The sequence below is a fragment of the Lissotriton helveticus genome, chromosome 10, assembly GCF_964261635.1.
Source record: "Lissotriton helveticus chromosome 10, aLisHel1.1, whole genome shotgun sequence".
Lineage (NCBI taxonomy): Eukaryota > Metazoa > Chordata > Amphibia > Caudata > Salamandridae > Lissotriton > Lissotriton helveticus.
The window spans coordinates 398,337,452-398,409,540 of record NC_136071.1 but is presented as its reverse complement, the minus strand read 5'-3'; positions in this window follow the sequence as shown (position 1 = coordinate 398,409,540).

Genomic DNA, 72,089 nt, shown 5'->3' with positions numbered 1-72,089 from the left:
GTGTTTAAAGTAATTTCTGTGCCTGAAATTGGTCAAATTGAAGCTTCTGAGTAAGCAAAACTCTCTAAAAATGGCAATTTTGGTCACTGTGAGGGTTTAAAAAGTGGTTATTTAACATGAGGCACAATCCAATTGACATTTTTTATGATTTTTGGTACAGTCCAAAAAATCAATTTTCTGATGAAAAACGATGACCCAGGACCAGTCGAACTTTCCTAAAATGGTCAATTTGGATGAAATTTTAACATTTAATCTTTTGACTGTAAATTACTGTTGGATGGGAAATATTACTTTTTCAACTAAAATAATTGTGTTTAAAGTCATTTCTGTGCCTGAAATTGGTCAAAATTGAAGCTTTTGAGTAAGCAAAACTCTGTAAAAATGGCAATTTTGGTCACTGTGAGGGTTTAAAATGTGGTTATTTGACATGAGGCACGATCCAATTGACATTTTGAATCATTTTTGGTACAGTCCAAAAAATCAATTTTCTGATGAAAAACGATGACCAGTCGAAGGTTCCTAAAATGGTCAATTTTGATGAAATTTTAACATTTAATCTTTTGACTGTAAATTAATGCTGGATGTGAAATATTACTTTTTCAACTGAAATGATTGTGTTTAAAGTCATTTCTGTGCCTGAAATTGGTCAAAATTGTAGCTTCTGAGTTAGCAAAACTATGTAAAAATGGCAATTTTGGTCACTGTGAGGGTGTAAAAAGTGGTTATTCAACATGAGGCACGATCCAAATGACATTTTGAATCATTTTTGGTACAGTCCAAAAAATAAATTTTCTGATGAAAAACGATGAGCCTGGACCAGTCAAACTTTCCTAAAATAGTCAATTTGGATGAAATTTTAACATTTAATCTTTTGACTCTAAATTACTGTTGGATGTGAATTATTACTTTTTCAACTAAAATAATTGTGTTTATAGTCATTTCTGTGCCTGAAATTGGTTACAATTGAAGCTTCCGAGCAAGCAAAACTCGTAAAAAAAAATTGCAATTTTGGTCACTCTGAGGGTTTGAAAAGTGGTTATTCAACATGAGGCACGATCCAAATTACATTTTGAATCATTTTTGGTACAGTCCAAAAAATCAATTTTCTGATGAAAAACGATGACCCCGGACCAGTCGAACGTTCCTAAAAAGGTCAATTTCGATGAAATGTTAACATTTAATCTTTTCACTGTAAATTACTGTTGGATGTGGATTATTACTTTTTCAACCAAAATCAGTGTGGTTAAAGTAATTTCTGTGCCGTAAATTGTTCAAAATTGAAGCTTCTGAGTAGGCAAAACTCTGTAAAAATGGCAATTTTGGTCACTGTGAGGCATTAAAAAGTGGTTAGTTAACATGAGGCACGATCCAATTGACAATTTAAATCATTTTCGGTACAGTCCAAAAAATCAATTTTCTGATGAAAAACAATGACCCCTGACCAGTTGAACTTTCCTAAAATTGAAAATTTGGATGAAATTTTAAAATTTAATGTTTTGACTGTAAATTCCTGTTGGATGGGAATTATTACTTTTTCAACTAAAATAATGGTGTTTAAAGTCATTTCTGTGCCTGAAATTGGTCAAAATTGAAGCTTCTGAGTTAGCAAAACTCTGTAAAAATGGCAATTTTGGTCACTGTGAGGGTTTAAAAAGTGGTTATTCAACATGAAGCACGATCCAAATTACATTTTGAATCATTTTTGGTACAGTCCAAAAAATCATTTTTCTGATGAAAAACGATGACCAGTCGAACGTTCGTAAAAAGGTCAATTTTGATGACATTTTAACATTTAATCTTTTGACTGTAAATTACTGTTGGATAGGAATTATTACTTTTTCAGCTAAAATAATTGTGTTTAAAGTCATTTCTGTGCCTGAAATTGGTCAAAATTGAAGCTTCTGAGTAAGCAAAACTCTGTAAAAATGGCAATTTTGGTCACTGTGAGGGTTTAAAAAGTGGTTATTTAACATGAGGCACGATCCAATTGACATTTTGAATCATTTTTGGTACAGTCCAAAAAATCAATTTTCTGATTAAAAACGATGACCCAGGACCAGTCGAACGTTCCCAAAATGCTCAATTTTGATGACATTTTAACATTTAATCTTTTGACTGTTAATTACTGTTGGATGTGAATTATTACTTTTTCAACTAAAATCAGTGTGTTTAAAGTCACTTCTGTGCCTGAAATTGGTCAAAATTGAAACTTTTGAGTAAGCAAAACTCTGTCAAAATGGCAATTTTCGTCACTGTGAGGGTTTAAAAAGAGGTTATTTAACATGAGGAACGATCCAATTGACATTTTGAATGATTTTTGGTACAGTCCAAAAAATCCATTTTCTGATGAAAAACGATGACCCCGGACCAGTCGAACTTTCCTAAAATGGTCAATTTGGATGAAATTTTAACATTTAATCTTTTGACTGTAAATTACTGTTGGATGTGAATTATTAATTTTTCAACTAAAATAATTGTGTTTAAAGTAATTTCTGTGCCTGAAATTAGTCAAAATCGAAGCTTCTTAGCAAGCAAAACGCTGTAAAAATGGCAATTTTAGTGACTTTGAGGGTTTAAAAAGTTGTTATTCAACATGAGGCACGATCCAAATGACATTTTGAATCATTTTTGGTACAGTCCAAAAAATCAATTTTCTGATTAAAAACGATGACCCCGGACCAGTCGAACGTTCCTAAAATGGTCAATTTTGATGACATTTTAACATTTAATCTTTTGACTGTTAATTACTGTTGGATGCGAATTATTACTTTTTCAACTAAAATCAGTGTGTTTAAAGTCATTTCCGTGCCTGAAATTGGTCAAATTGAAGCTTCTGAGTAAGCAAAACTCTCTAAAAATGGCAATTTTGGTCACTGTGAGGGTTTAAAAAGTGGTTATTTACCATGAGGCACAATCCAATTGACATTTTTAATGATTTTTGGTACAGTCCAAAAAATCAATTTTCTGATGAAAAACGATGACCCAGGACCAGTCGAACTTTCCTAAAATGGTCAATTTGGATGAAATTTTAACATTTAATCTTTTGACTGTAAGATACTGTTGGATGGGAATTATTACTTTTTCAACTAACATAATTGTGTTTAAAGTCATTTCTGTGCCTGAATTTGGTCAAAATTGAAGCTTTTGAGTAAGCAAAACTCTGTAAAAATGGCAATTTTCGTCACTGTGAGGGTTTAAAAAGTGGTTATTCAACATGAGGCACGATCCAAATTACATTTTGAATCATTTTTGGTACAGTCCAAAAAATAAATTTTCTGATGAAAAACGATGACCAGTCGAACGTTCCTAAAATGGTCAATTTTGATGACACTTTAAAATTTAATCTTTTGACTGTTAATTATTGTTGGATGTGAATTATTACTTTTTCAACTAAAATCAGTGTGCTTAAAGTCATTTCTGAGCCTGAAATTGGTCAAAATTGAAGCTTTTGAGTAAGCAAAACTCTGTAAAAATGGCAATTTTGGTCACTGTGAGGGTTTAAAAAGTGTTTTTTAAACATGAGGAACGATCCAATTGACATTTTGAATGATTTTTGGTACAGTCCAAAAAACTCAATTTTCTAATGAAAAACGATTACCCCGGATCAGTCGAACTTTCCTAAAATGGTGAATTTTGATTACATTTTAACATTTAATCTTTTGACTGTAAATTACTGTTGGATGTGAATTATTACTTTTTCAACTAAAATAATTGTGTTTAAAGTAATTTCTGTGCCTGAAATTAGTCAAAATTGAAGCTTCTAAGCAATCAAAACGCTGTAAAAATGGCAATTTTAGTCACTGTGAGGGTTTAAAAAGTGGTTATTCAACATGAGGCACGATCCAAATTACATTTTGAATCATTTTTGGTACAGTCCAAAAAATAAATTTTCTGATGAAAAACGATGACCAGTCGAACGTTCCTAAAATGGTCAATTTTGATGACACTTTAAAATTTAATCTTTTGACTGTTAATTATTGTTGGATGTGAATTATTACTTTTTCAACTAAAATCAGTGTGCTTAAAGTCATTTCTGAGCCTGAAATTGGTCAAAATTGAAGCTTTTGAGTAAGCAAAACTCTGTAAAAATGGCAATTTTGGTCACTGTGAGGGTTTAAAAAGTGTTTTTTAAACATGAGGAACGATCCAATTGACATTTTGAATGATTTTTGGTACAGTCCAAAAAACTCAATTTTCTAATGAAAAACGATTACCCCGGATCAGTCGAACTTTCCTAAAATGGTGAATTTTGATTACATTTTAACATTTAATCTTTTGACTGTAAATTACTGTTGGATGTGAATTATTACTTTTTCAACTAAAATAATTGTGTTTAAAGTAATTTCTGTGCCTGAAATTAGTCAAAATTGAAGCTTCTAAGCAATCAAAACGCTGTAAAAATGGCAATTTTAGTCACTTTGAGGGTTTAAAAAGTGGTTATTCAACATGAGGCACGATCCAAATGACATTTTGAATCATTTTTGGTACAGTCCAAAAAATCAATTTTCTGATTAAAAACGATGACCCCGGACCAGTCGAACTTTCCTAAAATGGTCAATTTTGATGACACTTTAAAATTTAATCTTTTGACTGTTAATTATTGTTGGATGTGAATTATTACTTTTTCAACTAAAATCAGTGTGTTTAAAGTCATTTCTGAGCCTGAAATTAGTCAACATTGAAGCTTCTGAGCAAGCAAAACTCTGTAAAAATGGCAATTTTGGTCACTTTGAGGGTTTAAAAAGTGGTTATTCAACATGAGGCACGATCCAAATGACATTTTGAATCATTTTTGGTACAGTCCAAAAAGTCAATTTTCTTATGAAAAACGATGACCCCGGACCAGTCGAACGTTCCTAAAATGGTCAATTTTGATGACATTTTAACATTTAATCTTTTGACTGTAAATTACTGTTGGATGGGAATTATTACTTTTTCAACTAAAATAATTGTGTTTAAAGTCATTTCTGAGCCTGAAATTGGTCAAAATTGAAGCTTTTGAGTAAGCAAAACTCTGTAAAAATGGCAATTTTGGTCACTGTGAGGGTTTAAAAAGTGGTTTTTAAACATGAGGAACGATCCAATTGACATTTTGAATGATTTTTGGTACAGTCCAAAAAATTCAATTTTCTAATGAAAAACGATTACCCCGGACCAGTCGAACTTTCCTAAAATGGTCAATTTTGATTAAATTTTAACATTTAATCTTTTGACTGTAAATTACTGTTGGATGTGAATTATTACTTTTTCAACTAAAATAATTGTGTTTAAAGTAATTTCTGTGCCTGAAATTAGTCAAAATCGAAGCTTCTTAGCAAGCAAAACGCTGTAAAAATGGCAATTTTAGTGACTTTGAGGGTTTAAAAAGTGGTTATTCAATATGAGGCACGATCCAAATGACATTTTGAATCATTTTTGGTACAGTCCAAAAAATCAATTTTCTGATTAAAAACGATGACCCCGGACCAGTCGAACGTTCCTAAAATGGTCAATTTTGATGACATTTTAACATTTAATCTTTTGACTGTTAATTACTGTTGGATGTGAATTATTACTTTTTCAACTAAAATCAGTGTGTTTAAAGTCATTTCCGTGCCTGAAATTGGTCAAATTGAAGCTTCTGAGTAAGCAAAACTCTCTAAAAATGGCAATTTTGGTCACTGTGAGGGTTTAAAAAGTGGTTATTTAACATGAGGCACAATCCAATTGACATTTTTAATGATTTTTGGTACAGTCCAAAAAATCAATTTTCTGATGAAAAACGATGACCCAGGACCAGTCGAACTTTCCTAAAATGGTCAATTTGGATGAAATTTTAACATTTAATCTTTTGACTGTAAATTACTGTTGGATGGGAATTATTACTTTTTCAACTAACATAATTGTGTTTAAAGTCATTTCTGTGCCTGAATTTGGTCGAAATTGAAGCTTCTGAGCAAGCAAAACTCTGTAAAAATGGCAATTTTGGTCACTGTGAGGGTTTAAAAAGTGGTTATTCAATATGAGGCACGATCCAAATTACATTTTGAATCATTTTTGGTACAGTCCAAAAAATCAATTTTCTGATGAAAAACGATGACCAGTCGAACGTTCCTAAAATGGTCAATTTTGATGACACTTTAAAATTTAATCTTTTGACTGTTAATTATTGTTGGATGTGAATTATTACTTTTTCAACTAAAATCAGTGTGTTTAAAGTCATTTCTGAGCCTGAAATTAGTCAACATTGAAGCTTCTGAGCAAGCAAAACTCTGTAAAAATGGCAATTTTGGTCACTTTGAGGGTTTAAAAAGTGGTTATTCAACATGAGGCACGATCCAAATGACATTTTTAATCATTTTTGGTACAGTCCAAAAAATCAATTTTCTTATGAAAAACGATGACCCCGGACCAGTCGAACGTTCCTAAAATGGTCAATTTTGATGACATTTTAACATTTAATCTTTTGACTGTAAATTACTGTTGGATGGGAATTATTACTTTTTCAACTAAAATAATTGTGTTTAAAGTCATTTCTGTGCCTGAAATTGGTCAAAATTGAAGCTTCTGAGTAAGCAAATCTCTGTAAAAATGGCAATTTTGGTCACTGTGAGGGTTTAAAAAGTGGTTATTCAACATGAGGCACGATCTAAATTACATTTTGAATCATTTTTGGTACAGTCCAAAAAATAAATTTTCTGATGAAAAACGATGACCAGTCGAACGTTCCTAAAATGGTCAATTTTGATGACACTTTAAAATTTAATCTTTTGACTGTTAATTATTGTTGGATGTGAATTATTACTTTTTCAACTAAAATCAGTGTGTTTAAAGTCATTTCTGAGCCTGAAATTGGTCAAAATTGAAGCTTTTGAGTAAGCAAAACTCTGTAAAAATGGCAATTTTGGTCACTGTGAGGGTTTAAAAAGTGTTTTTTTAACATGAGGAACGATCCAATTGACATTTTGAATGATTTTTGGTACAGTCCAAAAAATCAATTTTCTGATGAGAAACGATTACCCCGGACCAGTCGAACTTTCCTAAAATGGTCAATTTGGATGAAATTTTAACATTTAATCTTTTGACTGTAATTTACTGTTGGATGTGAATTAATACTTTTTCAACTAAAATAAATGTGTTTAAAGTAATTTCTGTGCCTGAAATTAGCCAAAATTGAAGCTTCTGAGCAAGCAAAACTCTGTAAAAATGGCAATTTTGGTCACTTTGAGGGTTTAAAAAGTGGTTATTCAACATGAGGCACGATCCAAATGACATTTTGAATCATTTTTGGTACAGTCCAAAAAATCAATTTTCTTATGAAAAACGATGACCCCCGACCAGTCGAACGTTCCTAAAATGGTCAATTTTGATGACATTTTAACATTTAATCTTTTGACTGTAAATTACTGTTGGATGGGAATTATTACTTTTTCAACTAAAATAATTGTGTTTAAAGTCATTTCTGTGCCTGAAATTGGTCATAATTGAAGCTTCTGAGTAAGCAAAACTCTGTAAAAATGGCAATTTTGGTCACTGTGAGGGTTTAAAAGGTGGTTATTTAACATGAGGCACGATCCAATTGACATTTTGAATCATTTTTGGTACAGTCCAAAAAATCAATTTTCTGATTAAAAACGATGACCCCGGACCAGTCGAACGTTCCTAAAATGGTCAATTATGATGACATTTTAACATTTAATCTTTTGACTGTTAATTACTGTTGGATGTGAATTATTACTTTTTCAACTAAAATCAGTGTGTTTAAAGTCATTTCTGAGCCTGAAATTAGTCAACATTGAAGCTTCTGAGCAAGCAAAACTCTGTAAAAATGGCAATTTTGGTCACTTTGAGGGTTTAAAAAGTGGTTATTCAACATGAGGCACGATCCAAATGACATTTTGAATCATTTTTGGTACAGTCCAAAAAATCAATTTTCTTATGAAAAACGATGACCCCGGACCAGTCGAACGTTCCTAAAATGGTCAATTTTGATGACATTTTAACATTTAATCTCTTGACTGTAAATTACTGTTGGATGGGAATTATTACTTTTTCAACTAAAATAATTGTGTTTAAAGTCATTTCTGAGCCTGAAATTGGTCAAAATTGAAGCTTTTGAGTAAGCAAAACTCTGTAAAAATGGCAATTTTGGTCACTGTGAGGGTTTAAAAAGTGGTTTTTAAACATGAGGAACGATCCAATTGACATTTTGAATGATTTTTGGTACAGTCCAAAAAATTCAACTTTCTAATGAAAAACGATTACCCCGGACCAGTCGAACTTTCCTAAAATGGTCAATTTTGATTAAATTTTAACATTTAATCTTTTGACTGTAAATTACTGTTGGATGTGAATTATTACTTTTTCAACTAAAATAATTGTGTTTAAAGTAATTTCTGTGCCTGAAATTAGTCAAAATCGAAGCTTCTTAGCAAGCAAAACGCTGTAAAAATGGCAATTTTAGTGACTTTGAGGGTTTAAAAAGTGGTTATTCAATATGAGGCACGATCCAAATGACATTTTGAATCATTTTTGGTACAGTCCAAAAAATCAATTTTCTGATTAAAAACGATGACCCCGGACCAGTCGAACGTTCCTAAAATGGTCAATTTTGATGACATTTTAACATTTAATCTTTTGACTGTTAATTACTGTTGGATGTGAATTATTACTTTTTCAACTAAAATCAGTGTGTTTAAAGTCATTTCCGTGCCTGAAATTGGTCAAATTGAAGCTTCTGAGTAAGCAAAACTCTCTAAAAATGGCAATTTTGGTCACTGTGAGGGTTTAAAAAGTGGTTATTTAACATGAGGCACAATCCAATTGACATTTTTAATGATTTTTGGTACAGTCCAAAAAATCAATTTTCTGATGAAAAACGATGACCCAGGACCAGTCGAACTTTCCTAAAATGGTCAATTTGGATGAAATTTTAACATTTAATCTTTTGACTGTAAATTACTGTTGGATGGGAATTATTACTTTTTCAACTAACATAATTGTGTTTAAAGTCATTTCTGTGCCTGAATTTGGTCGAAATTGAAGCTTCTGAGCAAGCAAAACTCTGTAAAAATGGCAATTTTGGTCACTGTGAGGGTTTAAAAAGTGGTTATTCAATATGAGGCACGATCCAAATTACATTTTGAATCATTTTTGGTACAGTCCAAAAAATCAATTTTCTGATGAAAAACGATGACCAGTCGAACGTTCCTAAAATGGTCAATTTTGATGACACTTTAAAATTTAATCTTTTGACTGTTAATTATTGTTGGATGTGAATTATTACTTTTTCAACTAAAATCAGTGTGTTTAAAGTAATTTCTGACCCTGAAATTAGTCAACATTGAAGCTTCTGAGCAAGCAAAACTCTGTAAAAATGGCAATTTTGGTCACTTTGAGGGTTTAAAAAGTGGTTATTCAACATGAGGCACGATCCAAATGACATTTTTAATCATTTTTGGTACAGTCCAAAAAATCAATTTTCTTATGAAAAACGATGACCCCGGACCAGTCGAACGTTCCTAAAATGGTCAATTTTGATGACATTTTAACATTTAATCTTTTGACTGTAAATTACTGTTGGATGGGAATTATTACTTATTCAACTAAAATAATTGTGTTTAAAGTCATTTCTGTGCCTGAAATTGGTCAAAATTGAAGCTTCTGAGTAAGCAAATCTCTGTAAAAATGGCAATTTTGGTCACTGTGAGGGTTTAAAAAGTGGTTATTCAACATGAGGCACGATCTAAATTACATTTTGAATCATTTTTGGTACAGTCCAAAAAATAAATTTTCTGATGAAAAACGATGACCAGTCGAACGTTCCTAAAATGGTCAATTTTGATGACACTTTAAAATTTAATCTTTTGACTGTTAATTATTGTTGGATGTGAATTATTACTTTTTCAACTAAAATCAGTGTGTTTAAAGTCATTTCTGAGCCTGAAATTGGTCAAAATTGAAGCTTTTGAGTAAGCAAAACTCTGTAAAAATGGCAATTTTGGTCACTGTGAGGGTTTAAAAAGTGTTTTTTTAACATGAGGAACGATCCAATTGACATTTTGAATGATTTTTGGTACAGTCCAAAAAATCAATTTTCTGATGAGAAACGATTACCCCGGACCAGTCGAACTTTCCTAAAATGGTCAATTTGGATGAAATTTTAACATTTAATCTTTTGACTGTAATTTACTGTTGGATGTGATTTAATACTTTTTCAACTAAAATAAATGTGTTTAAAGTAATTTCTGTGCCTGAAATTAGCCAAAATTGAAGCTTCTGAGCAAGCAAAACTCTGTAAAAATGGCAATTTTGGTCACTTTGAGGGTTTAAAAAGTGGTTATTCAACATGAGGCACGATCCAAATGACATTTTGAATCATTTTTGGTACAGTCCAAAAAATCAATTTTCTTATGAAAAACGATGACCCCCGACCAGTCGAACGTTCCTAAAATGGTCAATTTTGATGACATTTTAACATTTAATCTTTTGACTGTAAATTACTGTTGGATGGGAATTATTACTTTTTCAACTAAAATAATTGTGTTTAAAGTCATTTCTGTGCCTGAAATTGGTCATAATTGAAGCTTCTGAGTAAGCAAAACTCTGTAAAAATGGCAATTTTGGTCACTGTGAGGGTTTAAAAGGTGGTTATTTAACATGAGGCACGATCCAATTGACATTTTGAATCATTTTTGGTACAGTCCAAAAAATCAATTTTCTGATTAAAAACGATGACCCCGGACCAGTCGAACGTTCCTAAAATGGTCAATTATGATGACATTTTAACATTTAATCTTTTGACTGTAAATTACTGTTGGATGGGAATTATTACTTTTTCAACTAAAATAATTGTGTTTAAAGTCATTTCTGTGCCTGAAATTGGTCATAATTGAAGCTTCTGAGTAAGCAAAACTCTGTAAAAATGGCAATTTTGGTCACTGTGAGGGTTTAAAAGGTGGTTATTTAACATGAGGCACGATCCAATTGACATTTTGAATCATTTTTGGTACAGTCCAAAAAATCAATTTTCTGATTAAAAACGATGACCCCGGACCAGTCGAACGTTCCTAAAATGGTCAATTATGATGACATTTTAACATTTAATCTTTTGACTGTTAATTACTGTTGGATGTGAATTATTACTTTTTCAACTAAAATCAGTGTGTTTAAAGTCATTTCTGAGCCTGAAATTAGTCAACATTGAAGCTTCTGAGCAAGCAAAACTCTGTAAAAATGGCAATTTTGGTCACTTTGAGGGTTTAAAAAGTGGTTATTCAACATGAGGCACGATCCAAATGACATTTTGAATCATTTTTGGTACAGTCCAAAAAATCAATTTTCTTATGAAAAACGATGACCCCGGACCAGTCGAACGTTCCTAAAATGGTCAATTTTGATGACATTTTAACATTTAATCTCTTGACTGTAAATTACTGTTGGATGGGAATTATTACTTTTTCAACTAAAATAATTGTGTTTAAAGTCATTTCTGAGCCTGAAATTGGTCAAAATTGAAGCTTTTGAGTAAGCAAAACTCTGTAAAAATGGCAATTTTGGTCACTGTGAGGGTTTAAAAAGTGGTTTTTAAACATGAGGAACGATCCAATTGACATTTTGAATGATTTTTGGTACAGTCCAAAAAATTCAACTTTCTAATGAAAAACGATTACCCCGGACCAGTCGAACTTTCCTAAAATGGTCAATTTTGATTAAATTTTAACATTTAATCTTTTGACTGTAAATTACTGTTGGATGTGAATTATTACTTTTTCAACTAAAATAATTGTGTTTAAAGTAATTTCTGTGCCTGAAATTAGTCAAAATCGAAGCTTCTTAGCAAGCAAAACGCTGTAAAAATGGCAATTTTAGTGACTTTGAGGGTTTAAAAAGTGGTTATTCAATATGAGGCACGATCCAAATGACATTTTGAATCATTTTTGGTACAGTCCAAAAAATCAATTTTCTGATTAAAAACGATGACCCCGGACCAGTCGAACGTTCCTAAAATGGTCAATTTTGATGACATTTTAACATTTAATCTTTTGACTGTTAATTACTGTTGGATGTGAATTATTACTTTTTCAACTAAAATCAGTGTGTTTAAAGTCATTTCCGTGCCTGAAATTGGTCAAATTGAAGCTTCTGAGTAAGCAAAACTCTCTAAAAATGGCAATTTTGGTCACTGTGAGGGTTTAAAAAGTGGTTATTTAACATGAGGCACAATCCAATTGACATTTTTAATGATTTTTGGTACAGTCCAAAAAATCAATTTTCTGATGAAAAACGATGACCCAGGACCAGTCGAACTTTCCTAAAATGGTCAATTTGGATGAAATTTTAACATTTAATCTTTTGACTGTAAATTACTGTTGGATGGGAATTATTACTTTTTCAACTAACATAATTGTGTTTAAAGTCATTTCTGTGCCTGAATTTGGTCGAAATTGAAGCTTCTGAGCAAGCAAAACTCTGTAAAAATGGCAATTTTGGTCACTGTGAGGGTTTAAAAAGTGGTTATTCAATATGAGGCACGATCCAAATTACATTTTGAATCATTTTTGGTACAGTCCAAAAAATCAATTTTCTGATGAAAAACGATGACCAGTCGAACGTTCCTAAAATGGTCAATTTTGATGACACTTTAAAATTTAATCTTTTGACTGTTAATTATTGTTGGATGTGAATTATTACTTTTTCAACTAAAATCAGTGTGTTTAAAGTAATTTCTGAGCCTGAAATTAGTCAACATTGAAGCTTCTGAGCAAGCAAAACTCTGTAAAAATGGCAATTTTGGTCACTTTGAGGGTTTAAAAAGTGGTTATTCAACATGAGGCACGATCCAAATGACATTTTTAATCATTTTTGGTACAGTCCAAAAAATCAATTTTCTTATGAAAAACGATGACCCCGGACCAGTCGAACGTTCCTAAAATGGTCAATTTTGATGACATTTTAACATTTAATCTTTTGACTGTAAATTACTGTTGGATGGGAATTATTACTTATTCAACTAAAATAATTGTGTTTAAAGTCATTTCTGTGCCTGAAATTGGTCAAAATTGAAGCTTCTGAGTAAGCAAATCTCTGTAAAAATGGCAATTTTGGTCACTGTGAGGGTTTAAAAAGTGGTTATTCAACATGAGGCACGATCTAAATTACATTTTGAATCATTTTTGGTACAGTCCAAAAAATAAATTTTCTGATGAAAAACGATGACCAGTCGAACGTTCCTAAAATGGTCAATTTTGATGACACTTTAAAATTTAATCTTTTGACTGTTAATTATTGTTGGATGTGAATTATTACTTTTTCAACTAAAATCAGTGTGTTTAAAGTCATTTCTGAGCCTGAAATTGGTCAAAATTGAAGCTTTTGAGTAAGCAAAACTCTGTAAAAATGGCAATTTTGGTCACTGTGAGGGTTTAAAAAGTGTTTTTTTAACATGAGGAACGATCCAATTGACATTTTGAATGATTTTTGGTACAGTCCAAAAAATCAATTTTCTGATGAGAAACGATTACCCCGGACCAGTCGAACTTTCCTAAAATGGTCAATTTGGATGAAATTTTAACATTTAATCTTTTGACTGTAATTTACTGTTGGATGTGAATTAATACTTTTTCAACTAAAATAAATGTGTTTAAAGTAATTTCTGTGCCTGAAATTAGCCAAAATTGAAGCTTCTGAGCAAGCAAAACTCTGTAAAAATGGCAATTTTGGTCACTTTGAGGGTTTAAAAAGTGGTTATTCAACATGAGGCACGATCCAAATGACATTTTGAATCATTTTTGGTACAGTCCAAAAAATCAATTTTCTTATGAAAAACGATGACCCCCGACCAGTCGAACGTTCCTAAAATGGTCAATTTTGATGACATTTTAACATTTAATCTTTTGACTGTAAATTACTGTTGGATGGGAATTATTACTTTTTCAACTAAAATAATTGTGTTTAAAGTCATTTCTGTGCCTGAAATTGGTCATAATTGAAGCTTCTGAGTAAGCAAAACTCTGTAAAAATGGCAATTTTGGTCACTGTGAGGGTTTAAAAGGTGGTTATTTAACATGAGGCACGATCCAATTGACATTTTGAATCATTTTTGGTACAGTCCAAAAAATCAATTTTCTGATTAAAAACGATGACCCCGGACCAGTCGAACGTTCCTAAAATGGTCAATTATGATGACATTTTAACATTTAATCTTTTGACTGTTAATTACTGTTGGATGTGAATTATTACTTTTTCAACTAAAATCAGTGTGTTTAAAGTCACTTCTGTGCCTGAAATTGGTCAAAATTGAAGCTTTTGAGTAAGCAAAACTCTGTAAAAATGGCAATTTTCGTCACTGTGAGGGTTTAAAAAGTGGTTATTCAACATGAGGCACGATCCAAATTACATTTTGAATCATTTTTGGTACAGTCCAAAAAATAAATTTTCTGATGAAAAACGATGACCAGTCGAACGTTCCTAAAATGGTCAATTTGGATGAAATTTTAACATTTAATCTTTTGACTGTAAATTACTGTTGGATGGGAATTATTACTTTTTCAACTAACATAATTGTGTTTAAAGTCATTTCTGTGCCTGAATTTGGTCGAAATTGAAGCTTCTGAGCAAGCAAAACTCTCTAAAAATGGCAATTTTGGTCACTGTGAGGGTTTAAAAAGTGGTTATTCAATATTAGGCACGATCCAAATTACATTTTGAATCATTTTTGGTACAGTCCAAAAAATCAATTTTCTGATGAAAAACGATGACCAGTCGAACGTTCCTAAAATGGTCAATTTTGATGACACTTTAAAATTTAATCTTTTGACTGTTAATTATTGTTGGATGTGAATTATTACTTTTTCAACTAAAATCAGTGTGTTTAAAGTCATTTCTGAGCCTGAAATTAGTCAACATTGAAGCTTCTGAGCAAGCAAAACTCTGTAAAAATGGCAATTTTGGTCACTTTGAGGGTTTAAAAAGTGGTTATTCAACATGAGGCACGATCCAAATGACATTTTTAATCATTTTTGGTACAGTCCAAAAAATCAATTTTCTTATGAAAAACGATGACCCCGGACCAGTCGAACGTTCCTAAAATGGTCAATTTTGATGACATTTTAACATTTAATCTTTTGACTGTAAATTACTGTTGGATGGGAATTATTACTTATTCAACTAAAATAATTGTGTTTAAAGTCATTTCTGTGCCTGAAATTGGTCAAAATTGAAGCTTCTGAGTAAGCAAATCTCTGTAAAAATGGCAATTTTGGTCACTGTGAGGGTTTAAAAAGTGGTTATTCAACATGAGGCACGATCTAAATTACATTTTGAATCATTTTTGGTACAGTCCAAAAAATAAATTTTCTGATGAAAAACGATGACCAGTCGAACGTTCCTAAAATGGTCAATTTTGATGACACTTTAAAATTTAATCTTTTGACTGTTAATTATTGTTGGATGTGAATTATTACTTTTTCAACTAAAATCAGTGTGTTTAAAGTCATTTCTGAGCCTGAAATTGGTCAAAATTGAAGCTTTTGAGTAAGCAAAACTCTGTAAAAATGGCAATTTTGGTCACTGTGAGGGTTTAAAAAGTGTTTTTTTAACATGAGGAACGATCCAATTGACATTTTGAATGATTTTTGGTACAGTCCAAAAAATCAATTTTCTGATGAGAAACGATTACCCCGGACCAGTCGAACTTTCCTAAAATGGTCAATTTGGATGAAATTTTAACATTTAATCTTTTGACTGTAATTTACTGTTGGATGTGAATTAATACTTTTTCAACTAAAATAAATGTGTTTAAAGTAATTTCTGTGCCTGAAATTAGCCAAAATTGAAGCTTCTGAGCAAGCAAAACTCTGTAAAAATGGCAATTTTGGTCACTTTGAGGGTTTAAAAAGTGGTTATTCAACATGAGGCACGATCCAAATGACATTTTGAATCATTTTTGGTACAGTCCAAAAAATCAATTTTCTTATGAAAAACGATGACCCCCGACCAGTCGAACGTTCCTAAAATGGTCAATTTTGATGACATTTTAACATTTAATCTTTTGACTGTAAATTACTGTTGGATGGGAATTATTACTTTTTCAACTAAAATAATTGTGTTTAAAGTCATTTCTGTGCCTGAAATTGGTCATAATTGAAGCTTCTGAGTAAGCAAAACTCTGTAAAAATGGCAATTTTGGTCACTGTGAGGGTTTAAAAGGTGGTTATTTAACATGAGGCACGATCCAATTGACATTTTGAATCATTTTTGGTACAGTCCAAAAAATCAATTTTCTGATTAAAAACGATGACCCCGGACCAGTCGAACGTTCCTAAAATGGTCAATTATGATGACATTTTAACATTTAATCTTTTGACTGTTAATTACTGTTGGATGTGAATTATTACTTTTTCAACTAAAATCAGTGTGTTTAAAGTCACTTCTGTGCCTGAAATTGGTCAAAATTGAAGCTTTTGAGTAAGCAAAACTCTGTAAAAATGGCAATTTTCGTCACTGTGAGGGTTTAAAAAGTGGTTATTCAACATGAGGCACGATCCAAATTACATTTTGAATCATTTTTGGTACAGTCCAAAAAATAAATTTTCTGATGAAAAACGATGACCAGTCGAACGTTCCTAAAATGGTCAATTTTGATGACACTTTAAAATTTAATCTTTTGACTGTTAATTATTGTTGGATGTGAATTATTACTTTTTCAACTAAAATCAGTGTGCTTAAAGTCATTTCTGTGCCTGAAATTGGTCAAATTGAAGCTTCTGAGTAAGCAAAACTCTGTAAAAATGGCAATTTTGGTCACTGTGAGGGTTTAAAAAGTGTTTTTAAACATGAGGAACGATCCAATTGACATTTTGAATAATTTTTGGTACACTCCAAAAAATCTATTTTCTGATGAAAAACGATGACCCCAGACCAGGCGAACGTTCCTAAAATGGTCAATTTTGATGACATTTTAACATTTAATCTTTTGACTGTTAATTACTGTTGGATGTGAATTATTACTTTTTCAACTAAAATCAGTGTGTTTAAAGTCATTTCTGTGCCTGAAATTGGTCAAATTGAAGCTTCTGAGTAAGCAAAACTCTGTAAAAATGGCAATTTTGGTCACTGTGAGGGTTTAAAAAGTGTTTTTTAAACATGAGGAACGATCCAATTGACATTTTGAATGATTTTTGGTACAGTCCAAAAAACTCAATTTTCTAATGAAAAACGATTACCCCGGATCAGTCGAACTTTCCTAAAATGGTGAATTTTGATTACATTTTAACATTTAATCTTTTGATTGTAAATTACTGTTGGATGTGAATTATTACTTTTTCAACTAAAATAATTGTGTTTAAAGTAATTTCTGTGCCTGAAATTAGTCAAAATTGAAGCTTCTAAGCAATCAAAACGCTGTAAAAATGGCAATTTTAGTCACTTTGAGGGTTTAAAAAGTGGTTATTCAACATGAGGCACGATCCAAATGACATTTTGAATCATTTTTGGTACAGTCCAAAAAATCAATTTTCTGATTAAAAACGATGACCCCGGACCAGTCGAACGTTCCTAAAATGGTCAATTTTGATGACATTTTAACATTTAATCTTTTGACTGTTAATTACTGTTGGATGTGAAATATTACTTTTTCAACTAAAATCAGTGTGTTTAAAGTAATTTCTGTGCCTGAAATTGGTCAAATTGAAGCTTCTGAGTAAGCAAAACTCTCTAAAAATGCCAATTTTGGTCACTGTGAGGGTTTAAAAAGTGGTTATTTAACATGAGGCACAATCCAATTGACATTTTTAATGATTTTTGGTACAGTCCAAAAAATCAATTTTCTGATGAAAAACGATGACCCAGGACCAGTCGAACTTTCCTAAAATGGTCAATTTGGATGAAATTTTAACATTTAATCTTTTGACTGTAAATTACTGTTGGATGGGAAATATTACTTTTTCAACTAAAATAATTGTGTTTAAAGTCATTTCTGTGCCTGAAATTGGTCAAAATTGAAGCTTTTGAGTAAGCAAAACTCTGTAAAAATGGCAATTTTCGTCACTGTGAGGGTTTAAAAAGTGGTTATTCAACATGAGGCACGATCCAAATTACATTTTGAATCATTTTTGGTACAGTCCAAAAAATAAATTTTCTGATGAAAAACTATGACCAGTCGAACGTTCCTAAAATGGTCAATTTTGATGACACTTTAAAATTTAATCTTTTGACTGTTAATTATTGTTGGATGTGAATTATTACTTTTTCAACTAAAATCAGTGTGCTTAAAGTCATTTCTGAGCCTGAAATTGGTCAAAATTGAAGCTTTTGAGTAAGCAAAACTCTGTAAAAATGGCAATTTTGGTCACTGTGAGGGTTTAAAAAGTGTTTTTTAAACATGAGGAACGATCCAATTGACATTTTGAATGATTTTTGGTACAGTCCAAAAAACTCAATTTTCTAATGAAAAACGATTACCCCGGATCAGTCGAACTTTCCTAAAATGGTGAATTTTGATTACATTTTAACATTTAATCTTTTGATTGTAAATTACTGTTGGATGTGAATTATTACTTTTTCAACTAAAATAATTGTGTTTAAAGTAATTTCTGTGCCTGAAATTAGTCAAAATTGAAGCTTCTAAGCAATCAAAACGCTGTAAAAATGGCAATTTTAGTCACTTTGAGGGTTTAAAAAGTGGTTATTCAACATGAGGCACGATCCAAATGACATTTTGAATCATTTTTGGTACAGTCCAAAAAATCAATTTTCTGATTAAAAACGATGACCCCGGACCAGTCGAACGTTCCTAAAATGGTCAATTTTGATGACATTTTAACATTTAATCTTTTGACTGTTAATTACTGTTGGATGTGAATTATTACTTTTTCAACTAAAATCAGTGTGTTTAAAGTAATTTCTGTGCCTGAAATTGGTCAAATTGAAGCTTCTGAGTAAGCAAAACTCTCTAAAAATGCCAATTTTGGTCACTGTGAGGGTTTAAAAAGTGGTTATTTAACATGAGGCACAATCCAATTGACATTTTTAATGATTTTTGGTACAGTCCAAAAAATCAATTTTCTGATGAAAAACGATGACCCAGGACCAGTCGAACTTTCCTAAAATAGTCAATTTGGATGAAATTTTAACATTTAATCTTTTGACTGTAAATTACTGTTGGATGTGAATTATTACTTTTTCAACTAAAATAATTGTGTTTATAGTCATTTCTGTGCCTGAAATTGGTTACAATTGAAGCTTCCGAGCAAGCAAAACTCGTAAAAAAATTGCAATTTTGGTCACTCTGAGGGTTTGAAAAGTGGTTATTCAACATGAGGCACGATCCAAATTACATTTTGAATCATTTTTGGTACAGTCCAAAAAATCAATTTTCTGATGAAAAACGATGACCCCGGACCAGTCGAACGTTCCTAAAAAGGTCAATTTCGATGAAATGTTAACATTTAATCTTTTCACTGTAAATTACTGTTGGATGTGGATTATTACTTTTTCAACCAAAATCAGTGTGGTTAAAGTAATTTCTGTGCCGTAAATTGTTCAAAATTGAAGCTTCTGAGTAGGCAAAACTCTGTAAAAATGGCAATTTTGGTCACTGTGAGGCATTAAAAAGTGGTTAGTTAACATGAGGCACGATCCAATTGACAATTTAAATCATTTTCGGTACAGTCCAAAAAATCAATTTTCTGATGAAAAACAATGACCCCTGACCAGTTGAACTTTCCTAAAATTGAAAATTTGGATGAAATTTTAAAATTTAATGTTTTGACTGTAAATTCCTGTTGGATGGGAATTATTACTTTTTCAACTAAAATAATGGTGTTTAAAGTCATTTCTGTGCCTGAAATTGCTCAAAATTGAAGCTTCTGAGTTAGCAAAACTCTGTAAAAATGGCAATTTTGGTCACTGTGAGGGTTTAAAAAGTGGTTATTCAACATGAAGCACGATCCAAATTACATTTTGAATCATTTTTGGTACAGTCCAAAAAATCATTTTTCTGATGAAAAACGATGACCAGTCGAACGTTCGTAAAAAGGTCAATTTTGATGACATTTTAACATTTAATCTTTTGACTGTAAATTACTGTTGGATAGGAATTATTACTTTTTCAGCTAAAATAATTGTGTTTAAAGTCATTTCTGTGCCTGAAATTGGTCAAAATTGAAGCTTCTGAGTAAGCAAAACTCTGTAAAAATGGCAATTTTGGTCACTGTGAGGGTATAAAAAGTGGTTATTTAACATGAGGCACGATCCAATTGACATTTTGAATCATTTTTGGTACAGTCCAAAAAATCAATTTTCTGATTAAAAACGATGACCCAGGACCAGTCGAACGTTCCCAAAATGCTCAATTTTGATGACATTTTAACATGTAATCTTTTGACTGTTAATTACTGTTGGAGTGAATTATTACTTTTTCAACTAAAATCAGTGTGTTTAAAGTCACTTCTGTGCCTGAAATTGGTCAAAATTGAAACTTTTGAGTAAGCAAAACTCTGTCAAAATGGCAATTTTCGTCACTGTGAGGGTTTAAAAAGAGGTTATTTAACATGAGGAACTATCCAATTGACATTTTGAATGATTTTTGGTACAGTCCAAAAAATCCATTTTCTGATGAAAAACGATGACCCCGGACCAGTCGAACTTTCCTAAAATGGTCAATTTGGATGAAATTTTAACATTTAATCTTTTGACTGTAAATTACTGTTGGATGTGAATTATTAATTTTTCAACTAAAATAATTGTGTTTAAAGTAATTTCTGTGCCTGAAATTTGTCAAAATTGAAGCTTATGAGCAAGCGAAACGATGTAAAAATGGCAATTTTGGTCACTTTGAGGGTTTAAAAAGTGTTTATTCAACATGAGGCACGATCCAAATGACATTTTGAATCATTTTTGGTACACTCCAAAAAATCTATTTTCTGATGAAAAACGATGACCCCAGACCAGGCGAACGTTCCTAAAATGGTCAAATTTGATGACATTTTAACATTTAATCTTTTGACTGTTAATTACTGTTGGATGTGAATTATTACTTTTTCAACTAAAATCAGTGTGTTTAAAGTCATTTCTGTGCCTGAAATTGGTCAAATTGAAGCTTCTGAGTAAGCAAAACTCTGTAAAAATGGCAATTTTGGTCACTGTGAGGATTTAAAAAGTGGTTATTTAACATGAGGCACAATCCAATTGACATTTTTAATGATTTTCGGTACAGTCCAAAAAATCTATTTATTTTCTGATGAAAAACGATGACCCCGGACCAGTCGAACTTTCCTAAAATGGTCAATTTGGATGAAATTTTAACATTTAATCTTTTGACTGTAAATTCCTGTTGGATAGGAATTATTACTTTTTCGACTAAAATAATTGTGTTTAAAGTCATTTCTGTGCCTGAAATTGGTCAAAATTGAAGCTTCTGAGTAAGCAAAAGTCTGTAAAAATGGCAATTTTGGTCACTGAGAGGGTTTAAAAAGTGGTTATTTGACATGAGGCACGATCCAATTGACATTTTGAATCATTTTTGGTACAGTCCAAAAAATCAATTTTCTGATGAAAAACGATGACCCCGGACCAGTCGAACTTTCCTAAAATGGTCAATTTGGATGAAATTTTAACATTTAATCTTTTGACTGTAAATTACTGTTGGATGGGAATTATTACTTTTTCAACTAACATAATTGTGTTTAAAGTCATTTCTGTGCCTGAATTTGGTCAAAATTGAAGCTTCTGAGCAAGCAAAACTCTGTAAAAATGGCAATTTTGGTCACTGTGAGAGTTTAAAAAGTGGTTATTCAATATCAGGCACGATCCAACTAACATTTTGAATCATTTTTGGTACAGTCCAAAAAATCAATTTTCTGATGAAAACGATGACCAGTCGAACGATCCTAAAATGGCCAATTTTGATGACACTTTAAAATTTAATCTTTTGACTGTTAATTATTGTTGGATGTGAATTATTACTTTTTCAACTAAAATCAGTGTGTTTAAAGTCATTTCTGAGCATGAAATTAGTCAAAATTGAAGCTTCTGAGCAAGCAAAAATCTGTAAAAATGGCAATTTTGGTAACTTTGAGGGTTTAAAAAGTGGTTATTCAACATGAGGCACGATCCAAATGACATTTTGAATCATTTTTGGTACAGTCCAAAAAATCAATTTTCTGATTAAAAACGATGACCCCGGACCAGTCGAACGTTCCTAAAATGGTCAATTTTGATGACATTTTAACATTTAATCTTTTGACTGTTAATTACTGTTGGATGTGAATTATTACTTTTTCAACTAAAATCAGTGTGTTTAAAGTAATTTCTGTGCCTGAAATTGGTCAAATTGAAGCTTCTGAGTAAGCAAAACTCTTTAAAAATGCCAATTTTGGTCACTGTGAGGGTTTAAAAAGTGGTTATTTAACATGAGGCACAATCCAATTGACATTTTTAATGATTTTTGGTACAGTCCAAAAAATCAATTTTCTGATGAAAAACGATGACCCAGGACCAGTCGAACTTTCCTAAAATAGTCAATTTGGATGAAATTTTAACATTTAATCTTTTGACTGTAAATTACTGTTGGATGTGAATTATTACTTTTTCAACTAAAATAATTGTGTTTATAGTCATTTCTGTGCCTGAAATTGGTTACAATTGAAGCTTCCGAGCAAGCAAAACTCGTAAAAAAATTGCAATTTTGGTCACTCTGAGGGTTTGAAAAGTGGTTATTCAACATGAGGCACGATCCAAATTACATTTTGAATCATTTTTGGTACAGTCCAAAAAATCAATTTTCTGATGAAAAACGATGACCCCGGACCAGTCGAACGTTCCTAAAAAGGTCAATTTCGATGAAATGTTAACATTTAATCTTTTCACTGTAAATTACTGTTGGATGTGGATTATTACTTTTTCAACCAAAATCAGTGTGGTTAAAGTAATTTCTGTGCCGTAAATTGTTCAAAATTGAAGCTTCTGAGTAGGCAAAACTCTGTAAAAATGGCAATTTTGGTCACTGTGAGGCATTAAAAAGTGGTTAGTTAACATGAGGCACGATCCAATTGACAATTTAAATCATTTTCGGTACAGTCCAAAAAATCAATTTTCTGATGAAAAACAATGACCCCTGACCAGTTGAACTTTCCTAAAATTGAAAATTTGGATGAAATTTTAACATTTAATCTTTTGACTGTAAATTCCTGTTGGATAGGAATTATTACTTTTTCAACTAAAATAATGGTGTTTAAAGTCATTTCTGTGCCTGAAATTGGTCAAAATTGAAGCTTCTGAGTAAGCAAAAGTCTGTAAAAATGGCAATTTTGGTCACTGAGAGGGTTTAAAAAGTGGTTATTCAACATGAAGCACGATCCAAATTACATTTTGAATCATTTTTGGTACAGTCCAAAAAATCATTTTTCTGATGAAAAACGATGACCCCGGACCAGTCGAACTTTCCTAAAATGGTCAATTTGGATGAAATTTTAACATTTAATCTTTTGACTGTAAATTACTGTTGGATGGGAATTATTACTTTTTCAACTAACATAATTGTGTTTAAAGTCATTTCTGTGCCTGAATTTGGTCAAAATTGAAGCTTCTGAGCAAGCAAAACTCTGTAAAAATGGCAATTTTGGTCACCGTGAGAGTTTAAAAAGTGGTTATTCAATATCAGGCACGATCCAACTAACATTTTGAATCATTTTTGGTACAGTCCAAAAAATCAATTTTCTGATGAAAACGATGACCAGTCGAACGATCCTAAAATGGCCAATTTTGATGACACTTTAAAATTTAATCTTTTGACTGTTAATTATTGTTGGATGTGAATTATTACTTTTTCAACTAAAATCAGTGTGTTTAAAGTCATTTCTGAGCATGAAATTAGTCAAAATTGAAGCTTCTGAGCAAGCAAAAATCTGTAAAAATGGCAATTTTGGTAACTTTGAGGGTTTAAAAAGTGGTTATTCAACATGAGGCACGATCCAAATGACATTTTGAATCATTTTTGGTACAGTCCAAAAAATCAATTTTCTTATGAAAAACGATGACCCCGGACCAGTCGAACGTTCCTAAAATGGTCAATTTTGATGACATTTTAACATTTAATCTTTTGACTGTTAATTACTGTTGGATGTGAATTATTACTTTTTAACTAAAATCAGTGTGTTTAAAGTCATTTCTGTGCCTGAAATTGGTCAAATTGAAGCTTCTGAATAAGCAAAACTCTGTAAAAATGGCAATTTTGGTCACTGTGAGGGTTTAAAAAGTGGTTATTTAACATTAGGCACAATCCAATTGACATTTTTAATGATTTTTGGAACAGTCCAAAAAATCGATTTTCTGATGAAAAACGATGACCCAGGACCAGTCGAACTTTCCTAAAATGGTCAATTTGGATGAAATTTTAACATTTAATCTTTTGACTGTAAATTACTGTTCGATGGGAAATATTACTTTTTCAACTAAAATAATTGTGTTTAAAGTCATTTCTGAGCCTAAAATTGGTCAAAATTGAAGCTTTTGAGTAAGCAAAACTCTGTAAAAATGGCAATTTTGGTCACTGTGAGGGTTTAAAAAGTGGTTTTTAAACATGAGGAACGATCCAATTGACATTTTGAATGATTTTTGGTACAGTCCAAAAAATTCAATTTTCTAATGAAAAACGATTACCCCGGACCAGTCGTACTTTCCTAAAATGGTCAATTTTGATTAAATTTTAACATTTAATCTTTTGACTGTAAATTACTGTTGGATGTGAATTATTACTTTTTCAACTAAAATAATTGTGTTTAAAGTAATTTCTGTGCCTGAAATTAGTCAAAATCGAAGCTTCTTAGCAAGCAAAACTCTGTAAAAATGGCAATTTTAGTGACTTTGAGGGTTTAAAAAGTGGTTATTCAACATGAGGCACGATCCAAATGACATTTTGAATCATTTTTGGTACAGTCCAAAAAATCAATTTTCTGATTAAAAACGATGACCCCGGACCAGTCGAACGTTCCTAAAATGGTCAATTTTGATGACACTTTAAAATTTAATCTTTTGACTGTTAATTATTGTTGGATGTGAATTATTACTTTTTCAACTAAAATAATTGTGTTTAAAGTCATTTCTGAGCCTGAAATTGGTCAAAATTGAAGCTTTTGAGTAAGCAAAACTCTGTAAAAATGGCAATTTTGGTCACTGTGAGGGTTTAAAAAGTGGTTTTTAAACATGAGGAACGATCCAATTGACATTTTGAATGATTTTTGGTACAGTCCAAAAAATTCAATTTTCTAATGAAAAACGATTACCCCGGACCAGTCGAACTTTCCTAAAATGGTCAATTTTGATTACATTTTAACATTTAATCTTTTGACTGTAAATTACTGTTGGATGTGAATTATTACTTTTTCAACTAAAATAATTGTGTTTAAAGTAATTTCTGTGCCTGAAATTAGTCAAAATCGAAGCTTCTTAGCAAGCAAAACGCTGTAAAAATGGCAATTTTAGTGACTTTGAGGGTTTAAAAAGTGGTTATTCAACATGAGGCACGATCCAAATGACATTTTGAATCATTTTTGGTACAGTCCTCTAAATCAATTTTCTGATTAAAAACGATGACCCCGGACCAGTCGAACGTTCCTAAAATGGTCAATTTTGATGACATTTTAACATTTAATCTTTTGACTGTTAATTACTGTTGGATGTGAATTATTACTTTTTCAACTAAAATCAGTGTGTTTAAAGTCATTCCCGTGCCTGAAATTGGTCAAATTGAAGCTTCTGAGTAAGCAAAACTCTCTAAAAATGGCAATTTTGGTCACTGTGAGGGTTTAAAAAGTGGTTATTTAACATGAGGCACAATCCAATTGACATTTTTAATGATTTTTGGTACAGTCCAAAAAATCAATTTTCTGATGAAAAACGATGACCCAGGACCAGTCGAACTTTCCTAAAATGGTCAATTTGGATGAAATTTTAACATTTAATCTTTTGACTGTAAATTACTGTTGGATGGGAATTATTACTTTTTCAACTAACATAATTGTGTTTAAAGTCATTTCTGTGCCTGAATTTGGTCAAAATTGAAGCTTCTGAGCAAGCAAAACTCTGTAAAAATGGCAATTTTGGTCACTGTGAGGGTTTAAAAAGTGGTTATTCAATATGAGGCACGATCCAAATTACATTTTGAATCATTTTTGGTACAGTCCAAAAAATCAATTTTCTGATGAAAAACGATGACCAGTCGAACGTTCCTAAAATGGTCAATTTTGATGACACTTTAAAATTTAATCTTTTGACTGTTAATTATTGTTGGATGTGAATTATTACTTTTTCAACTAAAATCAGTGTGTTTAAAGTAATTTCTGAGCCTGAAATTAGTCAACATTGAAGCTTCTGAGCAAGCAAAACTCTGTAAAAATGGCAATTTTGGTCACTTTGAGGGTTTAAAAAGTGGTTATTCAACATGAGGCACGATCCAAATGACATTTTGAATGATTTTTGGTACAGTCCAAAAAATCTATTTTCTGATGAGAAACGATTACCCCGGACCAGTCGAACTTTCCTAAAATGGTCAATTTGGATGAAATTTTAACATTTAATCTTTTGACTGTAATTTACTGTTGGATGTGAATTAATACTTTTTCAACTAAAATAAATGTGTTTAAAGTAATTTCTGTGCCTGAAATTAGCCAAAATTGAAGCTTCTGAGCAAGCAAAACTCTGTAAAAATGGCAATTTTGGTCACTTTGAGGGTTTAAAAAGTGGTTATTCAACATGAGGCACGATCCAAATGACATTTTGAATCATTTTTGGTACAGTCCAAAAAATCAATTTTCTTATGAAAAACGATGACCCCCGACCAGTCGAACGTTCCTAAAATGGTCAATTTTGATGACATTTTAACATTTAATCTTTTGACTGTAAATTACTGTTGGATGGGAATTATTACTTTTTCAACTAAAATAATTGTGTTTAAAGTCATTTCTGTGCCTGAAATTGGTCATAATTGAAGCTTCTGTGTAAGCAAAACTCTGTAAAAATGGCAATTTTGGTCACTGTGAGGGTTTAAAAGGTGGTTATTTAACATGAGGCACGATCCAATTGACATTTTGAATCATTTTTGGTACAGTCCAAAAAATCAATTTTCTGATTAAAAACGATGACCCCGGACCAGTCGAACGTTCCTAAAATGGTCAATTATGATGACATTTTAACATTTAATCTTTTGACTGTTAATTACTGTTGGATGTGAATTATTACTTTTTCAACTAAAATCAGTGTGTTTAAAGTCACTTCTGTGCCTGAAATTGGTCAAAATTGAAGCTTTTGAGTAAGCAAAACTCTGTAGAAATGGCAATTTTCGTCACTGTGAGGGTTTAAAAAGTGGTTATTCAACATGAGGCACGATCCAAATTACATTTTGAATCATTTTTGGTACAGTCCAAAAAATAAATTTTCTGATGAAAAACGATGACCAGTCGAACGTTCCTAAAATGGTCAATTTTGATGACACTTTAAAATTTAATCTTTTGACTGTTAATTATTGTTGGATGTGAATTATTACTTTTTCAACTAAAATCAGTGTGCTTAAAGTCATTTCTGAGCCTGAAATTGGTCAAAATTGAAGCTTTTGAGTAAGCAAAACTCTGTAAAAATGGCAATTTTGGTCACTGTGAGGGTTTAAAAAGTGTTTTTTAAACATGAGAAACGATCCAATTGACATTTTGAATGATTTTTGGTACAGTCCAAAAAACTCAATTTTCTAATGAAAAACGATTACCCCGGATCAGTCGAACTTTCCTAAAATGGTGAATTTTGATTACATTTTAACATTTAATCTTTTGACTGTAAATTACTGTTGGATGTGAATTATTACTTTTTCAACTAAAATAATTGTGTTTAAAGTAATTTCTGTGCCTGAAATTAGTCAAAATTGAAGCTTCTAAGCAATCAAAACGCTGTAAAAATGGCAATTTTAGTCACTTTGAGGGTTTAAAAAGTGGTTATTCAACATGAGGCACGATCCAAATGACATTTTGAATCATTTTTGGTACAGTCCAAAAAATCTATTTTCTGATTAAAAACGATGACCCCGGACCAGTCGAACGTTCCTAAAATGGTCAATTTTGATGACATTTTAACATTTAATCTTTTGACTGTTAATTACTGTTGGATGTGAATTATTACTTTTTCAACTAAAATCAGTGTGTTTAAAGTAATTTCTGTGCCTGAAATTGGTCAAATTGAAGCTTCTGAGTAAGCAAAACTCTCTAAAAATGGCAATTTTGGTCACTGTGAGGGTTTAAAAAGTGGTTATTTAACATGAGGCACAATCCAATTGACATTTTTAATGATTTTTGGTACAGTCCAAAAAATCAATTTTCTGATGAAAAACGATGACCCAGGACCAGTCGAACTTTCCTAAAATGGTCAATTTGGATGAAATTTTAACATTTAATCTTTTGACTGTAAATTACTGTTGGATGGGAAATATTACTTTTTCAACTAAAATAATTGTGTTTAAAGTCATTTCTGTGCCTGAAATTGGTCAAAATTGAAGCTTTTGAGTAAGCAAAACTCTGTAAAAATGGCAATTTTGGTCACTGTGAGGGTTTAAAATGTGGTTATTTGACATGAGGCACGATCCAATTGACATTTTGAATCATTTTTGGTACAGTCCAAAAAATCAATTTTCTGATGAAAAACGATGACCAGTCGAAGGTTCCTAAAATGGTCAATTTTGATGAAATTTTAACATTTAATCTTTTGACTGTAAATTAATGCTGGATGTGAAATATTACTTTTTCAACTGAAATGATTGTGTTTAAAGTCATTTCTGTGCCTGAAATTGGTCAAAATTGTAGCTTCTGAGTTAGCAAAACTATGTAAAAATGGCAATTTTGGTCACTGTGAGGGTGTAAAAAGTGGTTATTCAACATGAGGCACGATCCAAATGACATTTTGAATCATTTTTGGTACAGTCCAAAAAATTAATTTTCTGATGAAAAACGATGACCCCGGACCAGTCGAACTTTCCTAAAATGGTCAATTTGGATGAAATTTTAACATTTAATCTTTTGACTGTAAATTACTGTTGGATGTGAATTATTACTTTTTCAACTAAAATCAGTGTGTTTAAAGTCATTTCTGTGCCTGAAATTGGTCAAAATTGAAGCTTTTGAGTAAGCAAAACTCTGTAAAAATGGCAATTTTGGTCACTGTGAGGGTTTAAAAAGTGGTTATTTAACATGAGGCACGATCCAATTGACATTTTGAATCATTTTTGGTACAGTCCAAAAAATCAATTTTCTGATGAAAAACGATGAGCCTGGACCAGTCAAACTTTCCTAAAATAGTCAATTTGGATAAAATTTTAACATTTAATCTTTTGACTGTAAATTACTGTTGGATGTGAATTATTACTTTAACAACTAAAATAATTGTGTTTATAGTCATTTCTGTGCCTGAAATTGGTTACAATTAAAGCTTCCGAGCAAGCAAAACTCGTAAAAAAATTGCAATTTTGGTCACTCTGAGGGTTTGAAAAGTGGTTATTCAACATGAGGCACGATCCAAATTACATTTTGAATCATTTTTGGTACAGTCCAAAAAATCAATTTTCTGATGAAAAACGATGACCCCGGACCAGTCGAACGTTCCTAAAAAGGTCAATTTCGATGAAATGTTAACATTTAATCTTTTCACTGTAAATTACTGTTGGATGTGGATTATTACTTTTTCAACCAAAATCAGTATGGTTAAAGTAATTTCTGTGCCGTAAATTGTTCAAAATTGAAGCTTCTGAGTAGGCAAAACTCTGTAAAAATGGCAATTTTGGTCACTGTGAGGCATTAAAAAGTGGTTAGTTAACATGAGGCACGATCCAATTGACAATTTAAATCATTTCCGGTACAGTCCAAAAAATCAATTTTCTGATGAAAAACAATGACCCCTGACCAGTTGAACTTTCCTAAAATTGAAAATTTGGATGACATTTTAAAATTTAATGTTTTGACTGTAAATTCCTGTTGGATGGGAATTATTACTTTTTCAACTAAAATAATGGTGTTTAAAGTCATTTCTGTGCCTGAAATTGGTCAAAATTGAAGCTTCTGAGTTAGCAAACTCTGTAAAAATTGCAATTTTGGTCACTGTGAGGGTTTAAAAAGTGGTTATTCAACATGAAGCACGATCCAAATTACATTTTGAATCATTTTTGGTACAGTCCAAAAAATCATTTTTCTGATGAAAAACGATGACCAGTCGAACGTTCGTAAAAAGGTCAATTTTGATGACATTTTAACATTTAATCTTTTGACTGTAAATTACTGTTGGATAGGAATTATTACTTTTTCAGCTAAAATAATTGTGTTTAAAGTAATTTCTGTGCCTGAAATTTGTCAAAATTGAAGCTTATGAGCAAGCGAAACGCTGTAAAAATGGCAATTTTGGTCACTTTGAGGGTTTAAAAAGTGTTTATTCAACATGAGGCACGATCCAAATGACATTTTGAATCATTTTTGGTACACTCCAAAAAATCTATTTTCTGATGAAAAACGATGACCCCAGACCAGGCGAACGTTCCTAAAATGGTCAAATTTGATGACATTTTAACATTTAATCTTTTGACTGTTAATTACTGTTGGATGTGAATTATTACTTTTTCAACTAAAATCAGTGTGTTTAAAGTCATTTCTGTGCCTGAAATTGGTCAAATTGAAGCTTCTGAGTAAGCAAAACTCTGTAAAAATGGCAATTTTGGTCACTGTGAGGATTTAAAAAGTGGTTATTTAACATGAGGCACAATCCAATTGACATTTTTAATGATTTTTGGTACAGTCCAAAAAATCTATTTATTTTCTGATGAAAAACGATGACCCCGGACCAGTCGAACTTTCCTAAAATGGTCAATTTGGATGAAATTTTAACATTTAATCTTTTGACTGTAAATTCCTGTTGGATAGGAATTATTACTTTTTCGACTAAAATAATTGTGATTAAAGTCATTTCTGTGCCTGAAATTGGTCAAAATTGAAGCTTCTGAGTAAGCAAAACTCTGTAAAAATGGCAATTTTGGTCACTGAGAGGGTTTAAAAAGTGGTTATTTGACATGAGGCACGATCCAATTGACATTTTGAATCATTTTTGGTACAGTCCAAAAAATCAATTTTCTGATGAAAAACGATGAGCCCGGACCAGTCGAACGTTCGTAAAATGGTCAATTTTGATGAAATTTTAACATTTAATCTTTTGACTGTTAATTATTGTTGGATGTGAATTATTACTTTTTCAACTAAAATCAGTGTGTTTAAAGTCATTTCTGAGCATGAAATTAGTCAAAATTGAAGCTTCTGAGCAAGCAAAAATCTGTAAAAATGGCAATTTTGGTCACTTTGAGGGTTTAAAAAGTGGTTATTCAACATGAGGCACGATCCAAATGACATTTTGAATCATTTTTGGTACAGTCCAAAAAATCAATTTTCTTATGAAAAACGATGACCCCGGACCAGTCGAACGTTCCTAAAATGGTCAATTTTTATGACATTTTAACATTTAATCTTTTGACTGTTAATTACTGTTGGATGTGAATTATTACTTTTTAACTAAAATCAGTGTGTTTAAAGTCATTTCTATGCCTGAAATTGGTCAAATTAAAGCTTCTGAGTAAGCAAAACTCTGTAAAAATGGCAATTTTGGTCACTGTGAGGATTTAAAAAGTGGTTATTTAACATGAGGCACAATCCAATTGACATTTTTAATGATTTTTGGTACAGTCCAAAAAATCTATTTTTCTATCCAGTCGAACTTTCCTAAAATGGTCAATTTGGATGAAATTTTAACATTTAATCTTTTGACTGTAAATTCCTGTTGGATGGGAATTATTACTTTTTCAACTAAAATAATTGTGTTTAAAGTCATTTCTGAGCCTGAAATTAGTCAAAATTGAAGCTTCTGAGCAAGCAAAACGCTGTAAAAATTTGCAATTTTGGTCACTTTGAGGGTTTAAAAAGTGGTTATTCAACATGAGGCACGATCCAATTGACATTTTGAAAAATTTTTGGTACATTCCTAAAAATCAATTTTCTGATGAAAAACGATGACCCCAGACCAGTCGAACGTTCCTAAAATGGTCAATTTTGATGAGATTTTGACATTTAATCTTTTGACTGTTAATTACTGTTGGATGTGAATTATTACTTTTTCAACTAAAATCAGTGTGTTTAAAGTCATTTCTGTGCCTGAAATTGGTCAAATTGAAGCTTCTGAGTAAGCAAAACTCTGTAAAAATGGCAATTTTGGTCACTTTGAGGGTTTAAAAAGTGGTTATTCAACATGAGGCACGATCCAAATGACATTTTGAATCATTTTTGGTACAGTCCAAAAAATCAATTTTCTTATGAAAAACGATGACCCCGGACCAGTCGAACTTTCCTAAAATGGTCAATTTGGATGAAATTTTAACATTTAATCTTTTAACTGTAAATTACTGTTGGATGGGAATTATTACTTTTTCAACTAACATAATTGTGTTTAAAGTCATTTCTGTGCCTGAATTTGGTCAAAATTGAAGCTTCTGAGCAAGCAAAACTCTGTAAAAATGGCAATTTTGGTCACTTTGAGGGTTTAAAAAGTTGTTATTCAACATGAGGCACGATCCAAATGACATTTTGAATCATTTTTGGTACAGTCCAAAAAATCAATTTTCTTATGAAAAACAATGACCCCGGACCAGTCGAACGTTCCTAAAATGGTCAATTTTGATGACATTTTAACATTTAATCTTTTGACTGTTAATTACTGTTGGATGTGAGATATTACTTTTTCAACTAAAATCAGTGTGTTTAAAGTCACTTCTGTGCCTGAAATTGGTCAAAATTGAAGCTTTTGAGTAAGCAAAACTCTGTAAAAATGGCAATTTTCGTCACTGTGAGGGTTTAAAAAGAGGTTTTTTAACATGAGGAACGATCCAATTGACATTTTGAATGATTTTTGGTACAGTCCAAAAAATCAATTTTCTGATGAAAAACGATGACCCCGGACCAGTCGAACTTTCCTAAAATGGTCAATTTGGATGAAATTTTAACATTTAATCTTTTGACTGTAAATTACTGTTGGATGGGAATTATTACTTTTTAAACTAAAATAATTGTGTTTAAAGTCATTTCTGTGCCTTAAATTGGTCAAAATTGAAGCTTCTGAGTAAGCAAAACTCTGTAAAAATGGCAATTTTGGTCACTGTGAGGGTTTAAAAAGTGGTTATTCAACATGAGGCACGATCCAAATTACATTTTGAATCATTTTTGGTACAGTCCAAAAAATCAATTTTCTGATGAAAACGATGACCAGTCGAACGATCCTAAAATGGTCAATTTTGATGACACTTTAAAATTTAATCTTTTGACTGTTAATTATTGTTGGATGTGAATTATTACTTTTTCAACTAAAATCAGTGTGTTTAAAGTCATTTCTGAGCATGAAATTAGTCAAAATTGAAGCTTCTGAGCAAGCAAAAATCTGTAAAAATGGCAATTTTGGTCACTTTGAGGGTTTAAAAAGTGGTTATTCAACATGAGGCACGATCCAAATGACATTTTGAATCATTTTTGGTACAGTCCAAAAAATCAATTTTCTTATGAAAAACGATGACCCCGGACCAGTCGAACGTTCCTAAAATGGTCAATTTTTATGACATTTTAACATTTAATCTTTTGACTGTAAATTACTGTTGGATGGGAATTATTACTTTTTCAACTAAAATAATTGTGTTTAAAGTCATTTCTGAGCCTGAAATTAGTCAAAATTGAAGCTTCTGAGCAAGCAAAACGCTGTAAAAATGGCAATTTTGGTCACTTTGAGGTTTTAAAAAGTGGTTATTCAACATGAGGCACGATCCAAATGACATTTTGAATCATTTTTGGTACAGTCCAAAAAATCAATTTTCTGATTAAAAACGATGACCCCGGACCAGTCGAACGTTCCTAAAATGGTCAATTTTGATGACATTTTAACATTTAATCTTTTGACTGTTAATTACTGTTGGATGTGAATTATTACTTTTTAACTAAAATCAGTGTGTTTAAAGTCATTTCCATGCCTGAAATTGGTCAAATTAAAGCTTCTGAGTAAGCAAAACTCTGTAAAAATGGCAATTTTTGTCACTGTGAGGGTTTAAAAAGTGGGTATTTAACATTAGGCACAATCCAATTGACATTTTTAATGATTTTTGGAACAGTCCAAAAAATCGATTTTCTGATGAAAAACGATGACCCAGGACCAGTCGAACTTTCCTAAAATGGTCAATTTGGATGAAATTTTAACATTTAATCTTTTGACTGTAAATTACTGTTGGATGGGAATTATTACTTTTTAACTAACATAATTGTGTTTAAAGTCATTTCTGTGCCTGAATTTTGTCAAAATTGAAGCTTCTGAGCAAGCAAAACTCTGTAAAAATGGCAATTTTGGTCACTGTGAGGGTTTAAAAAGTGGTTATTCAATATGAGGCACGATCCAAATTACATTTTGAATCATTTTTGGTACAGTCCAAAAAATAAATTTTCTGATGAAAAACGATGACCAGTCGAACGTTCCTAAAATGGTCAATTTTGATGACACTTTAAAATTTAATCTTTTGACTGTTAATTATTGTTGGATGTGAATTATTACTTTTTCAACTAAAATCAGTGTGTTTAAAGTCATTTCTGAGCCTGAAATTGGTCAAAATTGAAGCTTTTGAGTAAGCAAAACTCTGTAAAAATGGCAATTTTGGTCACTTTGAGGGTTTAAAAAGTGGTTATTCAACATGAGGCACGATCCAAATGACATTTTGAATCATTTTTGGTACAGTCCAAAAAATCAATTTTCTTATGAAAAACGATGACCCCGGACCAGTCGAACGTTCCTAAAATGGTCAATTTTGATGACATTTTAACATTTAATCTTTTGACTGTTAATTACTGTTGGATGTGAGATATTACTTTTTCAACTAAAATCAGTGTGTTTAAAGTCACTTCTGTGCCTGAAATTGGTCAAAATTGAAGCTTTTGAGTAAGCAAAACTCTGTAAAAATGGCAATTTTCGTCACTGTGAGGGTTTAAAAAGAGGTTTTTTAACATGAGGAACGATCCAATTGACATTTTGAATGATTTTTGGTACAGTCCAAAAAATCAATTTTCTGATGAAAACGATGACCAGTCGAACGATCCTAAAATGGTCAATTTTGATGACACTTTAAAATTTAATCTTTTGACTGTTAATTATTGTTGGATGTGAATTATTACTTTTTCAACTAAAATCAGTGTGTTTAAAGTCATTTCTGAGCATGAAATTAGTCAAAATTGAAGCTTCTGAGCAAGCAAAAATCTGTAAAAATGGCAATTTTGGTCACTTTGAGGGTTTAAAAAGTGGTTATTCAACATGAGGCACGATCCAAATGACATTTTGAATCATTTTTGGTACAGTCCAAAAAATCAATTTTCTTATGAAAAACGATGACCCCGGACCAGTCGAACGTTCCTAAAATGGTCAATTTTTATGACATTTTAACATTTAATCTTTTGACTGTAAATTACTGTTGGATGGGAATTATTACTTTTTCAACTAAAATAATTGTGTTTAAAGTCATTTCTGAGCCTGAAATTAGTCAAAATTGAAGCTTCTGAGCAAGCAAAACGCTGTAAAAATGGCAATTTTGGTCACTTTGAGGTTTTAAAAAGTGGTTATTCAACATGAGGCACGATCCAAATGACATTTTGAATCATTTTTGGTACAGTCCAAAAAATCAATTTTCTGATTAAAAACGATGACCCCGGACCAGTCGAACGTTCCTAAAATGGTCAATTTTGATGACATTTTAACATTTAATCTTTTGACTGTTAATTACTGTTGGATGTGAATTATTACTTTTTAACTAAAATCAGTGTGTTTAAAGTCATTTCTATGCCTGAAATTGGTCAAATTGAAGCTTCTGAGTAAGCAAAACTCTGTAAAAATGGCAATTTTTGTCACTGTGAGGGTTTAAAAAGTGGGTATTTAACATTAGGCACAATCCAATTGACATTTTTAATGATTTTTGGAACAGTCCAAAAAATCGATTTTCTGACGAAAAACGATGACCCAGGACCAGTCGAACTTTCCTAAAATGGTCAATTTGGATGAAATTTTAACATTTAATCTTTTGACTGTAAATTACTGTTGGATGGGAATTATTACTTTTTAACTAACATAATTGTGTTTAAAGTCATTTCTGTGCCTGAATTTTGTCAAAATTGAAGCTTCTGAGCAAGCAAAACTCTGTAAAAATGGCAATTTTGGTCACTGTGAGGGTTTAAAAAGTGGTTATTCAATATGAGACACGATCCAAATTACATTTTGAATCATTTTTGGTACAGTCCAAAAAATCAATTTTCTGATGAAAAACGATGACCAGTCGAACGTTCCTAAAATGGTCAATTTTGATGACACTTTAAAATTTAATCTTTTGACTGTTAATTATTGTTGGATGTGAATTATTACTTTTTCAACTAAAATCAGTGTGTTTAAAGTCATTTCTGAGCCTGAAATTAGTCAACATTGAAGCTTCTGAGCAAGCAAAACTCTGTAAAAATGGCAATTTTGGTCACTTTGAGGGTTTAAAAAGTGGTTATTAAACATGAGGCACAATCCAAATGACATTTTGAATCATTTTTGGTACAGTCCAAAAAATCAATTTTCTTATGAAAAACAATGACCCCGGACCAGTCGAACGTTCCTAAAATGGTCAATTTTGATGACATTTTAACATTCAATCTTTTGACTGTAAATTACTGTTGGATGGGAATTATTACTTTTTCAACTAAAATAATTGTGTTTAAAGTCATTTCTGTGCCTGAAATTGGTCAAAATTGAAGCTTCTGAGTAAGCAAATCTCTGTAAAAATGGCAATTTTGGTCACTGTGAGGGTTTAAAAAGTGGTTATTCAACATGAGGCACGATCTAAATTACATTTTGAATCATTTTTGGTACAGTCCAAAAAATACATTTTCAGATGAAAAACGATGACCAGTCGAACGTTCCTAAAATGGTCAATTTTGATGACACTTTAAAATTTAATCTTTTGACTGTTAATTATTGTTGGATGTGAATTATTACTTTTTCAACTAAAATCAGTGTGTTTAAAGTCATTTCTGAGCCTGAAATTGGTCAAAATTGAAGCTTTTGAGTAAGCAAAACTCGGTAAAAATGGCAATTTTGGTCACTGTGAGGGTTTAAAAAGTGGTTATTTAACATGAGGCACGATCCAATTGACATTTTGAATCATTTTTTGTACAGTCCAAAAAATCAATTTTCTGATGAAAAACGATGAGCCTGGACCAGTCAAACTTTCCTAAAATAGTCAATTTGGATGAAATTTTAACATTTAATCTTTTGACTGTAAATTACTGTTGGATGTGAATTATTACTTTTTCAACTAAAATCAGTGTGTTTAAAGTCATTTCTGTGCCTGAAATTGGTCAAAATTGAAGCTTTTGAGTAAGCAAAACTGTAAAAATGGCAATTTTGGTCACTGTGAGGGTTTAAAAAGTGGTTATTTAACATGAGGCACGATCCAATTGACATTTTGAATCATTTTTGGTACAGTCCAAAAAATCAATTTTCTGATGAAAAACGATGAGCCTGGACCAGTCAAACTTTCCTAAAATAGTCAATTTGGATGAAATTTTAACATTTAATCTTTTGACTGTAAATTACTGTTGGATGTGAATTATTACTTTTTCAACTAAAATAATTGTGTTTATAGTCATTTCTGTGCCTGAAATTGGTTACAATTGAAGCTTCCGAGCAAGCAAAACTCGTAAAAAAATTGCAATTTTGGTCACTCTGAGGGTTTGAAAAGTGGTTATTCAACATGATGCACGATCCAAATTACATTTTGAATCATTTTTTGGTACAGTCCAAAAAATTAATTTTCTGATGAAAAACGATGACCCCGGACCAGTCGAACGTTCCTAAAAAGGTCAATTTCGATGAAATGTTAACATTTAATCTTTTCACTGTAAATTACTGTTGGATGTGGATTATTACTTTTTCAACCAAAATCAGTGTGGTTAAAGTAATTTCTGTGCCGTAAATTGTTCAAAATTGAAGCTTCTGAGTAGGCAAAACTCTGTAAAAATGGCAATTTTGGTCACTGTGAGGCATTAAAAAGTGGTTAGTTAACATGAGGCACGATCCAATTGACAATTTAAATCATTTTCGGTACAGTCCAAAAAATCAATTTTCTGATGAAAAACAATGACCCCTGACCAGTTGAACTTTCCTAAAATTGAAAATTTGGATGAAATTTTAAAATTTAATGTTTTGACTGTAAATTCCTGTTGGATGGGAATTATTACTTTTTCAACTAAAATAATGGTGTTTAAAGTCATTTCTGTGCCTGAAATTGGTCAAAATTGAAGCTTCTGAGTTAGCAAAACTCTGTAAAAATGGCAATTTTGGTCACTGTGAGGGTTTAAAAAGTGGTTATTCAACATGAAGCACGATCCAAATTACATTTTGAATCATTTTTGGTACAGTCCAAAAAATCATTTTTCTGATGAAAAACGATGACCAGTCGAACGTTCGTAAAAAGGTCAATTTTGATGACATTTTAACATTTAATCTTTTGACTGTAAATTACTGTTGGATAGGAATTATTACTTTTTCAGCTAAAATAATTGTGTTTAAAGTCATTTCTGTGCCTGAAATTGGTCAAAATTGAAGCTTCTGAGTAAGCAAAACTCTGTAAAAATGGCAATTTTGGTCACTGTGAGGGTTTAAAAAGTGGTTATTTAACATGAGGCACGATCCAATTGACATTTTGAATCATTTTTGGTACAGTCCAAAAAATCAATTTTCTGATTAAAAACGATGACCCAGGACCAGTCGAACGTTCCCAAAATGTTTAATTTTGATGACATTTTAACATTTAATCTTTTGACTGTTAATTACTGTTGGATGTGAATTATTACTTTTTCAACTAAAATCAGTGTGTTTAAAGTCACTTCTATGCCTGAAATTGGTCAAATTGAAGCTTCTGAGTAAGCAAAACTCTGTAAAAATGGCAATTTTTGTCACTGTGAGGGTTTAAAAAGTGGGTATTTAACATTAGGCACAATCCAATTGACATTTTTAATGATTTTTGGAACAGTCCAAAAAATCGATTTTCTGACGAAAAACGATGACCCAGGACCAGTCGAACTTTCCTAAAATGGTCAATTTGGATGAAATTTTAACATTTAATCTTTTGACTGTAAATTACTGTTGGATGGGAATTATTACTTTTTAACTAACATAATTGTGTTTAAAGTCATTTCTGTGCCTGAATTTTGTCAAAATTGAAGCTTCTGAGCAAGCAAAACTCTGTAAAAATGGCAATTTTGGTCACTGTGAGGGTTTAAAAAGTGGTTATTCAATATGAGGCACGATCCAAATTACATTTTGAATCATTTTTGGTACAGTCCAAAAAATCAATTTTCTGATGAAAAACGATGACCAGTCGAACGTTCCTAAAATGGTCAATTTTGATGACACTTTAAAATTTAATCTTTTGACTGTTAATTATTGTTGGATGTGAATTATTACTTTTTCAACTAAAATCAGTGTGTTTAAAGTCATTTCTGAGCCTGAAATTAGTCAACATTGAAGCTTCTGAGCAAGCAAAACTCTGTAAAAATGGCAATTTTGGTCACTTTGAGGGTTTAAAAAGTGGTTATTCAACATGAGGCACAATCCAAATGACATTTTGAATCATTTTTGGTACAGTCCAAAAAATCAATTTTCTTATGAAAAACAATGACCCCGGACCAGTCGAACGTTCCTAAAATGGTCAATTTTGATGACATTTTAACATTCAATCTTTTGACTGTAAATTACTGTTGGATGGGAATTATTACTTTTTCAACTAAAATAATTGTGTTTAAAGTCATTTCTGTGCCTGAAATTGGTCAAAATTGAAGCTTCTGAGTAAGCAAATCTCTGTAAAAATGGCAATTTTGGTCACTGTGAGGGTTTAAAAAGTGGTTATTCAACATGAGGCACGATCTAAATTACATTTTGAATCATTTTTGGTACAGTCCAAAAAATACATTTTCAGATGAAAAACGATGACCAGTCGAACGTTCCTAAAATGGTCAATTTTGATGACACTTTAAAATTTAATCTTTTGACTGTTAATTATTGTTGGATGTGAATTATTACTTTTTCAACTAAAATCAGTGTGTTTAAAGTCATTTCTGAGCCTGAAATTGGTCAAAATTGAAGCTTTTGAGTAAGCAGAACTCGGTAAAAATGGCAATTTTGGTCACTGTGAGGGTTTAAAAAGTGGTTATTTAACATGAGGCACGATCCAATTGACATTTTGAATCATTTTTTGTACAGTCCAAAAAATCAATTTTCTGATGAAAAACGATGAGCCTGGACCAGTCAAACTTTCCTAAAATAGTCAATTTGGATGAAATTTTAACATTTAATCTTTTGACTGTAAATTACTGTTGGATGTGAATTATTACTTTTTCAACTAAAATCAGTGTGTTTAAAGTCATTTCTGTGCCTGAAATTGGTCAAAATTGAAGCTTTTGAGTAAGCAAAACTGTAAAAATGGCAATTTTGGTCACTGTGAGGGTTTAAAAAGTGGTTATTTAACATGAGGCACGATCCAATTGACATTTTGAATCATTTTTGGTACAGTCCAAAAAATCAATTTTCTGATGAAAAACGATGAGCCTGGACCAGTCAAACTTTCCTAAAATAGTCAATTTGGATGAAATTTTAACATTTAATCTTTTGACTGTAAATTACTGTTGGATGTGAATTATTACTTTTTCAACTAAAATAATTGTGTTTATAGTCATTTCTGTGCCTGAAATTGGTTACAATTGAAGCTTCCGAGCAAGCAAAACTCGTAAAAAAATTGCAATTTTGGTCACTCTGAGGGTTTGAAAAGTGGTTATTCAACATGAGGCACGATCCAAATTACATTTTGAATCATTTTTTGGTACAGTCCAAAAAATTAATTTTCTGATGAAAAACGATGACCCCGGACCAGTCGAACGTTCCTAAAAAGGTCAATTTCGATGAAATGTTAACATTTAATCTTTTCACTGTAAATTACTGTTGGATGTGGATTATTACTTTTTCAACCAAAATCAGTGTGGTTAAAGTAATTTCTGTGCCTTAAATTGTTCAAAATTGAAGCTTCTGAGTAGGCAAAACTCTGTAAAAATGGCAATTTTGGTCACTGTGAGGCATTAAAAAGTGGTTAGTTAACATGAGGCACGATCCAATTGACAATTTAAATCATTTTCGGTACAGTCCAAAAAATCAATTTTCTGATGAAAAACAATGACCCCTGACCAGTTGAACTTTCCTAAAATTGAAAATTTGGATGAAATTTTAAAATTTAATGTTTTGACTGTAAATTCCTGTTGGATGGGAATTATTACTTTTTCAACTAAAATAATGGTGTTTAAAGTCATTTCTGTGCCTGAAATTGGTCAAAATTGAAGCTTCTGAGTTAGCAAAACTCTGTAAAAATGGCAATTTTGGTCACTGTGAGGGTTTAAAAAGTGGTTATTCAACATGAAGCACGATCCAAATTACATTTTGAATCATTTTTGGTACAGTCCAAAAAATCATTTTTCTGATGAAAAACGATGACCAGTCGAACGTTCGTAAAAAGGTCAATTTTGATGACATTTTAACATTTAATCTTTTGACTGTAAATTACTGTTGGATAGGAATTATTACTTTTTCAGCTAAAATAATTGTGTTTAAAGTCATTTCTGTGCCTGAAATTGGTCAAAATTGAAGCTTCTGAGTAAGCAAAACTCTGTAAAAATGGCAATTTTGGTCACTGTGAGGGTTTAAAAAGTGGTTATTTAACATGAGGCACGATCCAATTGACATTTTGAATCATTTTTGGTACAGTCCAAAAAATCAATTTTCTGATTAAAAACGATGACCCAGGACCAGTCGAACGTTCCCAAAATGTTTAATTTTGATGACATTTTAACATTTAATCTTTTGACTGTTAATTACTGTTGGATGTGAATTATTACTTTTTCAACTAAAATCAGTGTGTTTAAAGTCACTTCTGTGCCTGAAATTGGTCAAAATTGAAACTTTTGAGTAAGCAAAACTCTGTCAAAATGGCAATTTTCGTCACTGTGAGGGTTTAAAAAGAGGTTATTTAACATGAGGAACGATCCAATTGACATTTTGAATGATTTTTGGTACAGTCCAAAAAATCCATTTTCTGATGAAAAACGATGACCCCGGACCAGTCGAACTTTCCTAAAATGGTCAATTTGGATGAAATTTTAACATTTAATCTTTTAACTGTAAATTACTGTTGGATGTAAATTATTAATTTTTCAACTAAAATAATTGTGTTTAAAGTAATTTCTGTGCCTGAAATTTGTAAAAATTGAAGCTTATGAGCAAGCGAAACGCTGTAAAAATGGCAATTTTGGTCACTTTGAGGGTTTAAAAAGTGTTTATTCAACATGAGGCACGATCCAAATGACATTTTGAATCATTTTTGGTACACTCCAAAAAATCTATTTTCTGATGAAAAACGATGACCCCAGACCAGGCGAACGTTCCTAAAATGGTCAAATTTGATGACATTTTAACATTTAATCTTTTGACTGTTAATTACTGTTGGATGTGAATTATTACTTTTTCAACTAAAATCAGTGTGTTTAAAGTCATTTCTGTGCCTGAAATTGGTCAAATTGAAGCTTCTGAGTAAGCAAAACTCTGTAAAAATGGCAATTTTGGTCACTGTGAGGATTTAAAAAGTGGTTATTTAACATGAGGCACAATCCAATTGACATTTTTAATGATTTTTGGTACAGTCCAAAAAATCTATTTATTTTCTGATGAAAAACGATGACCCCGGACCAGTCGAACTTTCCTAAAATGGTCAATTTGGATGAAATTTTAAGATTTAATCTTTTGACTGTAAATTCCTGTTGGATAGGAATTATTACTTTTTCGACTAAAATAATTGTGTTTAAAGTCATTTCTGTGCCTGAAATTGGTCAAAATTGAAGCTTCTGAGTAAGCAAAACTCTGTAAAAATGGCAATTTTGGTCACTGAGAGGGTTTAAAAAGTGGTTATTTGACATGAGGCACGATCCAATTGACATTTTGAATCATTTTTGGTACAGTCCAAAAAATCAATTTTCTGATGAAAAATGATGAGCCCGGACCAGTCGAACGTTCGTAAAATGGTCAATTTTGATGAAATTTTAACATTTAATCTTTTGAATGTAAATTACTGTTTGATGTGAATTATTACTTTTTCAAGTAGAATAATTGTGTTTAAAGTCATTTCTGTGCCTGAAATTAGTCAAAATTGAAGCTTCTGAGCAAGCAAAACACTGTAAAAATGACAATTGTGGTCACTTTGAGGGTTAAAAAAGTCGTTTTTCAACATGAGGCACGATCCAAATGACATTTTGAATCATTTTTGGTACACTCCAAAAAATCAATTTTCTGATGAAAAACGATGACCCCAGACCAGTCGAACGTTCCTAATATTGTCAATTTTGATGAGATTTTGACATTTAATCTTTTGACTGGTAATTACTGTTGGATGTGAATTATTACTTTTTTAACTAAAATCAGTGTGTTTAAAGTCATTTCTGTGCCTGAAATTGGTCAAATTGAAGCTTCTAAGTAAGCAAAACTCTGTAAAAATTGCAATTTTGGTCACTTTGAGGGTTTAAAAAGTGGTTATTCAACATGAGGCACGATCCAAATGACATTTTGAATCATTTTTGGTACAGTCCAAAAAATCAATTTTCTGATGAAAAACGATGACCCCGGACCAGTCGAACTTTCCTAAAATGGTCAATTTGGATGAAATTTTAACATTTAATCTTTTGACTGTAAATTACTGTTGGATGGGAATTATTACTTTTTCAACTAACATAATTGTGTTTAAAGTCATTTCTGTGCCTGAATTTGGTCAAAATTGAAGCTTCTGAGCAAGCAAAACTCTGTAAAAATGGCAATTTTGGTCACTGTGAGAGTTTAAAAAGTGGTTATTCAATATCAGGCACGATCCAACTTACATTTTGAATCATTTTTGGTACAGTCCAAAAAATCAATTTTCTGATGAAAACGATGACCAGTCGAACGATCCTAAAATGGCCAATTTTGATGACACTTTAAAATTTTATCTTTTGACTGTTAATTATTGTTGGATGTGAATTATTACTTTTTCAACTAAAATCAGTGTGTTTAAAGTCATTTCTGAGCATGAAATTAGTCAAAATTGAAGCTTCTGAGCAAGCAAAAATCTGTAAAAATGGCAATTTTGGTCACTTTGAGGGTTTAAAAAGTGGTTATTCAACATGAGGCACGATCCAAATGACATTTTGAATCATTTTTGGTACAGTCCAAAAAATCAATTTTCTTATGAAAAACGATGACCCCGGACCAGTCGAACGTTCCTAAAAAGGTCAATTTCGATGAAATGTTAACATTTAATCTTTTCACTGTAAATTACTGTTGGATGTGGATTATTACTTTTTCAACCAAAATCAGTGTGTTTAAAGTCATTTCTGTGCCTGAAATTGGTCAAAATTGACGCTTCTGAGTAAGCAAAACTCTGTAAAAATGGCAATTTTGGTCACTGTGAGGGTTTAAAAAGTGGTTATTCAACATGAGGCACGATCTAAATTACATTTTGAATCATTTTTGGTACAGTCCAAAAAATCAATTTTCTGATGAAAAACAATGACCCCTGACCAGTTGAACTTTCCTAAAATTAAAATTTGGATGAAATTTTAAAATTTAATGTTTTGACTGTAAATTCCTGTTGGATGGGAATTATTACTTTTTCAACTAAAATAATGGTGTTTAAAGTCATTTCTGTGCCTGAAATTGGTCAAAATTGAAGCTTCTGAGTTAGCAAAACTCTGTAAAAATGGCAATTTTGGTCACTGTGAGGGTTTAAAAAGTGGTTATTCAACATGAAGCACGATCCAAATTACATTTTGAATCATTTTTGGTACAGTCCAAAAAATCAATTTTCTGATGAAAAACGATGACCAGTCGAATGTTCGTAAAAAGGTCAATTTTGATGACATTTTAACATTTAATCTTTTGACTGTAAATTACTGTTGGATAGGAATTATTACTTTTTCAGCTAAAATAATTGTGTTTAAAGTCATTTCTGTGCCTGAAATTGGTCAAAATTGAAGCTTCTGAGTAAGCAAAACTCTGCAAAAATGGCAATTTTGGTCACTGTGAGGGTTTAATAAGTGGTTATTCAACATGAGGCACGATCTAAATTGCATTTTGAATCATTTTTGGTACAGTCCAAAAAATAAATTTGCTGATGAAAAACGATGACCAGTCGAACGTTCCTAAAATGGTCAATTTTGATGACACTTTAAAATTTAATCTTTTGACTGTTAATTATTGTTGGATGTGAATTATTACTTTTTCAACTAAAATCAGTGTGTTTAAGGTCATTTCTGAGCCTGAAAAAAGTCAACATTGAAGCTTCTGAGCAAGCAAAACTCTGTAAAAATGGCAATTTTGGTCACTTTGAGGGTTTAAAAAGTGGTTACTCAACATGAGGCACGATCCAAATGACATTTTGAATCATTTTTGGTACAGTCCAAAAAAATCAATTTTCTGATGAAAACGATGACCCTGGACCAGTCGAACTTTCCTAAAATGGTCAATTTGGATGAAATTTTAACATTTAATCTTTTGACTGTAAATTACTGTTGGATGGGAATTATTACTTTTTCAACTAACATAATTGTGTTTAAAGTCATTTCTGTGCCTGAATTTTGTCAAAATTGAAGCTTCTGAGCAAGCAAAACTCTGTAAAAATGGCAATTTTGGTCACTGTGAGGGTTTTAAAAGTGGTTATTCAATATGAGGCACGATCCAAAATACATTTTGAATCATTTTTGGTACAGTCCAAAAAATCAATTTTCTGATGAAAAACGATGACCAGTCGAACGTTCCTAAAATGGTCAATTTTGATGACACTTTAAAATTTAATCTTTTGACTGTTAATTATTGTTGGATGTGAATTATTACTTTTTCAACTAAAATCAGTGTGTTTAAAGTCATTTCTGAGCCTGAAAAAAGTCAACATTGAAGCTTCTGAGCAAGCAAAACTCTGTAAAAATGGCAATTTTGGTCACTTTGAGGGTTTAAAAAGTGGTTACTCAACATGAGGCACGATCCAAATGACATTTTGAATCATTTTTGGTACAGTCCAAAAAAATAATTTTTTTGATGAAAAACGATGACCCCGGACCAGTCGAACTTTCCTAAAATGGTCAATTTGGATGAAATTTTAACATTTAATCTTTTGACTGTAAGTTACTGTTGGATGGGAATTATTACTTTTTCAACTAACATAATTGTGTTTAAAGTCATTTCTGTGCCTGAATGTTGTCAAAATTGAAGCTTCTGAGCAAGCAAAACTCTGTAAAAATGGCAATTTTGGTCACTGTGAGGGTTTTAAAAGTGGTTATTCAATATGAGGCACGATCCAAATTACATTTTGAATCATTTTTGGTACAGTCCAAAAAATCAATTTTCTGATGAAAAACGATGACCAGTCGAACGTTCCTAAAATGGTCAATTTTGATGACACTTTAAAATTTAATCTTTTGACTGTTAATTATTGTTGGATGTGAATTATTACTTTTTCAACTAAAATCAGTGTGTTTAAAGTCATTTCTGAGCCTGAAATTAGTCAACATTGAAGCTTTTGAGTAAGCAAAACTCTTTAAAAATTGCAATTTTGGTCACTTTGAGGGTTTAAAAAGTGGTTATTCAACATGAGGCACGATCCGAATGACATTTTGAATCATTTTTGGTACAGTCCAAAAAATCAATTTTCTTATGAAAAACGATGACCCCTGACCAGTCGAACGTTCCAAAAATGGTCAATTTTGATGACATTTTAACATTTAATCTTTTGACTGTAAATTACTGTTGGATGGGAATTATTACTTTTTCAACTAAAATAATTGTGTTTAAAGTCATTTCTGTGCCTGAAATTGGTAAAAATTGAAGCTTCCGAGTAAGCAAAACTCTGTAAAAATGGCAATTTTGGTCACCGTGAGGGTTTAAAAAGTGGTTATTTAACATGAGGCACGATCCAATTGACATTTTGAATCATTTTTGGTACAGTCCAAAAAATCAATTTTCTGGTTAAAAACGATGACCCCGGACCAGTTGAACGTTCCTAAAATGGTCAATTTTGATGACATTTTAACATTTAATCTTTTGACTGTTAATTACTCTTGGATGTGAATTATTACTTTTTCAACTAAAATCAGTGTGTTTAAAGTCATTTCCGTGCCTGAAATTGGTCAAATTGAAGCTTCTGAGTAAGCAAAACTCTCTAAAAATGGCAATTTTGGTCACTGTGAGGGTTTAAAAAGTGGTTATTAAACATGAGGCACAATCCAATTGACATTTTTAATGATTTGTGGTACAGTCCAAAAAATCAATTTTCTGATGAAAAACGATGACCCAGGACCAGTCGAACTTTCCTAAAATGGTCAATTTGGATGAAATTTTAACATTTAATCTTTTGACTGTAAATTACTGTTGGATGAGAATTGTTACTTTTTCAACTAACATAATTGTGTTTAAAGTCATTTCTGTGCCTGAATTTGGTCAAAATTGAAGCTTCTGAGCAAGCAAAACTCTGTAAAAATGGCAATTTTGGTCACTGTGAGGGTTAAAAAAGTGGTTATTCAATATGAGGCACGATCCAAATTACATTTTGAATCATTTTTGGTACAGTCCAAAAAATAAATTTTCTGATGAAAAACGATGACCAGTCGAACGTTCCTAAAATGGTCAATTTTGATGACACTTTAAAATTTAATCTTTTGACTGTTAATTATTGTTGGATGTGAATTATTACTTTTTCCACTAAAATCAGTGTGTTTAAAGTCATTTCTGAGCCTGAAATTGGTCAAAATTGAAGCTTTTGAGTAAGCAAAACTCTGTAAAAATGGCAATTTTGGTCACTGTGAGGGTTTAAAAAGAGGTTATTTAACATGAGGAACGATCCAATTGACATTTTGAATGATTTTTGGTACAGTCCAAAAAATTCAATTTTCTAATGAAAAACGATTACCCCGGACCAGTCGAACTTTCCTAAAATGGTCAATTTTGATTAAATTTTAACATTTAATCTTTTGACTGTAAATTACTGTTGGATGTGAATTATTACTTTTTCAACTAAAATAATTGTGTTTAAAGTAATTTCTGTGCCTGAAATTAGTCAAAATTGAAGCTTCTTAGCAAGCAAAACTCTGTAAAAATGGCAATTTTGGTCACTGTGAGGGTTTAAAAAGTGGTTATTCAACATGAGGCACGATCCAAATGACATTTTGAATCATTTTTGGTACAGTCCAAAAAATCAATTTTCTGATTAAAAACGATGACCCCGGACCAGTCGAACGTTCCTAAAATGGTCAATTTTGATGACATTTTAACATTTAATCTTTTGACTGTTAATTACTGTTGGATGTGAATTATTACTTTTTCAACTAAAATCAGTGTGTTTAAAGTCATTTCCGTGCCTGAAATTGGTCAAATTGAAGCTTCTGAGTAAGCAAAACTCTCTAAAAATGGCAATTTTGGTCACTGTGAGGGTTTAAAAAGTGGTTATTTAACATGAGGCACAATCCAATTGACATTTTTAATGATTTTTGGTACAGTCCAAAAAATCAATTTTCTGATGAAAAACGATGACCCAGTACCAGTCGAACTTTCCTAAAATGGTCAATTTGGATGAAATTTTAACATTTAATCTTTTGACTGTAAATTACTGTTGGATGTGAATTATTACTTTTTCAACTAAAATAATTGTGTTTAAAGTAATTTCTGTGCCTGAAATTAGTCAAAATTGAAGCTTCTTAGCAAGCAAAACTCTGTAAAAATGGCAATTTTGGTCACTGTGAGGGTTTAAAAAGTGGTTATTCAACATGAGGCACGATCCAAATGACATTTTGAATCATTTTTGGTACAGTCCAAAAAATCAATTTTCTGATTAAAAACGATGACCCCGGACCAGTCGAACGTTCCTAAAATGGTCAATTTTGATGACACTTTAAAATTTAATCTTTTGACTGTTAATTATTGTTGGATGTGAATTATTACTTTTTCAACTAAAATCAGTGTGTTTAAAGTCATTTCTGAGCCTGAAATTAGTCAACATTGAAGCTTCTGAGCAAGCAAAACTCTGTAAAAATGTCAATTTTGGTCACTTTGAGGGTTTAAAAAGTGGTTATTCAACATGAGGCACGATCCAAATGACATTTTGAATCATTTTTGGTACAGTCCAAAAAATCAATTTTCTTATGAAAAATGATGACCCCGGACCAGTCGAACGTTCCTAAAATGGTCAATTTTGATGACATTTTAACATTTAATCTTTTGACTGTAAATTATTGTTGGATGGGAATTATTACTTTTTCAACTAAAATAATTGTGTTTAAAGTCATTTCTGTGCCTGAAATTGGTCAAAATTGAAGCTTCTGAGTAAGCAAATCTCTGTAAAAATGGCAATTTTGGTCACTGTGAGGGTTTAAAAAGTGGTTATTCAACATGAGGCACGATCTAAATTACATTTTGAATCATTTTTGGTACAGTCCAAAAAATAAATTTTCTGATGAAAAACGATGACCAGTCGAACGTTCCTAAAATGGTCAATTTTGATGACACGTTAAAATTTAATCTTTTGACTGTTAATTATTGTTGGATGTGAATTATTACTTTTTCAACTAGAATCAGTGTGTTTAAAGTCATTTCTGAGCCTGAAATTGGTCAAAATTGAAGCTTTTGAGTAAGCAAAATTCTGTAAAAATGGCAATTTTGGTCACTGTGAGGGTTTAAAAAGTGTTTTTTTAACATGAGGAACGATCCAATTGACATTTTGAATGATTTTTGGTACAGTCAAAAAAATCAATTTTCTGATGAGAAACGATTACCCCGGACCAGTCGAACTTTCCTAAAATGGTCAATTTGGATGAAATTTTAACATTTAATCTTTTGACTGTAATTTACTGTTGGATGTGAATTAATACTTTTTCAACTAAAATAAATGTGTTTAAAGTAATTTCTGTGCCTGAAATTAGCCAAAATTGAAGCTTCTGAGCAAGCAAAACTCTGTAAAAATGGCAATTTTGGTCACTTTGAGGGTTTAAAAAGTGGTTATTCAACATGAGGCACGATCCAAATGACATTTTGAATCATTTTTGGTACAGTCCAAAAAATCAATTTTCTTATGAAAAACGATGACCCCCGACCAGTCGAACGTTCCTAAAATGGTCAATTTTGATGACATTTTAACATTTAATCTTTTGACTGTAAATTACTGTTGGATGGGAATTATTACTTTTTCAACTAAAATAATTGTGTTTAAAGTCATTTCTGTGCCTGAAATTGGTCATAATTGAAGCTTCTGAGTAAGCAAAACTCTGTAAAAATGGCAATTTTGGTCACTGTGAGGGTTTAAAAGGTGGTTATTTAACATGAGGCACGATCCAATTGACATTTTGAATCATTTTTGGTACAGTCCAAAAAATCAATTTTCTGATTAAAAACGATGACCCCGGACCAGTCGAACGTTCCTAAAATGGTCAAATATGATGACATTTTAACATTTAATCTTTTGACTGTTAATTACTGTTGGATGTGAATTATTACTTTTTCAACTAAAATCAGTGTGTTTAAAGTCACTTCTGTGCCTGAAATTGGTCAAAATTGAAGCTTTTGAGTAAGCAAAACTCTGTAAAAATGGCAATTTTCGTCACTGTGAGGGTTTAAAAAGTGGTTATTCAACATGAGGCACGATCCAAATTACATTTTGAATCATTTTTGGTACAGTCCAAAAAATCAATTTTCTGATGAAAAACGACGACCAGTCAAACGATCCTAAAATGGTCAATTTTGATGACACTTTAAAATTTGAACTTTTTACTGTTAATTATTGTTGGATGTGAATTATTACTTTTTCAACTAAAATCAGTGTGTTTAAAGTCATTTCTGAGCCTGAAATTAGTCAAAATTGAAGCTTCTGAGCAAGCGAAACGCTGTAAAAATGGCAATTTTGGTCACTTTGAGGGTTTAAAAAGTGTTTATTCAACATGAGGCACGATCCAAATGACATTTTGAATCATTTTTGGTACACTACAAAAAATCTATTTTCTGATGAAAAACGATGACCCCAGACCAGGCGAACGTTCCTGAAATGGTCAATTTTGATGAAATTTTAACATTTAATCTTTTGAATGTAAATTACTGTTTGATGTGAATTATTACTTTATCAAGTAGAATAATTGTGTTTAAAGTAATTTCTGTGCCTGAAATTGGTCAAATTGAAGCTTCTGAGTAAGCAAAACTCTGTAAAAATGGCAATTTTGGTCACTGTGAGGATTTAAAAAGTGGTTATTTAACATGAGGCACGATCCAAATGACATATTGAATCATTTTTGGTACACTCCAAAAAATCAATTTATTTTCTGATGAAAAACGATGACCCCGGACCAGTCGAACTTTCCTAAAATGGTCAATTTGGATGAAATTTTAACATTTAATCTTTTGACTGTAAATTCCTGTTGGATAGGAATTATTACTTTTTCAACTAAAATAATTGTGTTTAAAGTCATTTCTGTGCCTGAAATTGGTCAACATTGAAGCTTCTGAGTAAGCAAAACTCTGTAAAAATGGCAATTTTGGTCACTGAGACTGTTTAAAAAGTGGTTATTTGACATGAGGCACGATCCAATTGACATTTTGAATCATTTTTGGTACAGTCCAAAAAATCAATTTTCTGATGAAAAACGATGAGCCCGGACCAGTCGAACGTTCGTAAAATGGTCAATTTTGATGAAATTTTAACATTTAATCTTTTGAATGTAAATTACTGTTTGATGTGAATTATTACTTTATCAAGTAGAATAATTGTGTTTAAAGTAATTTCTGTGCCTGAAATTAGTCAAAATTGAAGCTTCTGAGCAAGCAAAACACTGTAAAAATGACAATTGTGGTCACTTTGAGGGTTAAAAAAGTCGTTATTCAACATGAGGCACGATCCAAATGACATTTTGAATCATTTTTGGTACACTCCAAAAAATCAATTTTCTGATGAAAAACGATGACCCCAGACCAGTCGAACGTTCCTAAAATTGTCAATTTTGATGAGATTTTGACATTTAATCTTTTGACTGTTAATTACTGTTGGATGTGAATTATTACTTTTTCAACTAAAATCAGTGTGTTTAAAGTCATTTCTGTGCCTGAAATTGGTCAAATTGAAGCTTCTGAGTAAGCAAAACTCTGTAAAAATGGCAATTTTGGTCACTTTGAGGGTTTAAAAAGTGGTTATTCAACATGAGGCACGATCCAAATGACATTTTGAATCATTTTTGGTACAGTCCAAAAAATCAATTTTCTGATGAAAAACGATGACCCCGGACCAGTCGAACTTTCCTAAAATGGTCAATTTTGATGACACTTTAAAATTTAATCTTTTGACTGTTAATTATTGTTGGATGTGAATTATTACTTTTTCAACTAAAATCAGTGTGTTTAAAGTCATTTCTGAGCCTGAAATTAGTCAAAATTGAAGCTTCTGAGCAAGCAAAAATCTGTAAAAATGGCAATTTTGGTCACTTTGAGGGTTTAAAAAGTGGTTATTCAACATGAGGCACGATCCAAATGACATTTTGAATCATTTTTGGTACACTCCAAAAAATCTATTTTCTGATGAAAAACGATGACCCCAGACCAGGCGAACGTTCCTAAAATGGTCAATTTTGATGACATTTTAACATTTAATCTTTTGACTGTTAATTACTGTTGGATGTGAATTATTACTTTTTCAACTAAAATCAGTGTGTTTAAAGTCATTTCTGTGCCTGAAATTGGTCAAATTGAAGCTTCTGATTAAGCAAAACTCTGTAAAAATGGCAATTTTGGTCACTGTGAGGATTTAAAAAGTGGTTATTTAACATTAGGCACAATCCAATTGAGATTTTTAATGATTTTTGGTACTGTCCAAAAAATCAATTTTCTGATGAAAAACGATGACCCAGGACCAGTCGAACTTTCCTAAAATGGTCAATTTGGATGAAATTTTAACATTTAATCTTTTGACTGTAAATTACTGTTGGATGGGAAATATTACTTTTTCAACTAAAATAATTGTGTTTAAAGTCATTTCTGTGCCTGAAATTGGTCAACATTGAAGCTTTTGAGTAAGCAAAATTCTGTAAAAATGGCAATTTTGGTCACTGTGAGGGTTTAAAAAGTGTTTTTTTAACATGAGGAACGATCCAATTGACATTTTGAATGATTTTTGGTACAGTCAAAAAAATCAATTTTCTGATGAGAAACGATTACCCCGGACCAGTCGAACTTTCCTAAAATGGTCAATTTGGATGAAATTTTAACATTTAATCTTTTGACTGTAATTTACTGTTGGATGTGAATTAATACTTTTTCAACTAAAATAAATGTGTTTAAAGTAATTTCTGTGCCTGAAATTAGCCAAAATTGAAGCTTCTGAGCAAGCAAAACTCTGTAAAAATGGCAATTTTGGTCACTTTGAGGGTTTAAAAAGTGGTTATTCAACATGAGGCACGATCCAAATGACATTTTGAATCATTTTTGGTACAGTCCAAAAAATCAATTTTCTTATGAAAAACGATGACCCCCGACCAGTCGAACGTTCCTAAAATGGTCAATTTTGATGACATTTTAACATTTAATCTTTTGACTGTAAATTACTGTTGGATGGGAATTATTACTTTTTCAACTAAAATAATTGTGTTTAAAGTCATTTCTGTGCCTGAAATTGGTCATAATTGAAACTTCTGAGTAAGCAAAACTCTGTAAAAATGGCAATTTTGGTCACTGTGAGGGTTTAAAAGGTGGTTATTTAACATGAGGCACGATCCAATTGACATTTTGAATCATTTTTGGTACAGTCCAAAAAATCAATTTTCTGATTAAAAACGATGACCCCGGACCAGTCGAACGTTCCTAAAATGGTCAAATATGATGACATTTTAACATTTAATCTTTTGACTGTTAATTACTGTTGGATGTGAATTATTACTTTTTCAACTAAAATCAGTGTGTTTAAAGTCACTTCTGTGCCTGAAATTGGTCAAAATTGAAGCTTTTGAGTAAGCAAAACTCTGTAAAAATGGCAATTTTCGTCACTGTGAGGGTTTAAAAAGTGGTTATTCAACATGAGGCACGATCCAAATTACATTTTGAATCATTTTTGGTACAGTCCAAAAAATCAATTTTCTGATGAAAAACGACGACCAGTCAAACGATCCTAAAATGGTCAATTTTGATGACACTTTAAAATTTGAACTTTTTACTGTTAATTATTGTTGGATGTGAATTATTACTTTTTCAACTAAAATCAGTGTGTTTAAAGTCATTTCTGAGCCTGAAATTAGTCAAAATTGAAGCTTCTGAGCAAGCGAAACGCTGTAAAAATGGCAATTTTGGTCACTTTGAGGGTTTAAAAAGTGTTTATTCAACATGAGGCACGATCCAAATGACATTTTGAATCATTTTTGGTACACTACAAAAAATCTATTTTCTGATGAAAAACGATGACCCCAGACCAGGCGAACGTTCCTGAAATGGTCAATTTTGATGAAATTTTAACATTTAATCTTTTGAATGTAAATTACTGTTTGATGTGAATTATTACTTTATCAAGTAGAATAATTGTGTTTAAAGTAATTTCTGTGCCTGAAATTGGTCAAATTGAAGCTTCTGAGTAAGCAAAACTCTGTAAAAATGGCAATTTTGGTCACTGTGAGGATTTAAAAAGTGGTTATTTAACATGAGGCACGATCCAAATGACATATTGAATCATTTTTGGTACACTCCAAAAAATCAATTTATTTTCTGATGAAAAACGATGACCCCGGACCAGTCGAACTTTCCTAAAATGGTCAATTTGGATGAAATTTTAACATTTAATCTTTTGACTGTAAATTCCTGTTGGATAGGAATTATTACTTTTTCAACTAAAATAATTGTGTTTAAAGTCATTTCTGTGCCTGAAATTGGTCAACATTGAAGCTTCTGAGTAAGCAAAACTCTGTAAAAATGGCAATTTTGGTCACTGAGACTGTTTAAAAAGTGGTTATTTGACATGAGGCACGATCCAATTGACATTTTGAATCATTTTTGGTACAGTCCAAAAAATCAATTTTTTGATGAAAAACGATGAGCCCGGACCAGTCGAACGTTCGTAAAATGGTCAATTTTGATGAAATTTTAACATTTAATCTTTTGAATGTAAATTACTGTTTGATGTGAATTATTACTTTATCAAGTAGAATAATTGTGTTTAAAGTAATTTCTGTGCCTGAAATTAGTCAAAATTGAAGCTTCTGAGCAAGCAAAACACTGTAAAAATGACAATTGTGGTCACTTTGAGGGTTAAAAAAGTCGTTATTCAACATGAGGCACGATCCAAATGACATTTTGAATCATTTTTGGTACACTCCAAAAAATCAATTTTCTGATGAAAAACGATGACCCCAGACCAGTCGAACGTTCCTAAAATTGTCAATTTTGATGAGATTTTGACATTTAATCTTTTGACTGTTAATTACTGTTGGATGTGAATTATTACTTTTTCAACTAAAATCAGTGTGTTTAAAGTCATTTCTGTGCCTGAAATTGGTCAAATTGAAGCTTCTGAGTAAGCAAAACTCTGTAAAAATGGCAATTTTGGTCACTTTGAGGGTTTAAAAAGTGGTTATTCAACATGAGGCACGATCCAAATGACATTTTGAATCATTTTTGGTACAGTCCAAAAAATCAATTTTCTGATGAAAAACGATGACCCCGGACCAGTCGAACTTTCCTAAAATGGTCAATTTTGATGACACTTTAAAATTTAATCTTTTGACTGTTAATTATTGTTGGATGTGAATTATTACTTTTTCAACTAAAATCAGTGTGTTTAAAGTCATTTCTGAGCCTGAAATTAGTCAAAATTGAAGCTTCTGAGCAAGCAAAAATCTGTAAAAATGGCAATTTTGGTCACTTTGAGGGTTTAAAAAGTGGTTATTCAACATGAGGCACGATCCAAATGACATTTTGAATCATTTTTGGTACACTCCAAAAAATCTATTTTCTGATGAAAAACGATGACCCCAGACCAGGCGAACGTTCCTAAAATGGTCAATTTTGATGACATTTTAACATTTAATCTTTTGACTGTTAATTACTGTTGGATGTGAATTATTACTTTTTCAACTAAAATCAGTGTGTTTAAAGTCATTTCTGTGCCTGAAATTGGTCAAATTGAAGCTTCTGATTAAGCAAAACTCTGTAAAAATGGCAATTTTGGTCACTGTGAGGATTTAAAAAGTGGTTATTTAACATTAGGCACAATCCAATTGAGATTTTTAATGATTTTTGGTACTGTCCAAAAAATCAATTTTCTGATGAAAAACGATGACCCAGGACCAGTCGAACTTTCCTAAAATGGTCAATTTGGATGAAATTTTAACATTTAATCTTTTGACTGTAAATTACTGTTGGATGGGAAATATTACTTTTTCAACTAAAATAATTGTGTTTAAAGTCATTTCTGTGCCTGAAATTGGTCAACATTGAAGCTTCTGAGTAAGCAAAACTCTGTAAAAATGGCAATTTTGGTCACTGAGACTGTTTAAAAAGTGGTTATTTGACATGAGGCACGATCCAATTGACATTTTGAATCATTTTTGGTACAGTCCAAAAAATCAATTTTCTGATGAAAAACGATGAGCCCGGACCAGTCGAACGTTCGTAAAATGGTCAATTTTGATGAAATTTTAACATTTAATCTTTTGAATGTAAATTACTGTTTGATGTGAATTATTACTTTATCAAGTAGAATAATTGTGTTTAAAGTAATTTCTGTGCCTGAAATTAGTCAAAATTGAAGCTTCTGAGCAAGCAAAACACTGTAAAAATGACAATTGTGGTCACTTTGAGGGTTAAAAAAGTCGTTATTCAACATGAGGCACGATCCAAATGACATTTTGAATCATTTTTGGTACACTCCAAAAAATCAATTTTCTGATGAAAAACGATGACCCCAGACCAGTCGAACGTTCCTAAAATTGTCAATTTTGATGAGATTTTGACATTTAATCTTTTGACTGTTAATTACTGTTGGATGTGAATTATTACTTTTTCAACTAAAATCAGTGTGTTTAAAGTCATTTCTGTGCCTGAAATTGGTCAAATTGAAGCTTCTGAGTAAGCAAAACTCTGTAAAAATGGCAATTTTGGTCACTTTGAGGGTTTAAAAAGTGGTTATTCAACATGAGGCACGATCCAAATGACATTTTGAATCATTTTTGGTACAGTCCAAAAAATCAATTTTCTGATGAAAAACGATGACCCCGGACCAGTCGAACTTTCCTAAAATGGTCAATTTTGATGACACTTTAAAATTTAATCTTTTGACTGTTAATTATTGTTGGATGTGAATTATTACTTTTTCAACTAAAATCAGTGTGTTTAAAGTCATTTCTGAGCCTGAAATTAGTCAAAATTGAAGCTTCTGAGCAAGCAAAAATCTGTAAAAATGGCAATTTTGGTCACTTTGAGGGTTTAAAAAGTGGTTATTCAACATGAGGCACGATCCAAATGACATTTTGAATCATTTTTGGTACACTCCAAAAAATCTATTTTCTGATGAAAAACGATGACCCCAGACCAGGCGAACGTTCCTAAAATGGTCAATTTTGATGACATTTTAACATTTAATCTTTTGACTGTTAATTACTGTTGGATGTGAATTATTACTTTTTCAACTAAAATCAGTGTGTTTAAAGTCATTTCTGTGCCTGAAATTGGTCAAATTGAAGCTTCTGATTAAGCAAAACTCTGTAAAAATGGCAATTTTGGTCACTGTGAGGATTTAAAAAGTGGTTATTTAACATTAGGCACAATCCAATTGAGATTTTTAATGATTTTTGGTACTGTCCGAAAAATCAATTTTCTGATGAAAAACGATGACCCAGGACCAGTCGAACTTTCCTAAAATGGTCAATTTGGATGAAATTTTAACATTTAATCTTTTGACTGTAAATTACTGTTGGATGGGAAATATTACTTTTTCAACTAAAATAATTGTGTTTAAAGTCATTTCTGTGCCTGAAATTGGTCAAAATTGAAGCTTTTGAGTAAGCAAAACTCTGTAAAAATGGCAATTTTGGTCACTGTGAGGGTTTAAAAAGTGGTTATTTGACATGAGGCACGATCCAATTGACATTTTGAATCATTTTTGGTACAGTCCAAAAAATCAATTTTCTGATGAAAAACGATGAGCCCGGACCAGTCGAACGTTCGTAAAATGGTCAATTTTGATGAAATTTTAACATTTCATCTTTTGACTGTAAATTACTGTTGGATGTGAATTATTACTTTTTCAACTAAAATATTTGTGTTTAAAGTAATTTCTGTGCCTGAAATTAGTCAAAATTGAAGCTTCTGAGCAAGCAAAACGCTGTAAAAATGGCAATTTTGGTCACTTTGAGGGTTAAAAAAGTCGTTATTCAACATGAGGCACGATCCAAATGACATTTTGAATCATTTTTGGTACATTCCTAAAAATCAATTTTCTGATGAAAAACGATGACCCCAGACCAGTCGAACGTTCCTAAAATGGTCAATTTTGATGAGATTTTGACATTTAATCTTTTGACTGTTAATTACTGTTGGATGTGAATTATTACTTTTTCAACTAAAATCAGTGTGTTTAAAGTCATTTCTGTGCCTGAAATTGGTCAAATTGAAGCTTCTGAGTAAGCAAAACTCTGTAAAAATGGCAATTTTGGTCACTTTGAGGGTTTAAAAAGTGGTTATTCAACATGAGGCACGATCCAAATGACATTTTGAATCATTTTTGGTACAGTCCAAAAAATCAATTTCCTGATTAAAAACGATGACCCCGGACCAGTCGAACTTTCCTAAAATGGTCAATTTGGATGACATTTTAACATTTAATCTTTTGACTGTAAATTACTGTTGGATGGGAATTATTACTTTTTCAACTAACATAATTGTGTTTAAAGTCATTTCTGTGCCTGAATTTGGTCAAAATTGAAGCTTCTGAGCAAGCAAAACTCTGTAAAAATGGCAATTTTGGTCACTGTGAGGGTTTAAAAAGTGGTTATCAATATGAGGCACGATCCAAATTACATTTTGAATCATTTTTGGTACAGTCCAAAAAATCAATTTTCTGATGAAAAACGATGACCAGTCGAACGTTCCTAAAATGGTCAATTTTGATGACACTTTAAAATGTAATCTTTTGACTGTTAATTATTGTTGGATGTGAATTATTACTTTTTCAACTAAAATCAGTGTGTTTAAAGTCACTTCTGTGCCTGAAATTGGTCAAAATTGTAGCTTCTGAGCAAGCAAAACTCTGTAAAAATGGCAATTTTCGTCACTGTGAGGGTTTAAAAAGTGGTTATTCAACATGAGGCACGATCCAAATTACATTTTGAATCATTTTTGGGATAGTCCAAAAAATAAATTTTCTGATGAAAAACGATGACCTGTCGAACGTTCCTAAAATGGTCAATTTTGATGACACTTTAAAATTTAATCTTTTGACTGTTAATTATTGTTGGATGTGAAATATTACTTTTTTAACTAAAATCAGTGTGTTTAAAGTCATTTCTGAGCCTGAAATTGGTCAAAATTGAAGCTTTTGAGTAAGCAAAACTCTGTAAAAATGGCAATTTTGGTCACTGTGAGGGTTTAAAAAGTGGTTTTTAAACATGAGGAACGATACAATTGAGATTTTGAATGATTTTTGGTACAGTCCAAAAAACTCAATTTTCTAATGAAAAACGATTACCCCGGACCAGTCGAACTTTCCTAAAATGGTCAATTTTGATTAAATTTGAACATTTAATCTTTTGACTGTAAATTACTGTTGGGTGTGAATTATTACTTTTTCAACTAAAATAATTGTGTTTAAAGTAATTTCTGTGCCTGAAATTAGTCAAAATTGAAGCTTCTGAGCAAGCAAAACACTGTAAAAATGGCAATTTTAGTCACTTTGAGGGTTTAAAAAGTGGTTATTCAACATGAGGCACGATCCAAATGACATTTTGAATCATTTTTGGTACAGTCCAAAAAATCAATTTTCTGATTAAAAACGATGACCCCGGACCAGTCGAACGTTCCTAAAATGGTCAATTTTGATGACATTTTAACATTTAATCTTTTGACTGTTAATTACTGTTGGATGTGAATTATTACTTTTTCAACTAAAATCAGTGTGTTTAAAGTCATTTCTGTGCCTGAAATTGGTCAAATTGAAGCTTCTGAGTAAGCAAAACTCTCTAAAAATGGCAATTTTGGTCACTGTGAGGGTTTAAAAAGTGGTTTTTTAACATGAGGCACAATCCAATTGACATTTTTAATGATTTTTGGTACAGTCCAAAAAATCAATTTTCTGATGAAAAACGATGACCCAGGACCAGTCGAACTTTCCTAAAATGGTCAATTTGGATGAAATTTTAACATTTAATCTTTTGACTGTAAATTACTGTTGGATGGGAAATATTACTTTTTCAACTAAAATAATTGTGTTTAAAGTCATTTCTGTGCCTGAAATTGGTCAAATTGAAGCTTCTGATTAAGCAAAACTCTGTAAAAATGGCAATTTTGGTCACTGTGAGGATTTAAAAAGTGGTTATTTAACATGAGGCACAATCCAATTGACATTTTTAATGATTTTTGGTACAGTCCAAAAAATCAATTTATTTTCTGATGAAAAACGATGACCCCGGACCAGTCGAACTTTCCTAAAATGGTCAATTTGGATGAAATTTTAACATTTAATCTTTTGACTGTAAATTCCTGTTGGATAGGAATTATTACTTTTTCAACTAAAATAATTGTGTTTAAAGTCATTTCTGTGCCTGAAATTGGTCAAAATTGAAGCTTCTGAGTAAGCAAAACTCTGTAAAAATGGCAATTTTGGTCACTGAGACTGTTTAAAAAGTGGTTATTTGACATGAGGCACGATCCAATTGACATTTTGAATCATTTTTGGTACAGTCTAAAAAATCAATTTTCTGATGAAAAACGATGACCAGTCGAACGTTCGTAAAATGGTCAATTTTGATGAAATTTTAACATTTAATCTTTTGAATGTAAATTACTGTTTGATGTGAATTATTACTTTATCAAGTAGAATAATTGTGTTTAAAGTAATTTCTGTGCCTGAAATTAGTCAAAATTGAAGCTTCTGAGCAAGCAAAACACTGTAAAAATGACAATTGTGGTCACTTTGAGGGTTAAAAAAGTCGTTATTCAACATGAGGCACGATCCAAATGACATTTTGAATCATTTTTGGTACAGTCCAAAAAATCAATTTTCTGATGAAAAACGATGACCCCGGACCAGTCAAACTTTCCTAAAATGGTCAATTTTGATGAGATTTTGACATTTAATCTTTTGACTGTTAATTACTGTTGGATGTGAATTATTACTTTTTCAACTCAAATCAGTGTGTTTAAAGTCATTTCTGTGCCTGAAATTGGTCAAATTGAAGCTTCTGAGTAAGCAAAACTCTGTAAAAATGGCAATTTTGGTCACTTTGAGGGTTTAAAAAGTGGTTATTCAACATGAGGCACGATCCAAATGACATTTTGAATCATTTTTGGTACAGTCCAAAAAATCAATTTTCTGATGAAAAACGATGACCCCGGACCAGTCGAACTTTCCTAAAATGGTCAATTTGGATGAAATTTTAACATTTAATCTTTTGACTGTAAATTACTGTTGGATGGGAATTATTACATTTTCAACTAACATAATTGTGTTTAAAGTCATTTCTGTGCCTGAATTTGGTCAAAATTGAAGCTTCTGAGCAAGCAAAACTCTGTAAAAATGGCAATTTTGGTCACTGTGAGAGTTTAAAAAGTGGTTATTCAATATCAGGCACGATCCAACTTACATTTTGAATCATTTTTGGTACAGTCCAAAAAATCAATTTTCTGATGAAAAACGATGACCAGTCGAACGATCCTAAAATGGTCAATTTTGATGACACTTTAAAATTTAATCTTTTGACTGTTAATTATTGTTGGATGTGAATTATTACTTTTTCAACTAAAATCAGTGTGTTTAAAGTCATTTCTGAGCCTGAAATTAGTCAAAATTGAAGCTTCTGAGCAAGCAAAAATCTGTAAAAATTGCAATTTTGGTCACTTTGAGGGTTTAAAAAGTGGTTATTCAACATGAGGCACGATCCAAATGACATTTTGAATCATTTTTGGTACACTCCAAAAAATCTATTTTCTGATGAAAAACGATGACCCCAGACCAGGCGAACGTTCCTAAAATGGTCAATTTTGATGACATTTTAACATTTAATCTTTTCAATGTAAATTACTGTTTGATGTGAATTATTACTTTTTCAAGTAGAATAATTGTGTTTAAAGTAATTTCTGTGCCTGAAATTAGTCAAAATTGAAGCTTCTGAGCAAGCAAAACGCTGTAAAAATGGCAATTTTAGTCACTTTGAGGGTTTAAAAAGTGGTTATTCAACATGAGGCACGATCCAAATGACATTTTGAATCATTTTTGGTACAGTCCAAAAAATCAATTTTCTGATTAAAAACGATGACCCCGGACCAGTCGAACGTTCCTAAGATGGTCAATTTTGATGACATTTTAACATTTAATCTTTTGACTGTTAATTACTGTTGGATGTGAATTATTACTTTTTCAACTAAAATCAGTGTGTTTAAAGTCATTTCTGTGCCTGAAATTGGTCAAATTGAAGCTTTTGAGTAAGCAAAACTCTGTCAACATGGCAATTTTCGTCACTGTGAGGGTTTAAAAAGAGGTTATTTAACATGAGGAACGATCCAATTGACATTTTGAATGATTTTTGGTACAGTCCAAAAAATCAATTTCCTGATGAAAAACGATGACCCCGGACCAGTCGAACTTTCCTAAAATGGTCAATTTGGATGAAATTTTAACATTTAATCTTTTGACTGTAAATTACTGTTGGATGTGAATTATTACTTTTTCAACTAAAATAATTGTGTTTAAAGTAATTTCTATGCCTGAAATTTGTCAAAATTGAAGCTTATGAGCAAGCGAAACGCTGTAAAAATGGCAATTTTGGTCACTTTGAGGGTTTAAAAAGTGTTTATTCAACATGAGGCACGATCCAAATGACATTTTGAATCATTTTTGGTACACTACAAAAAATCTATTTTCTGATGAAAAACGATGACCCCAGACCAGGCGAACGTTCCTAAAATGGTCAATTTTGATGACATTTTAACATTTAATCTTTTGACTGTTAATTACTGTTGGATGTGAATTATTACTTTTTCAACTAAAATCAGTGTGTTTAAAGTCATTTCTGTGCCTGAAATTGGTCAAATTGAAGCTTCTGAGTAAGCAAAACTCTGTAAAAATGGCAATTTTGGTCACTGTGAGGATTTAAAAAGTGGTTATTTAACATGAGGCACAATCCAATTGACATTTTTAATGATTTTTGGTACAGTCCAAAAAATCAATTTATTTTCTGATGAAAAACGATGACCCCGGACCAGTCGAACTTTCCTAAAATGGTCAATTTGGATGAAATTTTAACATTTAATCTTTTGACTGTAAATTCCTGTTGGATAGGAATTATTACTTTTTCAACTAAAATAATTGTGTTTAAAGTCATTTCTGTGCCTGAAATTGGTCAAAATTGAAGCTTCTGAGTAAGCAAAACTCTGTAAAAATGGCAATTTTGGTCACTGAGACTGTTTAAAAAGTGGTTATTTGACATGAGGCACGATCCAATTGACATTTTGAATCATTTTTGGTACAGTCCAAAAAATCAATTTTCTGATGAAAAACGATGAGCCCGGACCAGTCGAACGTTCGTAAAATGGTCAATTTTGATGAAATTTTAACATTTAATCTTTTGAATGTAAATTACTGTTTGATGTGAATTATTACTTTTTCAACTAAAATCAGTGTGTTTAAAGTCATTTCTGTGCCTGAAATTGGTCAAATTGAAGCTTCTGAGTAAGCAAAACTCTGTAAAAATGGCAATTGTGGTCACTTTGAGGGTTTAAAAAGTGGTTATTCAACATGAGGCACGATCCAAATGACATTTTGAATCATTTTTGGTACAGTCCAAAAAATCAATTTTCTGATGAAAAACGATGACCCCGGACCAGTCGAACTTTCCTAAAATGGTCAATTTTGATGACACTTTAAAATTTAATCTTTTGACTGTTAATTATTGTTGGATGTGAATTATTACTTTTTCAACTAAAATCAGTGTGTTTAAAGTCATTTCTGAGCCTGAAATTAGTCAAAATTGAAGCTTCTGAGCAAGCAAAAATCTGTAAAAATGGCAATTTTGGTCACTTTGAGGGTTTAAAAAGTGGTTATTCAACATGAGGCACGATCCAAATGACATTTTGAATCATTTTTGGTACACTCCAAAAAATCTATTTTCTGATGAAAAACGATGACCCCAGACCAGGCGAACGTTCCTAAAATGGTCAATTTTGATGACATTTTAACATTTAATCTTTTGACTGTTAATTACTGTTGGATGTGAATTATTACTTTTTCAACTAAAATCAGTGTGTTTAAAGTCATTTCTGTGCCTGAAATTGGTCAAATTGAAGCTTCTGATTAAGCAAAACTCTGTAAAAATGGCAATTTTGGTCACTGTGAGGATTTAAAAAGTGGTTATTTAACATTAGGCACAATCCAATTGAGATTTTTAATGATTTTTGGTACTGTCCGAAAAATCAATTTTCTGATGAAAAACGATGACCCAGGACCAGTCGAACTTTCCTAAAATGGTCAATTTGGATGAAATTTTAACATTTAATCTTTTGACTGTAAATTACTGTTGGATGGGAAATATTACTTTTTCAACTAAAATAATTGTGTTTAAAGTCATTTCTGTGCCTGAAATTGGTCAAAATTGAAGCTTTTGAGTAAGCAAAACTCTGTAAAAATGGCAATTTTGGTCACTGTGAGGGTTTAAAAAGTGGTTATTTGACATGAGGCACGATCCAATTGACATTTTGAATCATTTTTGGTACAGTCCAAAAAATCAATTTTCTGATGAAAAACGATGAGCCCGGACCAGTCGAACGTTCGTAAAATGGTCAATTTTGATGAAATTTTAACATTTCATCTTTTGACTGTAAATTACTGTTGGATGTGAATTATTACTTTTTCAACTAAAATATTTGTGTTTAAAGTAATTTCTGTGCCTGAAATTAGTCAAAATTGAAGCTTCTGAGCAAGCAAAACGCTGTAAAAATGGCAATTTTGGTCACTTTGAGGGTTAAAAAAGTCGTTATTCAACATGAGGCACGATCCAAATGACATTTTGAATCATTTTTGGTACATTCCTAAAAATCAATTTTCTGATGAAAAACGATGACCCCAGACCAGTCGAACGTTCCTAAAATGGTCAATTTTGATGAGATTTTGACATTTAATCTTTTGACTGTTAATTACTGTTGGATGTGAATTATTACTTTTTCAACTAAAATCAGTGTGTTTAAAGTCATTTCTGTGCCTGAAATTGGTCAAATTGAAGCTTCTGAGTAAGCAAAACTCTGTAAAAATGGCAATTTTGGTCACTTTGAGGGTTTAAAAAGTGGTTATTCAACATGAGGCACGATCCAAATGACATTTTGAATCATTTTTGGTACAGTCCAAAAAATCAATTTCCTGATTAAAAACGATGACCCCGGACCAGTCGAACTTTCCTAAAATGGTCAATTTGGATGACATTTTAACATTTAATCTTTTGACTGTAAATTACTGTTGGATGGGAATTATTACTTTTTCAACTAACATAATTGTGTTTAAAGTCATTTCTGTGCCTGAATTTGGTCAAAATTGAAGCTTCTGAGCAAGCAAAACTCTGTAAAAATGGCAATTTTGGTCACTGTGAGGGTTTAAAAAGTGGTTATCAATATGAGGCACGATCCAAATTACATTTTGAATCATTTTTGGTACAGTCCAAAAAATCAATTTTCTGATGAAAAACGATGACCAGTCGAACGTTCCTAAAATGGTCAATTTTGATGACACTTTAAAATGTAATCTTTTGACTGTTAATTATTGTTGGATGTGAATTATTACTTTTTCAACTAAAATCAGTGTGTTTAAAGTCACTTCTGTGCCTGAAATTGGTCAAAATTGTAGCTTCTGAGCAAGCAAAACTCTGTAAAAATGGCAATTTTCGTCACTGTGAGGGTTTAAAAAGTGGTTATTCAACATGAGGCACGATCCAAATTACATTTTGAATCATTTTTGGGATAGTCCAAAAAATAAATTTTCTGATGAAAAACGATGACCTGTCGAACGTTCCTAAAATGGTCAATTTTGATGACACTTTAAAATTTAATCTTTTGACTGTTAATTATTGTTGGATGTGAAATATTACTTTTTTAACTAAAATCAGTGTGTTTAAAGTCATTTCTGAGCCTGAAATTGGTCAAAATTGAAGCTTTTGAGTAAGCAAAACTCTGTAAAAATGGCAATTTTGGTCACTGTGAGGGTTTAAAAAGTGGTTTTTAAACATGAGGAACGATACAATTGAGATTTTGAATGATTTTTGGTACAGTCCAAAAAACTCAATTTTCTAATGAAAAACGATTACCCCGGACCAGTCGAACTTTCCTAAAATGGTCAATTTTGATTAAATTTGAACATTTAATCTTTTGACTGTAAATTACTGTTGGGTGTGAATTATTACTTTTTCAACTAAAATAATTGTGTTTAAAGTAATTTCTGTGCCTGAAATTAGTCAAAATTGAAGCTTCTGAGCAAGCAAAACACTGTAAAAATGGCAATTTTAGTCACTTTGAGGGTTTAAAAAGTGGTTATTCAACATGAGGCACGATCCAAATGACATTTTGAATCATTTTTGGTACAGTCCAAAAAATCAATTTTCTGATTAAAAACGATGACCCCGGACCAGTCGAACGTTCCTAAAATGGTCAATTTTGATGACATTTTAACATTTAATCTTTTGACTGTTAATTACTGTTGGATGTGAATTATTACTTTTTCAACTAAAATCAGTGTGTTTAAAGTCATTTCTGTGCCTGAAATTGGTCAAATTGAAGCTTCTGAGTAAGCAAAACTCTCTAAAAATGGCAATTTTGGTCACTGTGAGGGTTTAAAAAGTGGTTTTTTAACATGAGGCACAATCCAATTGACATTTTTAATGATTTTTGGTACAGTCCAAAAAATCAATTTTCTGATGAAAAACGATGACCCAGGACCAGTCGAACTTTCCTAAAATGGTCAATTTGGATGAAATTTTAACATTTAATCTTTTGACTGTAAATTACTGTTGGATGGGAAATATTACTTTTTCAACTAAAATAATTGTGTTTAAAGTCATTTCTGTGCCTGAAATTGGTCAAATTGAAGCTTCTGATTAAGCAAAACTCTGTAAAAATGGCAATTTTGGTCACTGTGAGGATTTAAAAAGTGGTTATTTAACATGAGGCACAATCCAATTGACATTTTTAATGATTTTTGGTACAGTCCAAAAAATCAATTTATTTTCTGATGAAAAACGATGACCCCGGACCAGTCGAACTTTCCTAAAATGGTCAATTTGGATGAAATTTTAACATTTAATCTTTTGACTGTAAATTCCTGTTGGATAGGAATTATTACTTTTTCAACTAAAATAATTGTGTTTAAAGTCATTTCTGTGCCTGAAATTGGTCAAAATTGAAGCTTCTGAGTAAGCAAAACTCTGTAAAAATGGCAATTTTGGTCACTGAGACTGTTTAAAAAGTGGTTATTTGACATGAGGCACGATCCAATTGACATTTTGAATCATTTTTGGTACAGTCTAAAAAATCAATTTTCTGATGAAAAACGATGACCAGTCGAACGTTCGTAAAATGGTCAATTTTGATGAAATTTTAACATTTAATCTTTTGAATGTAAATTACTGTTTGATGTGAATTATTACTTTATCAAGTAGAATAATTGTGTTTAAAGTAATTTCTGTGCCTGAAATTAGTCAAAATTGAAGCTTCTGAGCAAGCAAAACACTGTAAAAATGACAATTGTGGTCACTTTGAGGGTTAAAAAAGTCGTTATTCAACATGAGGCACGATCCAAATGACATTTTGAATCATTTTTGGTACAGTCCAAAAAATCAATTTTCTGATGAAAAACGATGACCCCGGACCAGTCAAACTTTCCTAAAATGGTCAATTTTGATGAGATTTTGACATTTAATCTTTTGACTGTTAATTACTGTTGGATGTGAATTATTACTTTTTCAACTCAAATCAGTGTGTTTAAAGTCATTTCTGTGCCTGAAATTGGTCAAATTGAAGCTTCTGAGTAAGCAAAACTCTGTAAAAATGGCAATTTTGGTCACTTTGAGGGTTTAAAAAGTGGTTATTCAACATGAGGCACGATCCAAATGACATTTTGAATCATTTTTGGTACAGTCCAAAAAATCAATTTTCTGATGAAAAACGATGACCCCGGACCAGTCGAACTTTCCTAAAATGGTCAATTTGGATGAAATTTTAACATTTAATCTTTTGACTGTAAATTACTGTTGGATGGGAATTATTACATTTTCAACTAACATAATTGTGTTTAAAGTCATTTCTGTGCCTGAATTTGGTCAAAATTGAAGCTTCTGAGCAAGCAAAACTCTGTAAAAATGGCAATTTTGGTCACTGTGAGAGTTTAAAAAGTGGTTATTCAATATCAGGCACGATCCAACTTACATTTTGAATCATTTTTGGTACAGTCCAAAAAATCAATTTTCTGATGAAAAACGATGACCAGTCGAACGATCCTAAAATGGTCAATTTTGATGACACTTTAAAATTTAATCTTTTGACTGTTAATTATTGTTGGATGTGAATTATTACTTTTTCAACTAAAATCAGTGTGTTTAAAGTCATTTCTGAGCCTGAAATTAGTCAAAATTGAAGCTTCTGAGCAAGCAAAAATCTGTAAAAATTGCAATTTTGGTCACTTTGAGGGTTTAAAAAGTGGTTATTCAACATGAGGCACGATCCAAATGACATTTTGAATCATTTTTGGTACACTCCAAAAAATCTATTTTCTGATGAAAAACGATGACCCCAGACCAGGCGAACGTTCCTAAAATGGTCAATTTTGATGACATTTTAACATTTAATCTTTTCAATGTAAATTACTGTTTGATGTGAATTATTACTTTTTCAAGTAGAATAATTGTGTTTAAAGTAATTTCTGTGCCTGAAATTAGTCAAAATTGAAGCTTCTGAGCAAGCAAAACGCTGTAAAAATGGCAATTTTAGTCACTTTGAGGGTTTAAAAAGTGGTTATTCAACATGAGGCACGATCCAAATGACATTTTGAATCATTTTTGGTACAGTCCAAAAAATCAATTTTCTGATTAAAAACGATGACCCCGGACCAGTCGAACGTTCCTAAGATGGTCAATTTTGATGACATTTTAACATTTAATCTTTTGACTGTTAATTACTGTTGGATGTGAATTATTACTTTTTCAACTAAAATCAGTGTGTTTAAAGTCATTTCTGTGCCTGAAATTGGTCAAATTGAAGCTTTTGAGTAAGCAAAACTCTGTCAACATGGCAATTTTCGTCACTGTGAGGGTTTAAAAAGAGGTTATTTAACATGAGGAACGATCCAATTGACATTTTGAATGATTTTTGGTACAGTCCAAAAAATCAATTTCCTGATGAAAAACGATGACCCCGGACCAGTCGAACTTTCCTAAAATGGTCAATTTGGATGAAATTTTAACATTTAATCTTTTGACTGTAAATTACTGTTGGATGTGAATTATTACTTTTTCAACTAAAATAATTGTGTTTAAAGTAATTTCTATGCCTGAAATTTGTCAAAATTGAAGCTTATGAGCAAGCGAAACGCTGTAAAAATGGCAATTTTGGTCACTTTGAGGGTTTAAAAAGTGTTTATTCAACATGAGGCACGATCCAAATGACATTTTGAATCATTTTTGGTACACTACAAAAAATCTATTTTCTGATGAAAAACGATGACCCCAGACCAGGCGAACGTTCCTAAAATGGTCAATTTTGATGACATTTTAACATTTAATCTTTTGACTGTTAATTACTGTTGGATGTGAATTATTACTTTTTCAACTAAAATCAGTGTGTTTAAAGTCATTTCTGTGCCTGAAATTGGTCAAATTGAAGCTTCTGAGTAAGCAAAACTCTGTAAAAATGGCAATTTTGGTCACTGTGAGGATTTAAAAAGTGGTTATTTAACATGAGGCACAATCCAATTGACATTTTTAATGATTTTTGGTACAGTCCAAAAAATCAATTTATTTTCTGATGAAAAACGATGACCCCGGACCAGTCGAACTTTCCTAAAATGGTCAATTTGGATGAAATTTTAACATTTAATCTTTTGACTGTAAATTCCTGTTGGATAGGAATTATTACTTTTTCAACTAAAATAATTGTGTTTAAAGTCATTTCTGTGCCTGAAATTGGTCAAAATTGAAGCTTCTGAGTAAGCAAAACTCTGTAAAAATGGCAATTTTGGTCACTGAGACTGTTTAAAAAGTGGTTATTTGACATGAGGCACGATCCAATTGACATTTTGAATCATTTTTGGTACAGTCCAAAAAATCAATTTTCTGATGAAAAACGATGAGCCCGGACCAGTCGAACGTTCGTAAAATGGTCAATTTTGATGAAATTTTAACATTTAATCTTTTGAATGTAAATTACTGTTTGATGTGAATTATTACTTTTTCAACTAAAATCAGTGTGTTTAAAGTCATTTCTGTGCCTGAAATTGGTCAAATTGAAGCTTCTGAGTAAGCAAAACTCTGTAAAAATGGCAATTGTGGTCACTTTGAGGGTTTAAAAAGTGGTTATTCAACATGAGGCACGATCCAAATGACATTTTGAATCATTTTTGGTACAGTCCAAAAAATCAATTTTCTGATTAAAAACGATGACCCCGGACCAGTCGAACTTTCCTAAAATGGTCAATTTTGATGACATTTTAACATTTAATCTTTTGACTGTAAATTACCGTTGGATGGGAATTATTACTTTTTCAACTAACATAATTGTGTTTAAAGTCATTTCTGTGCCTGAATTTGGTCAAAATTGAAGCTTCTGAGTAAGCAAAACTCTGTAAAAATGGCAATTTTGGTCACTTTAAGGGTTTAAAAAGTGGTTATTCAACATGAGGCACGATCCAAATGACATTTTGAATCATTTTTGGTACAGTCCAAAAAATCAATTTTCTGATTAAAAACGATGACCCCGGACCAGTCGAACTTTCCTAAAATGGTCAATTTTGATGACATTTTAACATTTAATCTTTTGACTGTAAATTACTGTTGGATGGGAATTATTACTTTTTCAACTAACATAATTGTGTTTAAAGTCATTTCTGTGCCTGAATTTGGTCAAAATTGAAGCTTCTGAGCAAGCAAAACTCTGTAAAAATGGCAATTTTGGTCACTGTGAGGGTTTAAAAAGTGGTTATTCAATATGAGGCACGATCCAAATTACATTTTGAATCATTTTTGGTACAGTCCAAAAAATCAATTTTCTGATGAAAAACGATGACCAGTCGAACGTTCCTAAAATGGTCAATTTTGATGACACTTTAAAATTTAATCTTTTGACTGTTAATTATTGTTGGATGTGAATTATTACTTTTTCAACTAAAATCAGTGTGTTTAAAGTCATTTCAGAGCCTGAAATTAGTCAACATTGAAGCTTTTGAGCAAGCAAAACTCCGTAAAAATGGCAATTTTGGTCACTTTGAGGGTTTAAAAAGTGGTTATTCAACATGAGGCACGATCCAAATGACATTTTGAATCATTTTTGGTACAGTCCAAAAAATCAATTTTCTTATGAAAAACGATGACCCCGGACCAGTCGAACGTTCCTAAAATGGTCAATTTGGATGACATTTTAACCTTTAATCTTTTGACTGTACATTACTGTTGGATGGGAATTATTACTTTTTCAACTAAAAT